Source organism: Mustelus asterias, chromosome 7, assembly GCF_964213995.1.
Source record: "Mustelus asterias chromosome 7, sMusAst1.hap1.1, whole genome shotgun sequence".
Taxonomy (NCBI): domain Eukaryota; kingdom Metazoa; phylum Chordata; class Chondrichthyes; order Carcharhiniformes; family Triakidae; genus Mustelus; species Mustelus asterias.
In genome coordinates this window covers 84,353,874-84,425,962 of record NC_135807.1, presented here as the reverse complement: position 1 = coordinate 84,425,962, position 72,089 = coordinate 84,353,874, and the positions used below count along the sequence as shown (strand labels likewise).

The 72,089-nt window shown below is 45.2% G+C and overlaps 1 protein-coding gene across 2 annotated transcripts; it reads left to right on the top strand.

The window, feature by feature from the left end:
* Nucleotides 1–40,561: 40,561 nt before the first annotated feature.
* Nucleotides 40,562–68,819, top strand: LOC144495824 (uncharacterized). Of its 2 annotated transcripts, none has more exons than XM_078216357.1 (5): nt 40,562–40,664; nt 56,261–56,406; nt 56,500–56,580; nt 60,154–60,291; nt 66,207–68,819. In XM_078216357.1, the coding sequence occupies exons 1-5, from the start codon at nt 40,655–40,657 to the stop codon at nt 66,357–66,359; spliced, it is 528 nt and encodes a 175-aa protein (XP_078072483.1). In that variant the 5' UTR covers nt 40,562–40,654; the 3' UTR covers nt 66,360–68,819. The 2 variants fall into 2 exon arrangements, with proteins under 2 accessions (XP_078072483.1, XP_078072481.1); XM_078216355.1 differs by having other exon boundaries at nt 40,642–41,151.
* Nucleotides 68,820–72,089: the final 3,270 nt, after the last annotated feature.

Below are 72,089 nucleotides of genomic sequence, written 5' to 3'. Positions count from 1 at the left end.
CGGAGCTCTGAACTGCGCATGCGCAATTAAAAAAAAATTTGAAAAAGCGTGCCCGGGCGCTGGGCTGGAGTGCGCGGCTGCGGCAGTTTGTGCCTTCTTTACAGCTAAATGTTTCTGAAAGATTGCTTCTTGCTGTGTATCCTGTGTCCAGCGCACCCAGGCAGAACAATTCAAATAGAACATCAGTAGTTCGCTTTGGAAGGCAGGTCTATGCCAGGCTGTATCCTGTTTTGCTGGTTCGACCTGATGGGTCCACTATCAATATCCGATACAAGGAGCCTAAAAAAATGATTATGATGCCAGTCGATTTTTCCCTTCTGCCAGGAGCTGAAAGGAAAGCAAGAATGCGCAAACGTGTTCCCAAAAGAGCTAGAATGAAAGAGGAGCAATTTGAAGATTAATTTAAAGTTGACAATTATAGCAAGTTCTGGAAGAAAAAGTAGTCTTCAAAATTTTGGATCTTAGAAACAACCATCACTGGACTGCTTGACTGGTGCTGACATCAGTGGAACTTTGACAAATGCACATATTATTGTGATGTCATTAATAAGTTGTGTTTTTTATTTATGATCTAATCCATTTATTTTATTAAAATGCGTTTCTACAGGAAGAATACAGGGAATGGAAAAACAGATTCCTGTTTTTATTTCTACTATTACATGGCTTAAATGCAAGGAGAAAATGCTTTGAATGTTAATTAGACAATACCCATTCACATTAATTCTGTGCCTCCTGTTCCTGACTACATTTGTGTGGATTTGACTTGTATATATTTAGTTGTTTATGTGATGTATCATTAAAACCAGTTGCAGGAAAAAAAAAGCAGAAAGCGGAGAGAGCAGCTCTCTGACACAGATCATCCTTTGGTGGGTGGGGGGGGGGGGGAGGAGGAGGAGGGGGCGGCTCAGATGTATCTTTGGTTGGGGGGGGGAGGAAGAGGGGGGCGGGTCGGATCATCCTCTGGGGGGAGGGAGGCGGGTCGGATGGATCTCTGGGGGGTGGGGAGGAGGGAGGTGTGGAGGAGGGAGGTGGGTCGGATGGATCTCTGGGGGAGCAGAGGGGTCCGCAGCCACTCTGCGGGTGATCAGTGGGGAGGGAGGAGGGCAGGGGTGTCTGCTGTCACTCTGCGGGCGATCCCTCCTCCCCACCGGAGGAACGAATCCCCCCACTCCGGGAGGAGGGATTCATTCCTCTGGTGGGGAGGAGGGATCACCCGCAGAGTGGCAGCGGACACCCCTGCCCCCCTCCCTCCCCACCGTTCACCCGCAGAGTGGCAGCGGACCCCCCTGCACCCCCCCAGAGATCCATCCGACCCACCTCCCTTCTCCCCCCCCAGAGATCCATCCGACCCACCTCCCTCCACCCCACCCCCAGAGGATGATCCGACCCATCCCCTTCTCCCCCCCCCCAACCAGAGATACATCTGAGCCGCCCCCTCCTCCTCCCCCCCAGAGGATGATCTGAGCTGCCCCCTCCTCCTCCCCCCCTCCCCCAGAGGATGATCTGACCCACCTCCCCCCCCCCCCCCTCCCAGAGGATGATCTGGGTCAGAGAGCCGTTGCAGGCTCTGAACCCACTTCGGAGGTTCCCCTGCAAAATAAAAATCGGCTTCGGATTTTTATTTTGCAGGTCGCTAAAAGCGCGGATCCGGAACGGAACAGAAGAAGGTAAAAAGGGATTTGATGGTAGAGTTGGGCGGGCAGTTCATTAAATCGATTTAAATGCATGCTAATGCATTTAAATTGTCGGGCCGCCCGATTCGGGCATGGAACGGATCCGCGCCCGAATCGGGTGTCGGTAAAGTCGCAATTTGCACAGACGTGGGTGCAGATCGCGATAAAGGCCTCACGCCCGATTTTACCGCAATTTCACGCCCGAAAACGGGCACAAATTGTTGGTAAAATCGGGCCCTAAGTGTGCTGTTTATTTTTAGTTCATTCGTGGGATGTGGGTGTCGCTGGCTGGGCCAGCATTTATCCACCCCTAACTGCCCTTGAACTGAATGGCTTGTTCAGCCATTTGAGAGGACATTTAAGAGTCCACTACACCATTGTGGATCTGGAGACCAGACCAGGTAAAGATGACAAGTATCCTTCCCTAAAGGACAAGCAGGTGGGTTTTTACAATAATGGTCATCATTAGACTTTTAATTCCGAATTTTTATTGGGTTCAAATTTCACCATCTATTGTGGAGGTATTCAAACCCAGGTCCCCAGAGCATTATCCTGGGTCTCTGGATCAATAGTCCAGTGACAATTCCATTACACCACCACCTCCCCAAATGTTAAATGGGTGTGTGCCTGAGCAGGGAATGAAAAATCATGAGAAGTGTTCATGAGTTCAAGCTAGCCTGCAGTACTTAAAGCCAGCCTGCCTATCTTCATGGGGAAGGGCATTTTGACTGGAACAGATCCTGTATGTGGTTGGGCAAGAGTGTCTGACCTGCAAGATGAATGACTATAGCATAATAGGAAAGAGAGACAGCTCCAAGGATCCTGAGACTGTGATCCATTGGTCCAGACTACCGTTCCTGCCCCCCGCCCCCCCCCACGTCCCCTCGCAACCCTCAGCCAGAGGAAACTATCCCTACATGCAGTCTGTCCAGCCCTGTCTGAATTTTATACATTTCATTAGATCCCCTCCCATTCTACTAAATTCCAGTCAACCCAATCTCTTTTCATAGGACTAACCTGGTCATCCAGGAATCAGTCTGTTGAACCTACGTTGCACTCTCAATATGACAAGTATATCATTTCTAAGGTAAGGAGACCAGAACTGCAAACAATACTCCAGGTGTGGTCTCACCAACACTGTAAAGCTGCAGTACGATATCCTTGCTCCTGTACTCAAATCCTCATGTAAGGAAGGCCAACATACCATTTGCCTCCTTAATGTGGGTGGCATGGTCGCACAGTAATTAGCACTGCTGCCTCATAGTGCCAGGGACCTGGGTTCAATTCCAACTTTGGGTGACTGTCTGTGTGGAGTTTGCACATTCTCCCTGTGTCTGCGTGGGTTTTCTCTGGGTGCTCCATTTTCCTCCCAAAGTCCAAAAATATGCAGGTTAGGTGGATTGCCATGCTAAATTATGCCTTTGTGTCCCAAGATGTGTGGTTTAGGGGAATTAGCAAGGTAAATATGTGGGATTATGGTGATAGGGCAGGGTATGAGCAACTGTAAGATACTCTGTCGGAGGGTTGGTGCAGACTTGATGGGCTGAATGGTCTCCTTCTGCACTGTAGGGATTCTATGATTCTATGAACTGTTTGCTGCATCTGCGCACTTGTAAGTGTAAGAGGTCCCAGGGCAGAGAGGGTAAGGAAGGCCTGGGGGAGCCACAAGAGAGATGATAGGAATCACGGGGGCGGAGGGAATCTTATCCCATCAACTTCACGCTTTCCCACTGCCTAAAACCTTACCAGTGGGGATCTTAAGATTCAGGCCACGGTCTTTGAAGGTCAGTGTATGAAAATGGGCTGAAAGGTATGCACAGAGAAATGCTTGATGCTTTAGCGGGCTTGACAGAATGACTGTGGCCAACGTTAAAGAACATGTAGGAGACTTCCACATGGTTTTATGCAGAGTTTGGAGCCAGCCATTTTAGCGTGAAAGCAGCAGCCAACCCTATCACAGATATGTCGACCCAACCATGATGTTGTCTCATAAACATAATCAAGAGCTGTCCAGTGTCTGAATGCTACAGTGGGAGCTCTGACTGCTGCTGTGTAAAGTCAGCTTGCTGAAATCATGGCTGTGGATACCAATGTTCAAAGGGTTTTGCAGCAGTCCAGTGATCTCTGCTCCAACCCATTGCTAGGGTTGTTGAGGTGTTACCCCGGGTGAGTGGAGCACAAACCTGCTGTCCTCTCTGAAAATAGTATCATTTGACTTCCCACAAGTGCCATTCTGCCAGTGCCTTTGCTGTTGTCTGCCCATCAAACAGCCCATATCACTGCTGCCTGTACCAAGATGGCACAGTTGTCTTCTGGGTCCAGTGCTGCTTGAGGATGATCTGCAAGACCATCTGTGATCCCGATCGCTGAAAGTCACCAGCCTTCTACCAGCTGAGCTACTGCCATTGGGTAGCACTGTGTTGGAGCATTTGCACAGGTGCACACAGACAAGCAACAAAGGAATTGCCCAGGGTGAATAACTTATTTTTGTATGGAATATTGGGCCGTTTCATTGAGAACATTTTTTAAAGTTTACTTGTTAGTGACACAAGTAGGCTTACATTAACATTGCAATGAAGCTACTGTGAAAATCCTCTAGTTGCCAAATTCCATTACCTGTTTGGAACACTGAGAGAGAATTTTTTTTAGCATGGCCAACGCACCTAGCCAGCACATCTTTTGGACTGTGGGAGGAAACTGGAGCACCCGGAGGAAACTCACGCAGACACGGGGAGAACATGCAAACTCCACACTGACAGTAACCCAAGCAGGGAATCAAACCTGGGTCGCTGGCACTGTGAGGCAGCAGTGCTAACCACTGTGCAACTGTGCCACCTGATTGATTTGAAATGTGCATTTTGTGGCTTTGATTTCAGCGTTGTGGCCAAGAGGATATTGTGATGGTCAGTAATGAGAAAAGGAAGGTGTGGGACTGTCGGTGAATGGGCATCTGTGTTGAATTCACTGTACCTAAATCAGATGAGCTGATCACAAACACCCTGGCTGTGAAAGGGGATGTGTTGGTTGCTTTTCCCTTAATCCTACTCCTCTTCTATCTCCTCAGGTACTCACAGTATACCTGACAGCAAGGGTTGTGCTCTCATGATTGTGAGGTTATGCAGGATACAACAGACCATACTGAATGATAATGCATGTTCTGGTGATTACTGCCATCTCTTCCAGAATGGTCCAGCCAATGGAAGTGTTGCTTAAACACCCCGATGATCTACCTGGTGACATTGCTTGTGAACTATGGGCTGGATTCCCAGACCTCTCCTGCAACTGGGATTCTCCATGCCCTCTGCAGTGAATGGAGGTTTGGCTGAGTGCCAAATTCTCCAATTTCACTGGCAGTGGCGGTGGAGTGTGAACGGCTGGAGAATTCTGGCTTATAGCTCGTGTTATATGCTTACTGTCCATGTACGTGTTGAAAATTGGCATCATGTCCAGTCGGTCAGTGGAAAGCTCTGATCACCCAGTAGCCACCCTCAGGGTCCTTGTGGCAGCTCAAATGCTAATGGTATAACAAACTGGCAAAGAATAAAGGAGCTGGGATAAGATATTTCAAGATATTTTAAGATATTTCAAGATATTTCAAGATGTTTCCGCCAGTCCAACGCCGGCATCTCCACGTAAAGAATAAGGGTGTCAGGACTGCTACCAGGATATCGTGCATTGACCTGCATAATGCACAGACTATCATAGGACATCCGCTGGATATTATAGCCATGGAACAATGCAGTTGATGTATATCTCGGCATAAACATGAGGCAAATGGCATGTGTGCACACTGCACCATGGAGAAGCTTGCACTCTGCTTGCTTCTCTTTGGAAATAGAAAACAATGGATGTTGAACTGGGAAATGTTGGAGATGTTGCCTGCTGCAGGCTGGAAGGAGCTTGATGTTAAGAAGATAAAGGCCATGCTCTCCTTGTACCACTGGCACTGCCATCCTCATGCTGCTCTGAGGTTGAAATTGTGCTTGCAATTTGAACATCTCCTTAGTGAAATGAAGATGGTGCACACACTTTTCCTTACCGGGGTTGAGATAGGAGATTTACTGCCTAAGGACACCGGGTGGCTATATCTTCCTCTTTAGAACCCTTCTCTATCTCCTGCCCTTTCTTTGAGCAGTTTGTCCTGCTCCATGTTGATTCTACTCACTCTCCTTGTCATACTGCAGGCCAGGAAGCAAAGAAACTGCAGAACGCCTGACTGGGATTGTGAACAGAACTCTTAATATGCCAACTAAGGCCTTTGCTGTGTCTCCCTGCAGACTTCACGAACTTAAAATAGCAATACAAATCTCCAAACACTGCTGCTAACTCAGCAAAACCCAATAGAATTCATCATCAGAACGTGGCTGATGTCCCTTTTAAATACCACTTGCGGTGTTTGGGGGGAGGGGAGGGAGGGGGGGTGTCTCCTTCCTGCTGCTAAACACATGTTCAGCACTGTAATTTCTGAAGGATGTCAGATAGAGGGCCTCGGTCAGAAAGGGCATTGCTAATTTAAATTAGCGTTAAATGGTGACTGATATCACGACCTACCTATTCTACATACCATCGGCTCTGCACCTGCGCCAATGACGCCACTAAAATGGCCATCAACACAATGGGCGGAATGTTACTGGCACATCTGCCCGAGGTTCGTACAATCCCGCCCGAGGCCAACGGAGAATGCTGTTCTCTTAGCCTCGCTCGCCCCCGGAATCGGAGCAGGCGTGCCGGTAAAATTCTGGCCAATGGCTCACTTGCCATTTTGGACTCAAACAACATGATCAAAGATGTGTGGTCTGGATTCAGTGTGTCTGAAGCGGTGAAAATACGGATGCTATGCAACCAGATTTTGCGGCCTTAACCTACAGCACTTTTCAGGGAATATATTAAATGTACCTTCCTCCTGAGAGACAAGCCATTTTGTTTTGGAATATTTACCACATGAGCCACATTAATACATTATATCAGTTAATTTAAAACACGTACCAGTTAATACCGTGGGGATATTTCAAAAAGCAATTCTATTACCAAAATATTACAAAGGCTATAAATGATCTGGCTGCATATATCAGTGCATTGAATTTATTGTGCTTTCGTAATGAAGAATAACTCTTAATTCCTTATGCAATGTTAATAATCTACTATAGTCATATAAATGACAAGATGTTGCATTTAGTTCACTCAAGAGACCGGCCCTCTTGGTTTTTTAAAGTCTCAAACACACTGAATCCAGACCACACATCTTTGATTATCAGACAGGGTAGAAACATATTTTAATTATGAGAGTAGAATTATAAGCTTGATAAATACTATTTAATTTATAGAGCTTCTCTAGGGGAGAGAGACATCCCAAGGCACTCCTTAGCAATATAAGCAAAATGGATATCAAACCAAAGGACGGATTAGGAAGGATGACCAACAGCTTGTGAAGGAGTGGAGAGGGAGAGAGGAGCCTTTAAGATGGGTCTTACAGAAAGGGTCTATAGTGGAAAGGCACAGAGATTCAAGGAGAGAATTCCAAAGCATGAAGCCGAGGCAAAGGAATACGTCATGATCTAGAAGCTGAAGCCAGATGTACAGGAGGATGAGGCAGGAAAGGGGCTGGAGAACTGGAGATGGATAGAGCCATAGACAGGAGTTTAGATACAAGCTCGCGAATTTGCCATGCTAAAACCCAGTCTGGATCAATGTATACAGGGGATGATGGACAAGACGGACTCTGTGTGTGATAGGATGCCAACAATAGAATTTTGGATGAGTAGAGAGATCAGATGATATCTTCTTAAAGTTTTAAAGTTTATTTATTATTGTCATAAGTAGGCTTACATTCACACTATAATGAAGTTACTGTGAAAATCCACTTGTCGCCACATTCCGGCGCCTGTTCCGGTACACTGAAGGAAAATTTAACATGGGCAATCCGCCTAACCTGCACATCTTTGGAGTGTGAGAGGAAACCGGAGTACCCGAAGGAAACCCACGCAGACACGGGGAGAATGTGCAAACTCCACACAGACAGTGACCCAAGCCGGGAATCAAACCTGGGTCCCTGGTGCTGTGAGGCAGCAGTGCTAACCACTGTGCTACCGTGCCGCCCTAGATATAAACATTTACACATTAACATAAACATTATAAACATTTCAAAAAGTTATCTTCTTGCACTGGCAGCTGTTTTCAATTTGCCACACAAGGCCTGCTCAATCGGATTGCCCCGTCGAGATCCACGGGATTCATGATGCATGTTTACTCACGTTCGTTCTTTGGATTGCAGGCAGCACCTACACAGCATCGTGAGTGGCTGGCACCAATTAAAGCTAGGAAATTCTGGAGTTACTCAGCAGATCAGGCTGTATCTGCGACAGAGAGAGACAAACAGAGTGAACGTTGTCAGAACTGGAAACAGCTAGAGATGTACAAGGTTTTAACAAGTACAGAGGCAGAAAGAATGGTTTGGGGAAGGACAAAAGACAAGGGGTGGGATGCTCTGGCCATGCACGCCCCAAGACCAGAAATTCCCACCCCAGCTCAATAAATCTTTAAATTGTCCGCTGAATTTTCTGTCTCACGTGCTACGATTCCCACGGCGGGTGAGTTGGGAGATTTTCAGCCCAGTGCTATGTTGGAGTGGAAAGCAGGAGGGATTAAATGATACATAATGATGGTGCAAAGCAAAAGGAAATGGCAATGGGGAAGGAAAGAAATAATAGATGGATCCAGCAGAGATGTAAATAGGAATAGCAGAATCATTCTCAACAGCTGCCACTCTGAAATTACTGAACACAATTTTCAGTCTGAAAGGCTGTAAAGTGTCAAATCAAATATTTCCCGTGCGTGTGCTTCCAGCTTCTTCTGTTTGTATTTCAGACTTCCAGCAGAGATAATGACAGTGAATGCAATTTAAATCATAGGAATGGGATGTATATGTGATGAGGCACTGGGCACGAGTGACCTGCAGCAGGGCAGGATAGCAGGGATGCCAGCTCACTGGAAAGCAAGGTCACATCCAAGTTCAGCAGCAGAAGTTTCAGATAAGAACTTCGATGGGGCAGTGTACAGAAAATCCCTGATGGCTATACATAAAGAAATATCCAGTGCACCGAGAAACCTGCCAGGAAACCTGTATTCAATATCAAGGAGCATGGAGGAGTCTGTCATGGCTGTGGATATCACTGTGCAAAGGGGTTGGCAATGTATCACAGCAGTTCACCAATAGATCACCAGGAAGGCTGAGATGTCACCATGGGAGAATTATTGTGATTCCATGGCACAGTTGCTGTGTGGGCTTGCAATCAATCCTAGCAAAATATCTTGCTTGCCCAATCTGCTTCTCTCTAGCAAGTAGTTAGTTCTCGTACTAGAGAACCTCGGTGACCTCCCATACTTAACACTGAATTGCAAATTGTAAGATGTTGCAGATATCTCCAGATCCATCCTGAAAGGAGCCAAAGACATGAAATTTCATCATCACAATTACCTTCACAGTCACTAGGCTGTGAAGCTAGGTGGTCTTTGTCCTTGTCTGAAGTAGCACGTGTGGCTGCACCTAATGGCGGCACCGTGGCACAGTGGTTAGCACTGCTGCCTCACAGCGCCAGGGACCCAGGTTCGATTCCTGGCTTGGGTGGAATTCGCACATTCTCCCTGCGTCTGTGTGGGTTTCCCCCGGGTGTTCTGGTTTCCTTCCACAGTCCAAAGATGTGCAGGTTAGGTGGATTGGCCATGCTAAATTGCCCTTTAGTATCAGGGGGACTAGCTAGGGTAAATGCGTTGGGCTGTGGGATAGGGTCTGGGTGGGATTGTGGTCGGTGCAGATTCAATGGGCCAAATGGCCTCCTTTTGCACTGTAAGATTCTATGATTCTATTTCGCAAAGACGTCCTGAGAAAAGCGCAGATACAGTGGAACCCCGATTTAACTTGCCCCGATTTAGCGCGAATTTGGATATAACGCGATGGTGTCATTGGACCCTGTTTTTTCCACTAATAATTGGCAAATTTAGCGCGACCCTGATTTAGCGCGACCCTGCTTTTTTCGCGACCCTGCTTTTATGGACCCCAACCATCGCGTTATAACGGGGCCGCACTGTACCTCATTGTTTTTTGCTGAGATCCAGATTGCACAATTGATCTCTGACACCCTGAACAGATGTGGCCTCTGTCTGAGAGACCTTCTCCCCACCCTGTTCCAGCAGCTTGTCCTGCTCTGCATAGCCTCAGTTCATTCCCCAAGTCATGTTGTGTTAAAAATATATTGCAGACCATGGATCTCTTGCTTTCCAACCCTGTCCCTTCTGTTATGATGACCACGAAGGCCATGGGGGATCATCAATAGATCTACCTGAGGGCATCGTGGTGTATGAGCTACCTTATTGAGCGAGCAGAGGCTGTAAGTAACTGTGCAAAGGGCCTCAAGATGGGGACATCTCTACATGGGACATCAAAATTAAATGGTTTGGGGGGGAGGACAGGGATATCAACAACAATAAATATGGAATCAAGGATTAAAGGGGAAGGAAGGGGAGTGATTTGAGGGACAGAAATTTCACCTCACTGTGAGGGAAATGACTGATGATTCTTAAGACAGAGCTGCAAGGGATGATCTGGGGATTGAATGGTTGGAATGACTACAATTCAAGGGCTTCACAGTGATTCCCTGGATTGTGAATGCAAGATAATCATTGCTGGGTTATGTTCAGTCATATCACCTTCGAACTCCCTCCTTTATCCTTGCACCTATAACCATCCACCTCCAGATGATTCTCTTCCCTCCAATTTACATCCAGTAATGTCCTCATACCACCCTTATTATCTAAGCCCTCGATTTTATCTATTTCCATACCCCAACGTGAAACCTTCAGCTATCTGATGATTGACCTTCCGCCCTCCAGCATCCCTCTCCCCCCTCACTCTGCTGCCCAGCACCCTCAGTTCAACCCCCAGGACTCATTGTCAACAGCATCAATCCCCTCTTCGAGGATCATCTCTCTCAAACTCTCCCTGCCCAGACCCTCCTCCTCCAGTCAGTCACAGGAACCCCACACCCAACAATCAAGGCCCTTCCGTCCATCCCACATCGCTGCACCCTCACATTCCCACTCTGTTTCCTGCCCTGCCTTGGACAGTCTTCTCCTTCCCCAGACAACCACCTTCTCTTTCCACCCTCCTCCTGCTCCCCTGCCCAGTCTCCACTCCACCTTACTCCCCTCCACTTTCCACCTGCCTCCCTGTCCAGCCTCCACTCCACACTACTCCCCCCTCCATCCTCCCCTGTCAAGTTTCCACTCCACCCTACTCCCCTCTCCTTCCGCGTGCCTCCCCTGTCCAGCCTCCACTCCACGCTATTCCCCCTTCCTGCCTCCCCTGTCCAGCCTTCACTCCAACTACTCCCCTTCCCCTCCATCGGCCTCCCCTGTCTAGCCTTTGCACATCCTGTCTGACCAGCACCCAATATGAGTTGATATTAGTGGGCAGTTCACAAGAGGGCCTATGCAGCATCTACTCCCCTCAAAGTCGCGGAGGAGGTCAAACCCTTCAGGTGCATCCCACTTATAATGTAAATGTGAATGCTCTCACTTCTGACTAATGGGGGACTTAGTTTGGAGGGAGAACTCAATTCCGGCGAGGTGGCCTTTGAATAAGCATATCTCGCATGCTAAAAGGCTTCCTGACATTTTCGTCTTTGAAATCCCAAGAACAGAAGGTCATACCACTGTTGGGAAACTGATACTTTGCCTCCTGCCAGATTAAGTTTCCTTTCCCACCAAGCTTCCCACTGTTGGTGGGACTGGATGATTCCACAAACTGATTCTGAAAATGATTCCAAGTGCTTCCTTGTCTATCTCCACATCGTTCCGTTCATTCTTGGTCAGTATATGTGACACAAATGCTCTGGGTTTCCCTTAATCAGCATTTATGAAATGACTGATACTGCCCCAACTCCGTAGTTTGAAGTATCACACGCGAGTTTCAGGTCATGGTTTGTGTCATAATGTGTTAAACATCCGTTACATGCATTGTAGGCATCTTGTTGTACTTCAATCTACTCCAATTTCACATCTTCAAACTCATGTAGTGGAGCTCACACTATTGTAAACTTAGACAGAAGTCATTAGGAATATTGAAACAGCTCTAGAAAAGGTCAGATACATCTTTTGGTTTTGGAGCACTGACTATAGCCTCTGTCCTATCTTTCACCAACTGTAGCCGTTTTTTATTGATTTTTCCGGCCCAGGTACAGCACCTCAGGATATACAAAAGCACGTACTCCTTTTAACTTCAAATTGTGATCATTGAGCCTTTTTATCTCTTCATCCATCTCATGACGAATCTTATCCTCTGGTGTGCTTGTGGTCAGACATTATCCTGATTGCATAAGCAATGCTGCATTGAATTCCTACCTCGAAAGGAAGAATGCGATGGCTGTAAGGAGGAGTCAGGGAGTGGGATGAGATAAAGTGCTCCAACAGGGAGCCAGCATCTACACAACAGGCTGAATGGCCTCCATCTATGTTATTGTAATTCTGCGATAATTTTAGAGCTTATGGAATTACAAGCAGAAATTCCAGAAGTCACTGAAAGATGGTTTTGATCTTCTTTCAAGAGCTAGAGATCTAATCTATGAACCAAATGAACTAATCTGGTTCCAAGTACTTGGTTCCATACAAAAATGCAATAACACCAGAATTTCACCATTTACCATCAGTCAGAGACAAATCTGGCATCTGCTGTGAATGAACTGCTATTTTACACGAGATAGAACATGCCGATGATCTGAAAAGAATCATGATTCTTTCTTGTTGGTAGTCACGAAAGTAACATCCAGAAGGATTTCCCATAGCCTAAGGACTAATTTGTTATGAAACTTCAGTTGCTCATATTGCACAAGGAAAACAGCCTGTCTACTTATTTAAAAAAAAAATTCATTTACAAGATGTGGGCGTCACTGGCTCGACCAGGATTTATTGCCCATCCTTAGTCGTCCTTGAGAAGGTAGTGGTGAGTTGCCTTCTTGAACCACTGCAGTCCCTGAGGCATAGGTACACTCACCGTGCTATTAGGGAGCGAGTTCCACGATTCTGACCCAGTTAAGGAATGGCAATATATTTCCAAGTCAAGATGGTGAGTAACTTGGAGGGGAACCACCAGGTGGTGGTGTTCCCACTTATCTGCGGCCTGTGTCCTTCTAGATGGTAATGGCTGTGTGTTTGGAAGGTTCTGCCTAAGGGACCTTGGTGAGTTATTGCAGTGCATCTTGTAGATGGCACACATTCTGATACTGTCAGTGGTGGTGGGAGTGTTTGTGGAAGGGATAGCGATCAAGTGATTGCTTTGCCCTGCATGCTGGTGAGCTTTATGGGTGTTATTGGACTCAACACTCATCCAGACAAATGGAGAGTATTCCATCGCATCCCTGCCTTGTCCTTGGCGGACAGACTCAGTGGGGGTCAGGAGGTGAATTATTGCCACAGGATTCCTAGCGTCTGACTTGCTCTTGTAGCCACAATATTCATATGGCTAGTCCAGTTCAGTCACTGGCCTATGGAGATTCAGTGATTTAATTGAATGTCAAGGGACAATGGCTTGATTCCGTCTTGCTGAAGATGGTTATTGCCTGGCACTTGCGTGGCGTGAAGATTACTTGGCATTTGTCAGCAAAAGCCTGGATGTTGTCCATCTATTGCTGCATTTGGGCATGGATTGCTTCAGTATCTGAGGAGTCACGAATGGTGCTGAACACTGTGTAATCATCAGCCAACATCCCCACTTCTGACCATATGTGCGATAGGCTGGCATGAGAGGAAGGTCTGGATCTTTCCAAGGTCTTGAGGGAGGTGCTACCTGTTAGACAGGGCTTCTGATGGAGGCGCCACCCCACCTTCCCACCCAAGATGAAGGTTTGGTCATTTTTCTTTCTCCCTTGATCAGTCATTTACTTGTGAGCCTAATAATTGAGGCTGGGCAGAAGACCTTAAATGGCAAGGGGGCATAAAATTCGGGACTTACATTGCAAAAGACTCAAGTCAGATTCTGATAAAAAATTGGAAGATGGACCAATTAGTCTGAGTACTGTTTGAAAACTTTGTGTGAGGTTGAGATTTCTTGGGCCTTTTGTTTATTTCCAGAAAGGTTGTTCCTTCAAATGTCCTCCAATAATCCCATGGTTATATGCTCCCATTTCAACACAGGAGTTGCTAATGTCTTAATTGTAGCTTAACTCTCTTATCTGAACTCCCCTGGTTCTAATATTCTTCAATTCTGGAGTATTGCATCTAGGATCTCTTCCTCTCTTCTGAAGTTGGCCAGCCCAGAAGTCTGACTAACTGTTAGTAGAGAATTTCAGCTACCAAAGGGGTTAAACGCTTTTAGCCAGCACACAGAATTTCAACTGAATTTCTGAATTTATTGGAACGTGATGTCCCCATGCAACCAGCTTGTTCTAACCTAAACTGCTTGAAAAACAGAACCACAAACAGGAATCTACACTCCCCCCCAGTAATTAAACTTCCTTTTTACCCATCTTTTGCTATTGTTTATCTCCCAGGCAGCTTGGTCACATAATCATTTCTGGAAGCAAGTAGCTTTTACAAAAAAAATCTTCCAGTGAAATCTAATTCTTAAAGATACCATCACTACAATATAAATTATAAGTTTATCCCCAAAGTATCACAGTAAGAGATGGTGACTGATGGTCTGAACATTTCCACGGTTTTCTGCATTTCCTCAACTGACTAACTTATGTAGCTATTTTGCCAAACATTGCCAAATTCCAAAAGAGCTTGACATTAAAACTTGAATTTAGTCTTATTCTGAAAGGTGAGTTTCTGTACAATTTGAATTTCAATTGTTATGATGGAGATTTATAAAATAAAAATGACGGAAGATTATTTTTGGGACATTGTTAACCTGATAGAAAATGTGGACAGACTTAATCCCTGCCACTCTTGCTTTGCTTAGCAATGTTTGATGTTTTTTTGGAGACTGAAGGTCAGCAGATAGGAACACAGTTGCATGAATCTCAGGCTTGCCTTTAATTTTACCTCCAATTCTCTATGTCAGGCGTTAGCAGAGGGTGATATTTGGTCTTCACAGATGCAATGCACCTCAGTGGTGACAAACCTATACTACTCAGCATGCTGGAGGGAGGAGAGGGAAGGTTGAGGAATTTGCCCTTTTATTTGCCTGCACCACATTCAGTGGAAAATATCAGAAGTGGTTGGAGTGGCTTAAAAGCTAAGACTAGGCCTCAATCAGACACCCCGGAGGTAAGGAACACAGTCCTGAAAGGGTTTGGGGCTGGAGCAGCAGAGTGGCCAGAGCACAGGCATGAGGCATGAAGGCTTAAAAGCAAAGTTAATGTTTCAGTTCGATGACCGTTCCTCAGAACCGGGAGAAGTTGGCAATATAATGGGTTTTAAGCCGATGAAATGTGGGAGGGCGGAAAAAAGTACAAAGAATAGGCCTGTCTTTGGGAGGAAGATAGAGGAGATTAAATAACAAAAGAATCACTTGTGCATACCAAAATAAATGGTAATGGAGCAATAAAAGAAACAAAAGATGTGCCTCAAGGCAGAATGATGGACAGCTGTTGTCTGAAAGCAGAAACAAAAGAAGAACAAGTATAAGGCTGAAACATGCACAGAGAAGGAAACAAAACGGGGATGCAGATTGCAGTCTGAAATTGTTAAATCCAATGTTCAGTCCAGAAGGCTGCAAATTTCCTAATCTAAGGCTGAGGTGCTCTCCTCAAACTCACATTGATCTTCATTAGAACATTGCAGGAGGCTGAGGACAGAGAGGGCAGTGTGACAGCATAGGGAATTAAAATGACAGGCAACTGATAGTTTGGAGTCACTCTTGCAGACTGAAAGGGGATGCCCACAAAGTGATCACCCAATCTGTGTTTGGTCTCCCAATGTACAGCAGTAAATACAGCACGCTAAATTGAAAGAAATACTTGTAAATTGATGTTTAACCTGGACAGTGAGATAGGAGAAGATAAAATGGGGGGCATCTCCTGCACTTGCATGGAAAGATGCTATGGGAAGGGGAGGAAAGCTCAATGGTGAGAGGTACTTGCTACCTGTGCAGGGTTGACAGCCATAATGCAAACCAAGACACAATGATTCAGAAGACGGGCAAAGGTTGGTGTAACAGCAGAATAGAAATGTGGAGTAATAGGGGGCTCTATAATTAGAGAATAGATAGTGTCTTCTGCAGCCAAGAATGCAAATCTCAAAGGGTGTGTTGCCTACCCAGTGCCAGGATAAGAGATATCTCACAGAGGCTGGGGAGGAACTTGAAAAGGAAGGAGGTAAATCCAGTTGATGTGGCCTATGTTGGAACAAATGACAGAGGTAGGAAAAGAGAAGAGGTCCTGCTGAAAGAGGATCAAGAGTTAGCCTCTAAAACAAAAAGCAGGGCCTCAAGAATGATCATTTCTGGATTACTGTCTGAGCTACGTGAATATTGGTATGGGAGTTTATAGAACAGGATCATTAACACATAGCTAAAGAAATAATGTGGGAAAAGGGGTTTCATTTCATGGGACACTGGCATCAATTCTAGGACCCGGAAGGAACTGTACCAATGTGATGGGCTCCACCTGAGCCAGCATGGTACCAATGTCCCAGTGAGAAATGGCATATAAGGAGGTGGCAAAGGTTTTAAACTGATATGGGGGAGGGAGGGATCTACAAGAAGCACAATGATCTTAAAAGTAAACAAAATAGGCACGAGAACACAGGAGAGAATAAAGGAAGAGAGCAGAGTTTACCCACATAGTAGAATAAAGGAAGGGAACACACTGATTGCGAGGGAATAAATAGATAGAATGGATGTCTAAAAAATGGTGAAACAAAATGAGAAGAAATTCTGTTAAAATGAATTAAAAGGTCTGGACACTGTGTCCATAATAAAACAGGGGAGCTGGAGATAATCATGGCTTAGAGAACTAGATATCTTAGCGAAGGCTGAAACATGGCCCCTGAATAATCAGGATTGGGAATTAAACTGTGCAGGGTATAACGTATTTAGAAAAGATCAAGAGGGTGGTGGAGTAGCTGTACTTATTCAGGACAACACAATGGTAATAGGAAAAAGGGACACAGCTATCAGTGAGACAAAAATAGAATCCTTATGGCTAGAGATTATTGATAAAGGATCAATCACACTGATAGGTGTAGTCTACAGACGACCTAATAGTGGAAGGGAGATGGAGGAAGAAATATCCAGACAAATTAGGGAATTGAATAAAAAACAAAGAATAATAATCATTGGGGATTAGGGAAGAAATTAAAACGCCCATTGCTCCTGCCCATACCATTCTGTCTTAATGAACTGGATTTAAATGATCCCTTTAGCTCTAAAACAATTATAACAAAATGTCAAGAATATGCAGATTGCAGAATGGCACTGAGCCAGGGCAGGAATATCACCAGTTCTACAGAGTCAATGGGTTTCAGTTGGAGCAGCAGTGAAGTGCTGTAAAACAGCTATCAGTATTCCTGGACCAGTGAGATATTATTGTGAGCCTGACTTCCTAAGGCAGGGGCTCTATTTCCTAAAAAGGCAGTCATGGGCAACTAATGAAATAAGAGACACAATAATACTAAATAATACTAAGAGTAAGAGTTACAAAAAAGGAGTATGGAAAGAAGTTTGCCCTTCTCCATCTTTTACAGTATCACTGTCCCAGTGTACATTCGGGCAATTAAAATTCCCCATTATAACTAATCTAGAATCCATCTAACTTACACATTTTTGAACACTAAGGGACATTTAGCATGACCAATTCATCTAATCTGCACATCTTTGGACTGTGGGAGGAAACCCACGCAGACACGGGGAGAATGTGCAAACTCCACACAGTCACCCAAGGCTGGAATCAAACCCTAGTCCCTGGTGCTGTGAGGCAGCAGTACTAACCACTGTGCCACCATGCTGCACTTTTTATAGAATCCCTGCAGTGCAGAAGGAGGCCATTTGGCCCATTGGGTCTGCACCAACTCTCCTATGAACATCTTACCCAGGTCCACTTCCCTGCCCTATCCCCATAACTCCGTGCATTTACCGTGGAATGTTTGCATTTCTCTGTAATTTCCCTGTAGATTTTGTTCTTCTACAGTCTTCTCACTAATTGGTGGTCTATAGACTACATCGAGCAATGTAATTGCGCCCTTTTTGTTCCTTAGTTCTGGCCAAATTGATTCTGTTCTTGAATCCTCTGGACATCCTCTTTCTCCAGCACTGCAATGCTTTCCTCCTTAACCAAAGCAGCCAGCCCTCTTCCTCTCCTTCTTATTGTATTTTCTCTGAACACCTTGTATCCAGGAATATTAAAATTCAGTCCTGCCCTTTCTTGAGCCATGTTTCTGTTATAGCCACCACATCCCAGTTCTACAATGCAAGCTGCCCCTGCAACTCCCCAAACTTACTAACTATACTCCGCGCATTCACATAATGCACAGCAACCCAAATTCAGGGAATAGCACTCGGAGACAGGGATAGGAATTTTGGGCAGGTACTTTAAATGGCAGGTTAAGACTAGTGGTGTTTTGCAAGGATCTGTATTCAGGCCTCAGCTATTACTGCATTCATTAATTATTTTGATGATGGCATGGGAAGCCACATTTCCAAATTTGTCAATGACACAAAGATAAATGGCATTGTGTTATTGTAACATAAATAGAAACATAAAATTCTAAAGAGCAATTGATACATTAACCGGGCAAAAATTTGGCAAACGTTTTTCGAAGTAGGCAAATGTGAGGTAATTCACATTGGGCCTAAATAGGGTAGAACAGAGTACTTTTTAAATGGGGAAAAGCTAGAAACAGTGGTAGTCCAAAGAGACTTGGGGGTTTAGGTCCATGGATTACAATGTCATGAACAGTTTCAGAAAAAATCAAAAAGGCTAAGGGAATAAGTAAATGTCATGCACGCGGTTGAGCATACCTTGAATCTGCAATGATGCAACTGTCTAATATAACTATGGTTTCCTATTTATTTCACTACTCAAATGCCAAGTGCAGTATTGTAACCAGCCTTTCTAACTTAACAGATGTTGCTAAGATCACACCCTATAAACATAAGAATAATATTCAATATTATGCACAAGACAGGTTACAACGCGCTTTCTGGGTGAAAAAATATATCAGATCCATACAGTGATAGATCAATGGTTCGGTAACTTTTATTATGGGTGAACACACCTCTGTTCTCATAATGCAGTATCTCAATCAGATATCAATTAAAAATTCACAATGAGTACAATGTTCTAAGCCCCTGGATCATCAATAGCCGTCCCCGCCGGATACTGGGTGCATTAATTATCCTGATTTTCCAGCCGTATGAATTGCCCAATCAGTGTGCCCACAAATTCCTGATCAAACCACTTAATTGTGTTGGATGGGGGATGCAGTTCCTGGGTCAAGGGGTGTCAGACACATGGGGTCTGATTTTACCATCAAGTTGCACCCTTTTCCGGCGCAAAAACTTGATAAAGTCTGGCGTGAGGTGAATAGCGCGATCCGTGCCCACTTCCGCATTGGTTCCCCCTTTACCAAGGCACGAAAATGGCCGCGATCAGGACCAACAGTCATTTAAATGCATTTGCATACATTTAAATTGACTTAGTGGGCTGCACGCCCAACTTTACCGGCACTTTCCCCTTTATCACCACATTCACCCATCCAGAATCGGCGCGAAACAGACATGCTCCATATAAGTGCGATTCGGGCGCTCCATCAGTGAGGGTTAGTGAGGAGGTAAGTGCCTAGCGTCCGACAGCTCTCTGCTGCTTACGGGGGTCCTTTCATTGTGACCGTTTTCTTTCTCGAGTCGGTGGGGGCTCTGCAAGTGTGTGGGGGGCTATTGTTCTGCAGGGTGTCCGATGTCCGATTTGCAGCACGGACCCGAGTCTCAGCACTGACCTTGGGTCTTGCGGTGCTGCTGGGTCATAGTGTATTCAGCACTCTTCCAGCTGAAGGATGTGCACAGAGCCTATGCAAATTGCACTGCTGCAGCCTCAGAACTTTTCAAGGAGCTGTGATTCTAGGGAACATGTGGGTGGGGAAATGGGGGGTCTGTGATTTTGGGTGGCATGTGGCTTGGGGAATGGGCAGTACGGATAGTGACTGTTGATGGGCTAGGGGCAAGCAGTGTTCCGTAACCTCTACATGTGTTCCTCTCCATCTCCAACTACTCCCTCCCCCTTCAGAGTGATGAGATGGCTTTTGCAATGCAACCAATCGATCTTGCTGTTCTTTTGGTTGCTGCTGGAGCTGAGGAGGAGGAGCAGGAGGAAGAATTGTGGGCACAGGAGGCCCAGGCCTTACCACTTGCAGCAGTAGAGAGATATGACCACCAGAGGCATTCCCCCAGAGAGGAGGCACAGGAGAAGGAGGGAGTGGGGACCTTGGCAATTCCGTGCACGAGTGTCATTTGAAAAGATGTCGGACACCGTGTGCAGCCGATGTCTCCGCCTCCGAAAGGAGACAGTGCAACACCTGTTGCAGGACCTGGCACTTCAGGGCGGGGGGGGGGGGGGGGGGGGGGGGTGGAGGGAGGGGCACCCACTCTCGGTGGCTGTCAAATTGACGGCCGCTCTGACCTTTTATGCAACTGGCTCCTTCCAGTCCTCTAGCGGAGATGTGTGTAGCATCTCCCAGTCAGCTGTGCAAACCTGTGTCAAGCAGGTCACGGAAGCCCTGTCTGCCCGGGCTGGGCAGAACATCAAATTTAACCTTGACCAGGCCCATCAGGAAGCCCGGCTGCTGGGTTCGCAGTCGTTGTGGGGATGCCTAATGTACAGGGGGCCATCGAGTGCACCCATGTCATCCTCAAGGCCCCGTTGGAGATTCCCCCAGGCAGAGACCTCACATCCCCCCTACCCCCCCCCCCCCCCCCTCAGGGAAGAGATGTCACATCCCCCCCCCCCCCCCTCAGGGAAGAGACGTCACACACCCCCCCCCCCCTCCTACCTCCCCCCCCCCCCCCCCCCCCCCCCCAGTGAAGAGACGTCATCCTATCCATCAGGACCCCCGGAGCAAGGCCAGGATCCAGGATTGCAAGATGCTTTCGACGGACACCAGCGATCAAAGTAGGTCAGGGGCCTGGGGGGTCCGGTACCGGGGGGGGGGGGGGAGGGGCACTGCTGGCGGGGCCTGCGTCCCAGGGTGGTCCGATCGGGGGGGCGGGGTGTGGGCTGCCGGGGTGGTTTGCGGGGGCAGTCTGCGAAGGATGGTCGGGGGCGATTCAGCGGTTCAGTTGCTGAGTTGAAGCCTGCGCTGGACCTCAGTTGTGCTTTGTCCTATATGGACCACCGTTGTGTGTTTGTCATACCCGGACACATCCCCTCGCGGTTCGGTTCCTCCCCTCGGCACCTAGTATAAAGGTGTCTGTCTCCTCCCCCTTGTTCAGTCCAGGTTGGTTATTTGTTGGGATGTGCTCCTGATTCTGTTGTGAATAAAAGCCTACACTTGTATTGGCACACAGGTAGTCTTTCGCCTTATTGATAGCGCATCAAAGCCCTATTGGACTTGAATTCAGCAACACGGTAAATGCGCGGGCGCCGATCGGATCGGAGCCTCGTAAAGTGGGAATCCTTGGGTAAAAGTTGGGCGCGGGCTTCGTTATGCCGATTTAAATGCATGCAAATGCATTTAAATCGGCCCGCTGGCCGATTCGGGCGCGCGCCGGATTGGCGCCCGGATCGGCCGTTGGTAAATGCATGATTGGCCTTGGGTCGGGTCTGGACCGTGTTTTAGGCCCGACGCCCAACTTTACCAAACGGGCGCGAAATTTTGGTAAAATCGGGCCCAATGTGTATGTGACAAGTGTATGGGAATAAGCAATGTGTATGTTTATGCATGGATAGTTTCACCAAACCCCCGTGGAAAGTAGAGGTATGGCAATTTCAGCTGTGGCTCACCGGTAGCACTTTCACCTTTGAGTTTGAGGTTTGTGGGTTCACATTCCACTCAGCCTGAGCAACTAACCCAAGTTGACAATGAGGTGCACATTATTCAGATGATACTGCATTGTTGGAGGTGCTGTGTCTAGGATGAAATATTAGGAATGAGTTGCATATGGCACTGCTCTTGCTTTGAGACATTTTGGTTGACTATTAGGCTTTATCTTGAATTTCACTTGAACTCCCTTCATTGAGCCTTGTGTCTCTTCGAATACACTTTTGTGTTTATCCAGTATGTGCTGTAGGTTTGTTTTGACATCGGCCATTCTGTTGACAGCACTCCAGTTAAGCTTTATCGGGTAACACGATAGCACAATGGTTAGCACTGCTGCTTCATAGCGCCAGGGATCCGCTTCAATTCCTGGCGTGGGTCACTGTCTGTGTGGAGTTTACACGTTGTCTGCATGTGTTTCGTCTGGGTGCTCTGGTTTCCTCCCACATTCTGAAAGATGTGTTGGTTAGGTGCATTGACCCGAATAGTGCCGGACTGTGGCGACTGGGGGAATTTCACAGTAACTTCATTGCAGTGTTAATGTAAGCCTTACTTGTGACTAATAAATAAACTTTAAATAAACTGTTGCTAAGCTTGCTGATGATACAAAGATATGTAGAGGGACATGTAGTATTGAGGAAGCAGGGGGGCTGCAGAAGGACTTGGACAGGTTCGGAGAGTGGACAAAGAAGTGGCAGATGGAATACAATGTGGAAAAGTGTGAGGTTATGCACTTTGGAAGGAGGAATGGAGGCATAGACTATTTTCTGAATGGGAAAACGTTTAGGAAATCAGAAACACTTAGGGACTTTGGAGTCATTGTTCAAGATTCTCTTAAGGTTAACGTGCAGGTTCAGTCAGCAGTTGGGAAGGCAAATGCAATGTTAGCATTCATGGTGAGAGGGCTAGAATACAAGAGCAGGGATGTACTTCTGAGGCTGTATAAGGCTCTGGTCAGACCCCATTTGGAGTATTGTGAGCAGTTTTGGGCCCCGTTTCTAAGGAAGGATGTGCTGGCCTTGGAAAGGGTCCAGAAGAGGTTCACAAGAATGATCTCTGGAATGAAGAGCTTGTCATATGAGGAACGGTTGAAGACTCTGGGTCTGTACTCGTTGGAGTTTAGAAGGATGAGGGGAGATCTTACTAAAACTTACAGGATACTGCAAGGCCTGGACAGAGTGGGCGTGGAGAGGATGTTTCCACAAGTAGGAAAAACTAGAACCAGAGGGCACAACATCAGGCTAAAGGGAAGATCCTTTAAAACAGAGATAAGGAGGAATTTCTTCAGCCAGAGAGTGGTGAATCTGTGGAACTCTTTGCCGCAGAAGGCTGTGGAGGCCAGGTCATTGAGTGTCTTTAAGACAGAGATAGATAGGTTCTTGATTAATAAGGAGATCAGGGGTTAAGGGGAAAAGGCAGGAGAATGGGATGAGAAAAATATCAGCCATGATTGAATGGTGATGGGCCAAGTGGCCTAATTCTTTTCCTATATCTTATGGTCTTTAACCTTGATCTCCCAATTAGAGCTGGAAAATTACCATAGACCACATGGAGAGGCAACTCCATTGTTTGTCAACTCTATGTTTACCGCAATATAATTTTTTAACATCATCGTCTCTTCTTTGTATGTCGTACTTGAAACAAAATCACATCAGCTGGTTTTAAAAGATGTTTCCCCTTTTGTTGGGAAGTAGTCTCAGGAATTAAAGATACAGCAGCACCAGTGTCATCCTCCATCCTAAGATTGTCCACTTACTTTCGGAATCACCCAGAATTAATTTTATTTGCTTGTACAAAGTACTGCAACCGCTCTGCAATGGAACTCCATGATTCATTTTCTTCATTGAAAAGCCCCATGGATCCTAACTGACCACCTTGCACCTCTTGCAGGCATTAATAATTTGAGACTGCTCAGTATATTATTACTTTTTTACCGACTTACCAGTACTCCCCTTTTTATTCTGGATACCATTGACTTGATGTATTTTGTTTCCAATGGCCCCAGCCCCGCAGAGAATCATCCACTATTTTTACTGTGCCAGATACTGCCTGGAATTGTGCCTTTCTCTGACTGGAAACAGCCCCCCCCCCCCGCCCCTCGCCACTTAAAACCAGACAAAGAGTTTTTTTTCTTTCCTGCCTTCCTGGCACCAGCACTTTATTCTTTAAGCCTGTTGTTAGTTCTCCCCAGTGTGATGATACTGTGCCTTTAAGGAATGTATTTGTGTCATGTTTCTTGTGCAGGATTTTTTTAGGCATCATTCTACTTTGTCTATAATGGACAGCCCACGTGTTGATACTGCAGAAGCATAAAGTGTTTGTTTTAATCAGGGCTAATGCAGTTTGGTTATTTTAGTGTTTTTCTCTGGGGTTTGATTAGGTTGATTGACAGGAAAAAGCATGTGACTGGACTGGACTAGGCCCAGAGAGAGAAACGAGCACAGTTGCTGCTTGGGATCTTTGGGGAGAAGTAGCTCTCTGTCTCTCTCTGTAGATTGGAGTCTGGCATCTGCCAGAAAATAGGTCTCTTCCTCTGAAGTTTTGTTATTTGAAGGTAGATCTTCTTCTGTTGTATAGGAGTCAGAAGACAGGTGTCTTTCTGTATCTCTGTCCAGAGGAGTTCAAAGAGTGGAAGCCTAGCACCCATGTTAGCCTATATGTTTTATGCTAATTAATTCTGAAGAGGGATTTATGTCTGTAGGGATTAGGCTTAAATTGGAACGATAGAGATAACTAGCAGCTAAGAATTATACCTTGTCTTGTGCAATTGGTAAAAGTTATGTTATTTCTTTTTGTTCTTTTTGTGATGTTAATGTACCTTTAAGAGATATTTCTTAAACCATGTTCTCTGCAGCTCTCAGTGTTGATGATGTGGAGATGCCGGCGTTGGACTGGGTTAAGCACAGCAAGAAATCTCACAACACCAGGTTAAAGTCCAACAGGTTTATTTGGTAGCAAATACCATAAGCTTTCGGAGCACTGCTCCTTCGTCAGATGGAGTGGATATCTGCTCTCAAACAGTGCACAGACACAGAAATCAAGTTACAGAATACTAATTAGAATGCGAAACTCTCCAGCCAGCCAGGTCTTAAAGGTACAGACAATGTGGGTGGAGGGAGCATTCAACACAGGTTAAAGAGACGTGTATTGTCTCCAGACAGAACAGCTAGTGAGATTCTGCAAGATCAGGGGGAAAGCTGTGGGGGTTACTGATAATGTGACATAAATCCAACATCCCAGTTTAGGCCGTCCTCATGTGTGCGGAACTTGGCTATCAGTTTCTGCTCAGCGACTCTGCGCTGTCGTGTGTCGTGAAAGCCGCTTTGGAGAACGCTTACCTTTGTTTGATTGGAACATCTTTGATATACAGTGCCGCCTCGTTATAATGTGATGGTTGGGGTCCACAAAATGTTATCGTGAAAAAAGGGGGTGTCGCGCTAAATCGGGGTTTAAGAAAATCAGTGTTCAAACTTCCCAATGTTGACCTAACATCCTAAAACACCTATTATCGCCCTATTTGACCCGTTTTTTGCACGTTTACCATCTGGCAAGTAAATTATCTTTTAATTAAAGAATTCCGCGAATAAATTGTTGTTGTTACAGTAGAAATTAAAACACAAATTAATTTTTAGTAAAGCTTTTTAATGAACAAAACAAAACATTTTATTTCTTAAAAAGTGATCGAGTGTTCCTTGCTTGAACGTAGCATTTCTCTGGCTGCGAGCGAAATCTAGAATGCTTCTGAGTTGGAGGATTTTTATGTGGTCCACCTCCTGGGTCTCCAGAACCGGTACACTTGCCTCCGCCGGTGCTATAGTTACGTTACAGACGATCTCGGCGACCGTCAGATGCTCATATGTTGGGCATTCGTCGTCGGCAGAGTGCCACTGGTGTAGCTCTTCTTTGCTGCATTCAGGCAGCTTCTCTGCCTCACGCACACCTTCCTCTGTGAAGCCGTACAAATCTGGCTCATCATCTTCTTCCATGGTGGATTGGCGTGATGAAAAGGTTGGCCCCAGACCCTTTTCCCAGCATTTCTCTACACATGACGAGCTGACTGGTGGAGCATGGTGGAAATAGCGGGGTGAGCAAGATTTGCCAATCATGAGTGGGAAAAAAAAGGGTCCAATGATTCATCGCGTCATATCCGAATTTGTGCTAAATCGGGGTGCGTAAAATCGGGGTTCCACTATATTTGTTAAGGGTTATACATTATCGTGGTTATTTTGTTTGTAATTGATAAAAGTTATTGCTAATTTTCTTACTATACATGTTAACTATATTCTTAAATAAACATTGTTTGATAAAAGCTCCCTAGTGGGTTATTTGAATCATACCTGAGGTGAAACATATCATGCTTATCCTAGCCAAATTCAAAGTGCAAAACCTATGATCCAAGTCGACTTCAGAAAACACTTTAGGGTTTCCTGACCTGAATTATAATGTATTTTAACTGCATTATTAAATAAAGTTTGTTTCAATAAAAGCTTCCTTGTGAGTCAATAGGATCATACCTGGAGCTAAACACCTTATGCTTGCAGTAATACCAAAATTAAAAAAAATAGTTGGCATCTAGGCTAACTTCATAATACATCTTGGAGTTTCTGATTTGATCCCTAACAGCAGCCTTCTAATATTTGAAATGTGAGGACTCACAATTTTTTCCACCTTAGGATCTTTTCTTGATATTTTTGACGAAACAAAATCCCATCTCGTCGGATATTTTCTTTCTGTAACGTCCTAATTATATAAAATTCTTTGGGTTTTAACAGAAAGACAAGATGTAGTTTGCACACATAGATTCAAACTGACATGCAACAGGTTTATTGAAAGAGATGTTGTGCTCTGCATAGAACACCAGGGAGAGAATGCAGCATCCTAAGACATCACCATCAAAAATGTGATTAGCTTTTAAAACAACCTGCAACCCTTTTAAATATAAAACAGTGGCCAACCAATGGGGTTGAATAAAGACAGAGAAGTAGTTCATCCCTCCTCACCAGGAAGCATAGCCATTTGGGGGTTTCCGTCTGGAAACATAACAAATTTGGGGACTTTGTCCAGCGACCTGTCGGAACAATAGATAACTAAAATACAGAAGTGACCTTAAATAATAAAATTCAGAATAAAGGTTTCAGTAAAAGCTACACCAATTTCATTGTTGGAAAAAAGGGAGCAAACACAAATAACTGAACATTATTACTACTACACTACACCACTGATTGATTTTTGGCTGATTTTGATTTTCTGTTAAGATCCATGATCTTCCCATGATGCAATTGTTCAGCCTGCCTAGCTCCTCTGAGACCTCGTATGTGCTCAACCCCTTCGAGTGATGGGTGAAACATGCTTCAGATGGGAAGAGGAGAAGAGGAAAAACATAAGCAACAACTCACTGAAATACTAAAGTCACAACTGAGCGAACAGCATCATCTATTGCAGGAGAGATGTTAGAACAAAACTAGTTAAAACACATAAACATCTACAGTGAATACAATCTTAGTAAAATGAGTGCTTTCAGAAAGCCACTCTTCACTGCACTGATCTTCCCGATGAGAGCTCCGGCTTTGCTGTGTGATGTACGTCAGTGTTTATGAAATGCAACCATATATAGAGCTGCCTCTGAGCACTCCTGACACCCATACAGCAGTATCCAGTGACTGAACAAATAATGTGTGTGTGTTCTGGCATCTGACATTTCCTCACTGCCGCCTGACATTTCCTCACTGCCGCCTGACATTTCCTCACTGCCGCTTAGTGATTACCAAACTGCCCTGCAATTGAACTTGTAGGGAAAAACAGGAACAAATCAGTACCCTATGTGCAAGATCATACCATTATGGGTGTACGGTGGCACAGTGGTTAGCACTACTGTCTTACAGCACCAGAGATCCAGGTTCGATTCCCGGCTTGAGTCACTGTGTGTGGAGTTTGCACATTCTCCCCGTGACTCCGTGGGTTTCCTCCAGGTGTTCCGGTTTCCTCCTACAGTCCAAAGATGTGCAGGTTAGGTGGATTGGCCATGATAAATTGCCCTTTAGTGTCAGGGGGACTAGTTAGGGTAAATGAATGTGGTAATGGGGATAGGTGAGATTGTGGTGAATGCAGACTCGATGGGCTGAATGGCCTCCTTCTGCATTGTAGGGATCCTATGAAATAAAAATCTACCATCTCAAAAGGACAAACACTAATAAATTCCCAGGATACATTACTGTGCACTCCCCTGTCCTGGCAGCGTTAGAACTGTGTCCATTACTATTGTCTCACTCTGAACAATGGACAGCACTAGTTTAACAAAGCTACTTCTGGTATTTGGGGATCTGGAGACAAGACACTGATGCTCCCTAAGATGTCGTCTCTGTCATCAATACCAGATGGATCTGTCACGTTTGTCAAACCTGGCCTATAATCTTGGCCTACTCCAGACATTCCTTCCCTGCTCGTCAGTTCTTCTTTCTTTGCAGAACTCCTCAAAGTTATTTTTATATTTCAACACGTTTCAATCCTGTCACAGAGGTCATATGCTCTCATCACTTGTTGGTACGTTGACAGTTCTCTATAGTCGTTATCTTCTTAATTTAGTTCCTTAATGGAAATTCTCTAAGCCTGTTTTTCATCACTAGTTGTTTTCTTTCCCCAGACTGTCTTAGATCAGGACCTTCTATTTGAAGGGAAACAGTTATTGAAACTACTTACCAATAAGATCTCAGTCAACAACTTCCATTGATATAATGCCTTTAGCATAGAAAAACATTTCAAATGGCTTCTCAGCCGCAGTCAGATAATAACTGACACTGAGTCAATGAAAGACATATTAGATGATTAAAAACTGGATTAAAAAGGCTATTCACTGTCCCCATTACTTTCCTAGCAGATAGTTTCCTCTTTAATGGGCAGAAAGGTGAGCTTATTACCAACTAGTCTGATCTTTCAGGATTCAAGGCAATATTGAATCCCACAGCCATTCAAAGAAATTGCTTTGAAACACAGTGTCACCTGTGGTCTTTTCTGATGAATCTTTAAGTATGAAGACATCACAACCTGTGCATCACCAGCACAAATGTTTGAACAATCTCTGGTTGCTCCCAGACTTGGACCCAGATAAAGAAAAGGACACATCTGTCAAGGGAAAAAGGTTTTATTTTTACCAAGTCTTTCAGGTGTTGCCTTCAGCATTCTGGCATCGTAAGCATGTGCTTTTCTTTGCTTTCCAAGTTGGCAACTTCTAATTCCACTCACAAAGCCTGGCATGCTTGGTAACCATCATGGTAAACTCTCATCCATTTTAAAAAAAAATTATGGGATGTAGGCAGGGCTGGCAAGGCCAGCATTTGTTGTCCATTTTTAATGCTAGGCTATTTCAGAGGACATTTAAGAGGCAAACATATTGCCATGTGTCTGGAGTCGCATGTAGGCCAGACCAGGTAAGGGTGGCAGATTTCCTTCCCTAAAACTCACTCGTGAACCATATCGATTTACAAAAAAAAATGACAATCAACAATGAATCAATGGCCATCATTAACTCCAGATATTTACTGAATTCAAATTCCAGCATCTGCCGTGGTGGAATTTGAACTCAGGTCCCCCTGAACATTACCCTGGGTCTCCAGATTACTAGTCCAGTGACAATACCACTACACCACCAACAACCCTTAAATCCAAATCAATCAGTCCTTCATGGTGGATTCAATGTATAAACAAAAGCTGAGGACGATAGATAGACTTAATCTTTTAAACATTTCAGTCAAACATACCCGTCTCAGTGGCATTTACAATTTCATTTATTAGATGTGATTAAATAGAAATAATTACTAAAACTAGTTTTCAAATTATTTATTACAAAAACTGCACTTAGTATTGAATTGCTATAACTATACTTATTGCCTCATTGATATTCAAATGGTTAAGCTTTAACAATAAAAATGAGAAATCTATATTAAAATCTTATCTGCACACACTTCCCAATGAAAAATATTCTGTTTGTCACACTTGTGTAGGTTTTTCCATTTCATATTCCTTACCCCACATTTATAATGAAAATTGCTCATGTAAACTGGTCAGTGTAATTACACCCTGCTGCCAGTAGTGTTATTGTAGCCTTTCACTTTTGTTTCTTCCAGTTTCTCGTCCTGTATTGCAGAGAAACAACATTGTCAACTTTCCTGAATAATACCAGGGAGGCAACACTGGTTAGCACTGTGCCTCACAGCACCAGGGACCTGGGTTCAATTCCGGCCTTGGGTGACTGTGTGGAGTTTGCATATTCTTTCCCCATCTGTGTGGGTGTGGTGAACCATCGTTGGTTACCACTGTGGGGTTATTCCAATGTTACTGTTGGGTTAGGGTGTTGCCACTGTGGGGGTTGTTATAATGTTGTTGGGTTAGGGTGTTTACACTGTGGGATTAATATATCTGTGGTGGATGTTGTTATGGCACATCCCGGTCGGGCCCCGCCTCCTGGGGAGAGGTATAAGACCCTCTGCTCAGGCGGGACCCCTCCAGTCTGAATTGGTGTACTCGTGTTAGATAGTTCCATTGTTTGTCAATAAAAGCCTTCAATCGCTGAAGCCTTGTACCTCGTGCTTGATTGTCGCGCATCAATTTTATTGACAAACACAAAACTCTCGACAGTAAAGAGAGTATGGAGCAAATGCTGAAACCAGAGCGTCTGACGCTGGACCCACGTGCGGTCGGTGCCTCTAACACCTTCGACCACTGGTTGAAGTGTTTCGAGGACTACCTGGCAGCCTCTGCAGCAGTTACTACGGACGACGACAAACTCCAGGTCCTCCACGCAAGGGTAAGCGACACGGTCTATCTTGCGATTCGTGCGGCCACCACTTACCCGAGGGCCATCGAGCTCTTGAAGAAACGATACACGAGACCACCCAACGAGATTCATGCTCGTTACCTCCTCGCTACACGACGTCGGCAGTCGGGCGAAACCATGGAGGACTACGCCAATGAGCTCTTGCAGCTTGCCAGGGGCTGCGACTGCAAAGATGTGTCGGCTGAGCAATATATGTACGACCTCGCCCGAGATGCGTTCGTAGCAGGGGTAGGGTCCTCGTACATCCGGCTTAAGCTATTGGAGAAAGGGAACCTCAACTTGACCCAAGCGATGGAGATGGCTGAGATGCTGGAGGCAGCGTCGAAAAGCTTGGCTCTGTACCCCGAAGACCACGCGGAGACAACGTGGCAGGAGCAGCACAAATCCCTCCTCGCCCCACGGGCTCGCGCTCCCATATCGACCCGACGACGGCGGCAGCTCCAGGCGGCCAGCGATGCTATTTTTGCGGAGGAGCCAAGCATCCACGGCAACAGTGTCCAGCAAAAACGGCAATCTGCAGTCAGTGCGGTAAAAAGGGGCACTATGCTAAAGTTTGCAGGTCAAAGCCCAAGAACGGCAGTGCAGCCTGTGACCCTCCAGAGCGGAGACAATCTCCTTCGATGTCGCAGTACCCGCGAGGCCCGACCACATGCGAATCCAGGACGGCGCCATCGTGGCTGACGGAGGAGGAGGATGATCACCAGGAGTCGCTACGCTTGGCGCCCTCACCCACGTGCGATTCATGGGGGCGGCCATCATGGTCGACGACGACCAGGAGCGACCAGCAGGGGTCCTCAGTATCAACCTCGGCTGCATGCAGTGACGCCCGGGGGCCAACGGTGGCGTCGATCTCTCTGGACCAGACAAAGCATCACAGGCTTGACAGTTCGATGATGAACATCAAGGTAAATGGTCGTACTGTGTATTGTCTGTTTGACAGTGGGAGCACCGAGAGTTTTATTCACCCTGACACTGCAAAAAGGTGTGGACTCCGGGTTCTACCTGCCAAACAGACAATTTCTATGGCATCACGGTCCCGGTCTGTACCGATCCAAGGACGTTGTATGGTAACCCTAGAGGTGCAGGGCACAATTTACGAGCGATACAGGCTCCTTGTGTTGCTGCACCTTTGCGCGCCAATTCTCCTCGGACTAAACTTTATGGTCCACATGAAGAGTGTGATCCTACAGTACGGTGGGCCACTCCCTTCACTGGCAGTAGGGAATCAGCCGCAGCCTCCAAATTGCCCAAAGCGCCCCACATGCAATCTTTCCACACTGAAGATCACCACACCTTCTTTATTTAAGAATCTGGTACCAGGCTGCAAGCCCATCGCTACTAAAAGTAGGCGTTACAGCGCTGAAGACCGGATCTTTATCAGATCTGAGGTTCAGCGGCTCCTCAAAGAAGGGATCATACAGCCAAGTGCTAGTCCGTGGAGAGCGCAGTCGTGGTGGTTAAAAGCGGGAACAAACCCCGGATGGTCATCGACTACAGTCAGACCATTAACCGTTATACGCAGCTGGATGCGTATCCTCTCCCGCGCATATCTGATATGGTCAATCAGATTGCGCAGTACCGGGTGTTCTCCACCATAGACCTTAAGTCTGCCTACCACCAACTCCCCATCCGCCCAGAGGACCGACAATACACGGCTTTTGAGGCGGATGGTCGTCTATATCAGTTTCTTAGGGTTCCATTTGGTGTCACCAATGGGGTCTCGGTCTTCCAGCGTGCTATGGACCGAATGGTGGACCAGAACGGGTTGCGGGCTACCTTCCCGTACCTGGATAACGTCACCATCTGCGGCCATGACCAGCAGGACCATGACACGAATCTCCAAAACTTTCTGCGCACTGCATCTCGCCTGAATCTGACCTATAACAGGGAGAAGTGCGTATTCCGTACGCGCAGGTTAGCTATCCTTGGATACGTGATGGAAAACGGGGTCATCGGCCCTGATCCAGACCGTATGCGCCCCCTTACTGAACTTCCCTTGCCCGCTAGCACAAAAGCACTGAGGAGATGCCTCGGCTTCTTTTCTTATTATGCGCAGTGGGTCCCCAACTACGCGGACAAAGCCCGTCCGCTCATCAAGTCCACGACCTTCCCACTCACGCCGGAGGCCCAATTGGCCTCCAAGGCTTTGAAAAGCGACATTGCGAAAGCCACGATGCACGCGGTGGATGAATCCATCCCTTTTCAGGTGGAAAGTGATGCATCGGATTTCGCCCTGGCCGCCACACTAAACCAGGCAGGCAGGCCCGTCGCGTTTTTTTCCCGCACCCTTCAAGGTCCCGAAATTCGGCATTCAGCGGTGGAGAAGGAGGCTCAGGCCATTGTGGAGGCCATCAGACACTGGCGCCATTACCTGGCGGGGAAGCGGTTCACCCTGATCACGGATCAACGATCCGTGGCGTTTATGTTCAGTAATACGCAGAGGGGCAAGATCAAGAATGATAAGATCTTGCGGTGGAGAATTGAGCTCTCCACCTATAATTACGATATTATGTATCGTCCAGGGAAGCTCAACGAGCCCTCGGATGCCCTCTCGCGCGGAACATGCGCTATCATGCAGGAGGACCGCTTGAAGGCCTTCCACAATGACCTGTGCCATCCTGGAGTCACTCGACTCTACCACTTCATAAAAGCCCGCAACCTGCCCTACTCGGTGGAGGATGTCAGGTCAGTAACGAGAAGCTGTCGGATTTGCGCGGAATGCAAACCGCACTTTTATCGACCGGACCGGGCACAATTGGTCAAGGCCACTCGCCCCTTCGAGAGGCTGAGTGTGGATTTTAAGGGCCCCCTTCCCTCAATGGACCGGAATGTCTATTTTCTCAATATCATAGATGAATACTCCCGGTTCCCGTTTGTTGTCCCCTGTGCGGACACGTCGACTGCCACAGTGATTAAGGCATTCAGTGATCTTTTTACCCTGTTCGGGTACCCCTGCTACATACATAGCGACAGGGGCTCGTCGTTCATGAGTAACGACTTGAGGCAATTCCTGCTCTCATACGGGATTGCCTCTAGTAGAACCACGAGCTACAACCCTAGGGGTAACGGACAGGTGGAGAGGGAGAATGCTACAGTCTGGAAGGCTGTCCTATTGGCGCTGAAGTCCAGGGGCCTTCCAGTCTCCCGTTGGCAGGAGGTCCTTCCAAATGCGCTTCATTCCATTAGCTCCCTCCTGTGTACGGCAACCAATGCTACTCCCCACGAGAGGATGTTCTCATTCCCTCGGAAGTCGTCCTCGGGGATCTCCTTACCAGCCTGGTTGACGTACCCAGGACCCGTCCTTCTGCGGTGACATGTGAGGGCCCGCAAGTCCGACCCCTTGGTCGAACCGGTCCAACTCCTCCACGCCAACCCTCAGTATGCCTATGTGGCATATCCTGACGGGCGAGAGGACACGGTCTCGATTCGAGACCTGGCGCCCGCAGGGGACGTAGCAACTCCTGTCGCTTCTATACCCCCTGTCACGAACCCCCTTTCACTTCTTTCTTCCCCAGACGTGGCGCGGTCAGCACCGGGACCAGTGCATAACAGTTATACTCCCATGTACAGCTTGCCTGAGACTCGGAGATCGGCGCCACCACAGAAGGTTCCAGGATCCCCTGCACTACCGCCTCACCAGGGTCAACCGGCCCGGGAGTCCTCGAGGGGACAGCCGGACGCTGTTTTGGAGAGAACGCCACCGCAAGCACCTGCTCCGGTGTCACAACCGGTGTTGAGGAGATCACAGCGACGGTGCGGTCCTCCAGACCGTCTGGACTTGTGAATTTTGTATATATGTGACCTGTTTTCGCACCCCGCCGGCCTTTGTTTTTAAAGGAGGGGTGAATGTGGTGAACCATCGTTGGTTACCACTGTGGGGTTATTCCAATGTTACTGTTGGGTTAGGGTGTTGCCACTGTGGGGGTTGTTATAATGTTGTTGGGTTAGGGTGTTTACACTGTGGGATTAATATACCTGTGGTGGATGTTGTTATGGCACATCCCGGTCGGGCCCCGCCTCCTGGGGAGAGGTATAAGACCCTCTGCTCAGGCGGGACCCCTCCAGTCTGGATTGGTGTACTTGTGTTAGATAGTTCCATTGTTTGTCAATAAAAGCCTTCAATCGCTGAAGCCTTGTACCTCGTGCTTGATTGTCGCGCATCAGTGGGTTTCCTCCAGGTGCTCCAGTTTCCTTCCACACTCCAAAGATGTGTAGGTTGGGTGGATCAGCCATGACAAATGGGCAGGATTAAAGGGATAGGGCAGATGGATAGGTCTGGGCAAGATGCTCTTTCGAAGAGTGGGTGCAAACTTGATGGGCCAAATGGCCTCCTTCTACACTGTAGGGATTCTATGGATGTCAAGAGATTAGACAGCTGACATTATTCTGCAAGAGCAGAAAAGATTAAAGGGAGATTTAATAGAGGTGATCAAAATCCTGAAGGGTTTTGATAGAGCGGATATGAAGAAATTGTTTTCACTGAGAGAGCATTATTAGCTAAAGGACACAGATTTAAGTTAATTGAGAAAAGAATGCATGCAAGTGAGTGGAATTAATTGGATAACACCTCCCTTTTGCACTGGAAGATTCTATGATTCTTGGCCTGCAGCCATTCAAAATGTTACCATTTTAAAAACTTTATGTGCAGCAACATGCTTTTCGTGACTAATGTAACAAAAACATTTGACACACAAGAATGATTTACAGGCTGCAGAAAGTGACGCCACAAGCAGCAGACAGATTTTAGATGATTGGGTAATTCCTCCAGGAAGTATGTCTTGCTGTTGGGAATAACTTTATGAATAAAGCAATATCAGAGAATTGAGTTTGATTTGTGCTTCAACTTCAGATTGAAGAGGAAATTTGGGACTAACTATTGATGGGGCGGCACTGTAGCACAGTGGTTAGCACTGCTGCTTCACAGCTCCAGGGACCTGGGTTTGATTCCCGGCTTGGGTCACTGTCTGTGTGGAGTTTGCACATTCTCCTCGTGTCTGCGTGGGTTTCCTCCGGGTGCTCCGATTTCCTCCCACAGTCCAAAGATGTGCGAGTTAGGTCGATTGGCCATGCTAAAAAAAAAATTGCCCTTAGTGTCCTGAGATGCGTAGGTTAGAGGGATTAGTGGGGGGATATGGGGGTAGGGCCTGGGTGGGATTGTGGTCGGCGCAGACTCGATGGGCTGAATGGCCTCTTCTGTACTGTGGGGTTTCTATGATTCTATGATGGAAAAAGTTTGAGGATTTTAGGTAACAGCCATGCGATTGAGCCACGTGAGTGTAAAGTGTTCTTGGAAGCAAGATTTCCTTGTAATCCTGCTAGAGAGGTTAAGAGGTTCCCACCCGATCATTTGGCATTCAAAATTGAGATGCGGCTGTTTGAGGTGAAAGTATTTGTTGCAGCCATGCAATAACATGTAATTTTAATCTACTACGTTCAGGATGTGTGGATCGTAGGAAACCTCAACATGTTAATTTTGTGCCGATACCATGACCTCCTCATGCGAAGGGATTGTGGGCTACGTGGTCACCTTTTCTTAAGCAACTTGAAGCAAATATCAGAGAATCCCCTCTAGCCAAAAGATGACAACTTTCTTTTGCTGTGCATCCTTCAAAGATCAGAGAGTTAGCTTTAAATCTTTGGTATAAAATGCAGTGACCTCTTGCAATCCAATGAAAGGAATTCCCACAACAAACATCCAATTGGTGAGATCTCCAAGTGGCCATATAAGACATGTCATGATGGTCAGCATAGTTTTGGATCCTCAGGCTCTCTCTTCCCAACACTCGTCCTTTATCCTCTGAATGTGTATTTGGATGTCAGCCTCGAGTTATGTAAATGTTGCCTTCTTGACTAATGTTCGGAAATAGGAGCAGGAGTAAACCATGTGGTCCATCGAGCATGCTCTGCCATTCAATACAACCATGCTGATCTTGAGCTTCAACTCCATTTTCCCAACTGCTCCACATATCCCTTAATTCTCTGAGAAAAAAATTGTCTGTCCCAGTCTTAAGCATAGTCAATGGTGGAGCAGCTGCAAACTGCTGGGGTAGAGAATACCAGATTCACAACCCTTTGAGTGAAGTAATTCCTCCTTATCTCAGTCTTAAATGATTGACCCCTTATCCTGAGACTGTGCCCCCATGTTTTAGACCCCCCAACCTGGGAAACAATTTTAGTGCCCACCCCATCAAGACCCTTCAGAATTTTGTAGGTTCAGAAAAATTCAACTCTGAGAATATAACCTAATTTACTCAGCCTCTCATCACAGATAAACCCCTCACCCCAGGGATCAATTTAGTGAATCTCCATTGTACCACCCTCAACAACCTCCTGCCAGGCAATGAAGCCTGCTCATTTTTGTTTCAGGAGGTGACGTATTTTAGCATCATTTTTGTCAAACATTCTTGGTGATGATGATATTCAAACCCAATTATCTGAAGACAGGAATCTTGTGCAGCTGATTTTATTTGAGTCCACCTTTTTGAAATGAAGTTAGATGTGGGAAGATTTTCCAGTTGGTCGATGCTTCACATGAAGTTTATCTTTTTTGTCAGACTGAGACATTGATCATCTTCCTCTTGGACTTTTGGGCCTTGTGATGTCTTGATGCTTGGTGGATGTTCATCACCATTTAAACAAGTCAATGATCCATCCCACAGGCCTCAGTTCTCCCGCATGAATTGAATGATACAGACATCACTTAGACCCTTGACCTGAGCAATGACATAGTCTTTTTTTATTTATTTGTCTTTCTGGTGGAAGAAGCTGTTATAATGAGACCTTGCTGGGCACATTGTGTCAGCAGGAGGACACCACTTGAATTGAGTTTTCCCAATGATTCCACTCTACACATCAGTGTCACAGCCAACTCTGGCAATAAGGTACACCAGAGGCTGATCTTTTATTCTTTTGGAATGGTGATACAGACTTCATCAAGGTCAGAACAGAACTTTTTCTTAACTTCAAGAGCTGGGGCACAAGTGCTGATGACAGCGACATTAGTGATGGTTGAGCTTTCGGTGAAGTGTCATGAGTCATTTATACAAGTGGTCACTTCAGGCAATGCATCCAAGATCCTATTCCAGATGGCAAAACCAACTCTGGACACAAGGGTCACTGTCAGCCTTTCCTTTCCAGTAGGTATATCCCCGGTTTCTTCCTTCAGCTGTGGCTACAAGAACAGGTCAGAGGGTAGGAATCCTGTGGCGAGTAACTCACTGCTTAATTCCCAGAAGCCTGTCCACCATCTACAAGGCACAAGTCAGGAGTGTAATGGAATGCACTCCACTTGCCTGGATGGGTGCAGCTCCAACAATACTCAAGAAGCTTGACACCATCCAGGACAAAGCAACCCACTTGATTGGCACCCCATCCCAACAAAAAACAAACTATCGCTCCTTCCACCAATGCTGCACAGTCGCAGCAGTGCATACCATCTACAAGGTGCACTGCAAGAACTCACCATAGCTGCATAAACAGCATCTTCAAAAACCCATGACCGCTACCATCTAGAAGGACAAGGGCAGCAGACACAATGGAACACCACCACCTGCAAATTCCCCTCCAAGCCACTCACCATCCTGATTTGGAAATATATCACCAAGCCAAAATCTTGGAATTCCCTCCCTATCAGCACTGTGGGTGTACCTACACCACATGGACTGCAGTGGTAAATGTGGACAATGAGTGAATAAGTATAACTGTAATTGAACATGGACAATGAGTGAGTAAATGAATTTGAGTGAGTGTGGACAGTCAGTGTGTAAATGAGTGTGGACAGTGTGAATGGGCAGTGTGAGTGTGGACTGTCAGTGAATATGAACAATGAATGTGGGCTGTGAACAATTGAAAATGGACAGTGGGTGAGGGAATATTGAACTGAGTCAATAGGTGTGAGCAGTGGGCCCTTGTGCACTGGTGAGTGAGTGTGGACAGTGAGTGAATACTGGTGAGTAAGCGTATACACAGAACAAAGAACAAAGAAAATTACAGCACAGGAACAGGCTGCACCGACCATGCTGCCCGACTTATCTAAAACCGCCTACTCTTCCGGGGACCATATCCCTCTATTCCCACCCTATTCATGTATTTGTCAAAACGCCCTTGAAAGTCACTACCATATCCGCTTCCGCTACCTCCTCCAGCAACGAATTCCAGGCACCCACCACCCTCTGTGTAAAATGTCTGCCTCATACATCTCCTTTAAACCTTGCCCTCGCACCTTAAACCTGTGCCCCCTAGTAATTGACTCTTCCACCCTGGGAAAAAACTTCTGATTATCCACTCTGTCAATGCCTCTCATAATCTTGTAGATTTCTATTAAGTCGCCATCCCCAACCTCTGTCATTCCAGTGAGAACAAACCAAGTTTCTCCAACCTCTCCTCATAGCTAATGCCCTCCATACCAGGCAACATCCTGGTAAATCTTTTCTGTACCCTCTCCAAAGCCTCCACATCCTTCTGGTAGTGTGGCGACCAGAATTGAACATTAAGTGTGGCCTAACTAAGGTTCTATAAAGCTGCAACATGACTTGCCAATTTTTAAACTCAATGCCCCGGCCGATGAAGGCAAGCATGCCGTATGCCTTCTTGACTACCTTCTGCACCTGCATTGCCGCTTTCAGTGACTTGTGTACCTGTACACCCAGATCCCTTTGCCTATCAATACTCTTAAGGGTTCTGCCATTTACTGTATATTTCCTATCTGTATTAGACCTTCCAAAATGCATTACCTCACATTTGTCCGGATTAAATTCCATCTGCCATCTCTCTGCCCAAGTCTCCAAGCGATCTATATCCTGCTGTATCCTCTGATGGTCCTCATCGCTATCCGCAAATCCAGCAACCTTTGTGTCATCTGCAAACTTACTAATTAAACCAGTTACATTTTCCTCCAAATCATTTATATATATTACAAACAGCAAAGGTCCCAGCACTGTCACAGCCCTCCATTCAGAAATTCACCCTTCCACTGCTACCCTCTGTCTTCTTTGACTGAGCCAGTTTTGGATCCACCTTGCCAGCTCATCTCTGATCCCATGCGACTTCACCTTCTGCACCAGTCTGCCATGAGGGACCTTGTCAAAGGCCTTATTGAAGTCCATGTAGACAACATCCACTGCCCTACCCTCAATCATCTTCGTCACTTCCTCAAAAAACTCGATCAAGTTCGTGAGACACGACCTCCCCTTCACAAAACCATGTTGCCTTTCATTAATACGTCCACTCATTTCCATGTGGGAATAAATCCTGTCTCAAAGAGTCTCTCCAATAATTTCCCTACCACTGATATAAGGCTCACCGGTCTGTAATTACCTGGATTATTCTTGCTACCCTTTTTAAACAAAGCAACAACATTGGCTATTCTCCACTCCTCTGGGAACTCCCTTCACCCCAGTCCAATGCCAGCATCTCCGCATCATAACTCCCCTGTAGCCAGTGAGGATACAAAGATTTCTCTCATGACAGCAGCGAGTGAGCGTGGACAGCAGCGAGTGAGCGTAAACTTGAGTGAATGTGGACAGAGGAGTGTGCACAGTGAGTATTGCTAAATGAGTGTGGACAGAGTGAGTGAGTATTGGTGAGTGTGGACAGTGAGTGTATACAGTGTGAGTGTATACAGTGAGTGTGGACAGAATGTGTACAGTGAGTGAATGAGTCTTGGTGAGTGAGTGTGCACAGTGAGTGTATACTGTGAGTGTGTACAGAGTGAGTATTGGTGAATCAGTGTGGACAGTGTGAGTATTGATGAGTGAGTGTGGACAGTGAGTGTGTACAGTAAGTGAGTGTATACAGTGTGAGTGTATACAGTGAGTGTGGACAGAATGTGTACAGTGAGTGAATGAGTCTTGGTGAGTGAGTGTGGACAGTGAGTGTATACTGTGTGAGTGTGTACAGAATGAGTATTGGTGAATCAGTGTGGACAGTGTGAGTATTGATGAGTGAGTGTGGACAGTGAGTGTGTACAGTAAGTGTGGACAGAGGAGTGTGCACAGTGAGTGTGTATGGGTCCGCTGTGCACTCGAGTGCTGAAAGTGAAAGTTAAGAGCCGGTGTGAGGCTGCTGGCTGCTGTCCCGGGAGAGGAGGCGGGGAGGAAGAGCTGGAACTCCCTCACCAGGAAGAGTTTTCATCCGGCCTCTCATTCGTCATGAGCGGGATTTCCTTGGTTCCCTGGTGACCCAGAATAAAATGAAAGATGGTAAGTGGAAATGAAATGCAGGGGAGATCTGGTGACAGGCAGGTGTCTGCAAAATAACAAGTTAGTAACAATAAATAGTTTCTTTCCCACACTTTCTGTCGCATTGATTCCACTGAAGACAGGAGCAGGAATGCCATGGGGCGCACGCTGATTCGCAGCGAACACGGTTTGAAATCCCGGTTCGGATCCGGGCGCTCACCGTGTGGGCAGAGGGGAGCTGCCCGCTGCTCCGGTTCACTGACAGGGAAGTCTGCACCTGGCTTTCAGGGCGATCTGACAAGGCACCTGCTGGGGAATGTGTGCTGTCCGAAGATGCAGAATCCGGTCCCAGAGCCGGCTCCCACCCACAAACCCCACACTCATCGCTCAGGCTTAACCAAACTGAAAACTAACCCGAAAGCTCCGGCCCCACCGGAACTTTCTCCGGTAGATGGGGGTCAGGAAAAATGGGCATCACTTCCAGCTGGAGGAGAGAGCCGGAGAGAAGGTGATTAATGGACACCTGACTGACGCACTAACTCGGATAAAGTTATCTACTCGTTGGCACAAGCAAGTTTATATGTGAAATAAACCTATCCTGAGAGAAACTAGTGATCTGGAAATAGAAAGACAAACATTTTTTGTTCTACTTGTTATTCGAGTTGGAAACAGACCTGGGTCGTAAGGAACAATGTTAGGATTTAAGAGAATGTTTTAAAGGAACTGCATTAACTAACAGGTTTTAGTTGGGGTGAGTCAAATGTGAAACAATTATGATTAATGGGTTTGATGATTTCAAAATGAGTAAGAAAAATAAAGCTGTAACTATGAAGCACATATTACCTGGCCAACGTGTTTGACATCCCACAGGACTCAGAAACACGAGATAGCTAGCGCTCCTCCTCCTACATGGGGGTCAGAATTCCTGTGCTCACTTTGCGTGGCAGGCTTGGTTAAAAAGTGCAGGAGGCCATGCATCGTAATTAATCATGGGGGAATTTCCTCTTTGCTAGAGAATGTTTTTAAAGCAGCAATGATCTGGATTGAACCCTCTGGTAGGTGGAAGCAGATTTAATAACTTTCCAAAGCGAATTTGACATGAGGAAAGAGTGACCGATGGGGAAGGATCCAGGGGAGTGGGATTATTGGATAACTTACAAAGAATCTCCCATTGGTACCACGGCTGAATGTCTGATGATCTCCTCCTGTGTTATATGATTTTGTTTACATAGGTTTCACTCAGTATTGAAGTGAAGAAATCCTCACACACATTTATGATGCTCCATCAAGTCTGATATAATTCCTGCACTGATGTGTAGGCACAGTGGTAGCATTGCTGCCTCTCAGCGCCAGGGACACGGGTTTGATTCCCAGCTTGGGTCACTGTCTGTGTGGAGTCTGTATGTTCTCTCTGTGTCTGCATGAATTTCCTCCGGGTGTTCCGGTTGCCTCCCACGGGTCCGAAAGATGTGCTGGTTAGGTGCATTGGCCATGGTAAATTTCCCTTCGGTATACCCAAACAGGTGCCGGAATGTGGCGTCTTGGGGATTTTCACAGTAACTTAATTGCAGTGTTAATGTAAGCCTACTTGTCACACTAATGAATAAACTTTAAAACTTATAGAGGTAATTTTCTAATTTTGGGCTCCCAGTTTGGAGCCTGACATTTACAGTACAAAGGAAGGTTGTTACCAATTAGTTATTATAGTTACTTGTTGCTTCCTATACATTTTTTTTTTCTATGATCATCTGATAATGTGCTACCAACTTGCAATTGATTCCAACATCTTTGTTTAAAACATTCAAAGATCAAAATTCATAGCAAAGCTCTAAGTAATAAACATTTGCCACAAAATTATTAAATAAACTATAAATTATTAAATGGATTCATGAAGGGAAAGTCGTGTTTGACGAATTTACTGGATTTTTATGAAGATGTGACTAGTGCGGTTGACAGAGGGGAACTGGTGGATGTGGTGTTTTTAGATTTCCAGAAGGCGTTCGATAAGGTGCCTCACAAAAGGTTGCTGCAGAAGATTGGGGTACACGGAGTTGGGGGTAAGGTGTTGCCGTGGATTGGGGATTGGCTATCTAACAGGAAGCAGAGAGTTGGAATAAATGGCTGCTTCTCTGGTTGGCAGTTGGTGACCAGTGGCGTGCCGCAGGGATCGGTGCTGGGGCATCAACTGTTTACCATTTACATAGATGATCTGGAGGAGGGGACTGAGTGTAGGGTATCAAAGTTTGCTGATGACATGAAGATGAGTGGGAAAGCGAATTGCGTGGAGGACGCGGAAAGTCTGCAGAGAGATTTGGATAGGCTGAACGAGTGGGCGAGGATCTGGCACATGGAATATAACGTTGGCAAATGTGAGGTTATCCACTTTGGAAGAAATAATAGTAAATTGGAGTATTATTTAAATGGAGAAAAATTACATCATGCTACTGTGCAGAGGGACCTGGGGGTCCTTGTGCACGAATCGCAAAAACTCAGTCTGCAGGTGCAGCAGGTGATCAAGAAGGCAAATGGAATGTTGGCTTTATCGCGAGGGGGATAGAATATAAAAGCAGGGAGGTCTTGCTGCAACTGTACAAGGCACTGGTGAGGCCGCAACTGGAGAAATGTGTGCAATTTTGGTCCCCTTATTTGCGAAAGGATATATTGGCCTTGGAGGGAGTGCAGAGAAGGTTCACCAAGTTGATACCGGAGATGAGGGGTGTAGCTTATGAGGAGAGATTGAACAGATTGGGTCTGTACTCGTTGGAGTTTAGAAGGCTGAGGGGTGATCTTATAGAGACATATAAGATAATGAAGGGGCTGGATAGGGTAGAGGTAGAGAGATTCTTTCCACTCCCAAGGTACAGGGAACCATCCAAGTGGGGGGAGAAACAAAAAATGTAGTAGAAATTGGGGATAGTACACTTTTGGATGCTGTTGGGGGGGGGGGGGGGGGGAGAGAACTTAGCAGGGGTAAGCCATGGTGTACAGGTCACTGGCTCAGAGTCTGTCCTTGTGGCTCAGAAGGGAAGGGGGGAGAGGAGTAGAGGATTAGTCATTGGGGACTCCATAGTTAAAGGGACGGATAGGAGATTCTGCGGGAACGAGAGAGACTCGCGGTTGGTGTGTTGCCTCCCAGGAGCCAGAGTCCACGATGTCTCGGATCGTGTTTTCGAAATCCTTAAGGGGGAGGGGTTCACATAGGCACTCAAGACATAGGTAGGAAAAGGGATGGGGATGTAAGGCAGAAACTCAAGGAGTTAGGGTAGAAGTTTAGGGCTAGAACAAACAAAGTTGTTATCTCTGGTTTGTTACCCGTGCCACGTGATAGTGAGGAGAGGAATAGGGAGAGAGAGCAGTTGAACACGTGGTTACAGGGATGGTGCAGGAGGCAGGGATTCAGATACCTGGACAATTGGGGCTCTTTCTGGGGTAGGTGGGACCTCTACAAACAGGATGGTCTGCACTTGAACCAGATGGGTACCAATAACTTGAGGGGGAAATTTGCTAATGCTCTTCGGGAGGGTTTAAACTAATTCAGCAGGGGGGTGGGTACCTGAATTGTAGCTCCGGTGTACAGGAGGTTGAGACTAGTGAGGTCATGGATGAGGTTTCAGAGTCGCAGGAGTGTACTGGCAGGCAGGAATGCGGTTTGAAGTGTGTATACTTCAACGCCAGGAGCATCCGGAATAAGGTAGGTGAGCTTGCAGCATGGGTTGGTACCTGGGATTTCGATGTTGTGGCCATCTCGGAGACATGGATAGAGCTGGGACAGGAATGGTTGTTGCAGGTTCCGGGGTTTAGATGTTTCAGTAAGTGCAGGGAAGGTGGTAAAAGAGGGGGAGGTGTGGCATTGTTAGTCAAGGACAGTATTACGGTGGCAGAAAAGACATTTGATGAGGACTCGTCTACTGAGGTAGTTTGGGCTGAGGTTAGAAACAGGAAAGGAGAGGTCACCCTGTTGGGAGTTTTTTATAGACCTCCGGAAAGTTCCAGAGATGTAGAGGAAAAGATTGCAAAGATGATTCTGGATAGGAGCGAAAGTAACAGGGTAGTTGTACTGGGGGACTTTAACTTTACAGATTTTGACTGGAAAAGCTATAGTTCGAGTACTTTAGAGGGGTCGGCTTTTGTCCAATGTGTGCAGAAAGGCTTCCTGACGCAGTGTGTAGATAGACCAACAAGAGGCGAGGCCACATTGGATTTGGTACTGGGTAATGAACCAGGCCAGGTGTTAGATTTGGAAGTAAGTGAGCACTTTGGTGACAGTGACCACAATTCGATTACATTTACCTTAGCAATGGTAAAGGATAGGTATATACCAAAGGGCAAGAGTTGTAGCTGGGGGAAAGGAAATTATGATGCGATTAGGCGAGATTTAGGTGACATAGGTTGGGGAAGGAAACTGCAGGGGATGGGCACAATTGTAATGTGGAACTTGTTCAAGGAACAGCTACTACCCGTCCTTGATAAATATGTACCTGTCAGGCAGGAGGAAGCAGACATGTGAGGGAACCGTGGTTTACTAAGGAGGTTGAATCTCTTGTGAAGAGGAAGAAGGGGACTTATGTTAAGATGAGACGTGAAGGCTCAGTTCGGGCACTTGAGAGTTACAAGTTAGCCAGGAAGGACCTAAAGAAAGAGTTAAGAAGAGCCAGGAGGGGACATGAGAAGTCTTTGGCAGGTAGGATCAAGGAAAACCCTAAAGCTTTCTATCGGTATGTCAGGAGTAAAAGAATGACTAGGGTAAGATTAGGGCCAGTCAAGGACAGTAGTGGGAAGTTGTGCGTGGAGTCTGAAGAGATAGGAGAGGCACTAAATGAATATTTTTTGTCGGTATTCACACTGGAGAGGGACAGTGTTGTTGAGGGGAGTACTGAGATTCAGGCTGTTGGACTGGATGGGATTGAGGTTCATAAGGAGGAGGTGTTAGCAATTCTGGAAAGGGTAAAAATAGATAAGTCCCCTGGGCCGGATGGGATTTATCCTAGGATTCTCTGGGAGGCTAGAGAGGAGATTGCAGAGCCTTTGGCTCTGATCTTTGTGTCGTCATTGTCTACAGGAACAGTGCCAGAAGACTGGAAGATAGCAAATGTTGTCCCCTTGTTCAAGAAGGGGAGTAGGGACAACCCTGGTAATTATAGACTGGTGAGCCTTACTTCTGTTGTGGGCAAAGTATTGGAAAGGATTATAAGAGATAGGATTTATAATCACCTAGAAAGGAATAATTTGATTAGGGATAGTCAGCACGGTTTTGTGAAGGGTAGGTCGTGCCTCACAAACCTTATTGAGTTCTTTGAGAAGGTGACCAAAGAGGTGGATGAGGGTAAAGCGGTTGATGTGGTGTATATGGATTTCAGCAAAGCATTTGATAACGTTCCCCATGGTAAGCTTTTGCAGGAAATACGGACACATGGGATTGAGGGTGATTTAGTGGTTTGGATCAGGAATTGGCTAGCTGTAAGAAAACAGAGGGTGGTGGTTGATGGGAAATATTCATCCTGGAGTTCACTTACTAGTGGTGTACCGCAAGGATCTGTTTTGGGGCCACTGCTGTTTGTCATTTTTATTAATGACCTGGATGAGGGCGTGGAAGGATGGATTAGTAAATTTGCGGATGACACTGAAGTCGGTGGAGTTGTAGACAGTGCGGAGGGAAGTGGCAGGTTACAGAGGGACATAGATAAGCTGCAGAGTTGGGCTGAGAGGTGGCAAATGGAGTTTAATGCGGAAAAGTGTGAGGTGATTCACTTTGGAAGGAGTAACAGGAATACAGAGTACTGGGCTAATGGTAAGATACTTGGTAGTGTGGATGAACAGAGGGATCTGGGTGTCCATGTGCATAGATCCCTGAAAGTTGGCACCCAGTTTGATAGGGTTGTTAAGAAGGCGTACGGTGTGTTAGCTTTTATTGGTAGAGGGATTGAGTTTCGGAGCCAGGAGGTCATGCTGCAACTGTACAAAACTCTGGTGCGGCCGCATTTGGAGTATTGCGTACAGTTCTGGTCGCCGTATTATAGGAAAGATGTGGAAGTGTTGGAAAGGGTGCAGAGGAGATTTACCAGGATGTTGCCTGGTATGGTGGGAAAATCGTATGAGGAAAGGCTGAGGAGTTTGAGGTTGTTTTCGTTAGAGAGAAGAAGGTTAAGAGGTGACTTAATAGAGGCATACAAGATGATCAGAGGATTAGATAGGGTGGATAGTGAGAGCCTTTTTCCTCAGATGGTGATGGCTAGCACGAGGGGACATAGCTTTAAATTGAGGGGTGAGAGATATAGGACAGATGTTAGAGGTAGGTTCTTTACTCAGAGAGTAGTAAGGGCGTGGAATGCCCTGCCTGCAGCAGTAGTGGACTCGTCAACATTAAGAGCATTCAAATGGTTATTGGATAAACATATGGATGATATTGGAATAATGTAGATTAGAGGAGCTTTAGATTGGTTCCACTGGTCGGCGCAACGTCGAGGGCCGAAGGGCCTGTACTGCGCTGTAATGTTCTATGTTCTAGAAGGGAAACCAGAACTAGAGGGCACAGCCTCAAAATAAGTGGGGGCCGGTTCAGAACAGAGTTGAGGGGAAACTTCTTCTCTCAGAGGGTGGGGAACTTCTTCTCTCAGAGGGTAGGGAATCTCTGGAATTCTCTGCCCATTGAAGTGGTGGAGGCTACCTCGTTGAATATGTTTAAATCACGGGTAGATAGATTTCTGATCGATAAGGGAATTAAGGGATATGGGGAGCAGGCGGGTAAGTGGAACTGATTCGCTTCAGATCAGCCATGATCTTGTTGAATGGCGGGACAGGCTCGAGGGGCTAGATGGCCTACTCCTGCTCCTATTTCTTATGTTCTTAAACCTGTTTATTCAGCTGTTATATTTCATCATTTCAGTGTGTCATGGGAATTGGTTGGAGCTGATGTCAGGTTGAATATGACAAAAACACTTCTCCCTGACAGCTGCAGGGCTTAAAAAAAAGTAATTTGCTCAACCTATTTGTTCATACAGATGTGCTCAAAGTTTTCAGCATCTAACACATAGACGAGCAAGTTAAGTGAAGTAATTGGGATGACTGGTTATAAATCACAATGGTCCATTATTTTTGGCTAGAGTTAAAGGAGCTGCACACACCTTAGCTAATCTAAATACTTTACATTGACACTTCGGGAGAGTGAGGGGAGCCCACCATGACAGAAATATTTCCGACATTAGATGAGCAGCCAGAAACTAAGATCCTGAATGAGGCATAGAGTCAGAGAGGTTTACAGCATGGAAACAGGCCCTTCGGCTCAACTTGCCCATGCCGCCCTTTTTAAAAAAAAAACCCTTAAGCTAATCCCAATTGCCCGCATTAGGCCCATATCCCTCTATACCCATCGTACCCATGTAACTATCTAATGCTTTCTCAAAGACAAAATTGTACCCGCCTCTACTATTACCTCTGGCAGGTTGTTCCAGACACTCTCCATCCTCTGTGTGAAAAAATTGCCCCTCTGGACACTTTTGTATCTCTCCCGTCTCACCTTAAACCCTCTAGTTTTAGACTCCACTGCCTTTGGGAAAAGATATTGACTATCTACCTTGTCTATGCCCCTCATTATTTTATAGACCTCTATAACGTCACCCCTCAGCCTCCTACGCTCCAGAGGAAAAAGTCCCAGTCTATTCAGCCTCTCCTTATAACTCAATCCATCAAGTCCCGGTAGCATCCTAGTAAATCTCTTTCTAGTTTAATAATATCCTTTCTATAATAGGGTGACCAGAATTGCACACAGTATTCCAAGTGTGGCTTTACCAATGAGTTGACATCCCTCAGTTGAAATGTAGGTTACCAAGTTTTCAGTGCCTGTCCCTGGTCAGGATCAATTTGCCAAAAGTAGTTGACATCAGTATAGTGTATGGAGTCAGAGAGATCAAATTAAAATTGTTATGTTGTTGCTTCTGTGTGTTTAAGAGACCTGTGCACCTGCAGCTTCTAATTGTAGCTAAAAGCTGATTCTAAGGTGATAAAGTAGATTCCAAGCCAATGGCCAAATAACCTTCAAATTTGTTCTCGAGGGATGATATTATGCTTTTCAAAGGAAGAGCAGGTTTGATAGAAGTTGAGTGGAAACCTGATGGCCACTTATTTCAGTTAAGGGAATGATCTGCCAAGGCAATTGTACTTTACAGATTGGCTCAGTGTTAGAAGGAAGGTGTGCCGACAGTTTAGATTTAACTTAAGGTGGTGTGTGTATATATGGAATATATATAGTGAGATAGAGGAAAAATAAATAGGGAAGTAGATAGAATTTAAGGGAGTAGGAGTAGACTTTTGGGCCCAATCGGGTGAACTGCAGAATTTTTTTTTCTGGTTGCAAATATCCCTGCATTCTTATGTACAATGTATTAGTGACATGTGAACCATTGGTTTCTCCCTTGTAGCTATTGCTGATCAGTGTGAGCAGAGCACCTGTAAAGTGAGCAAATCATTTTGACGTTCAGAAACACTAGCTTGTAATGACTGAACAAGATACTTATCAGATGACATCAATTAAAAGTTTACTGATTGTGGTGAACCATCGTTGGTTCACCACTGGGGGTTGTTACTATGTTACTGTTGGGCTAGGGTGTTGTTACTGTGGGGGTTGTACAATGTTGTTGGGTTAGGGTGTTTACCTGTTATAAGAGTTATCATGGCACATTCCAGTGGGGTCCCGCCTCCGGTGGCGAGGTATAAGACCCCCTGCTCCGGCAGGACCCCTTCAGTCTGAACTGGTGTATTCGTGTTAGTAGTTCCATTGTTACTCTATTAAAGCCTTCAATACCGAAGCCTTGGTTCCATGTGCTTATTGTCGCGCATCAATTTAATAGAGTAAACAGAAAACTCACAGCTGTACAACAAGAAGAAAAAAAAAACAGAGAGTATGGGACAGATTCTAAAACCGGATCGTCTGACACTGGACCCACGTGCGGTCGGTGCAGCTAACACATTCGACCATTGGTGGAAGTGCTTTGAGGACTACCTGGCAGCCTCGGTAGCTATCACTACAGACAGTGATAAACTCCAGGTCCTCCACGCAAGGGTAAGCGACACGATTTACCTAGCCATTCGTGCAGCTCCCACTTACCTGGGTGCCGTCGAGCTCCTAAAAAAAAGATACACTATGCCACCCAACGAGATACATGCTCGTTACCTCCTCACGACACGACGTCGGCAGTCGGGCGGAACCATGGAGGACTATGCCAATGAGCTCCTGCAGCTTGCCAGGGGTTGCGATTGTAAGGACGTATCAGCCGAACAGTATATGTACGACCTCGCCCGAGACGCATTCGTAGCAGGGGTAGGGTCCTCGTACATCAGGCTTAAATTGCTGGAAAAGGGGAAACTCAACTTGACCCAAGCAATGGAGATGGCCGTGAGGTTGGAGGCGGCGTCGAAGAGCTTGGCGCTGTACCCCGAGGACCACGTGCAGTCAACGTGGTTGGAGCAAGCTCAGCTCCCTCCTCGCCCCGCTAACCCGCGCTCCCAGATCGATTCGACGACGGCGGCAGCTCCAGGTGGCCAGCGATGCTATTTTTGTGGTGGGGCCAAGCATCCACAGCAACAGTGTCCGGCAAGAACGGCAATCTGCAGCCAGTACGGTAAAAAAGGCCACTACGGCAAAGTCTGCAGGTCCAAACCTAAAAATGGCAGTGCAGCTTGTAACCCTCCAGAACGGAGACAATCTCCTTCGGCGTCGCAGTACCCACGAGGTCCGACCACGTGCGATCCCAGGACGGCGCCATCGTGGCTGACAGAGGAGGAGGAAGACCACCAGGAGTCGCTGCGCTTGGCGCCCTCGCCCACGTGCGATTCATGGGGGCGGCCATCATGGTCCACGACGACTAGGAGTGACCAGCAGGGGTCCTCAGCATCCACATCGGCAGCATGCAGTGACGCCCAGGGGCCAACGGTGGCGTCGATCTCCCTGGATCAGACCAGGCACTACAGACTGGAACATTCTATGATGGATATAAAGGTTAGTGGTAGAACTGTGAATTGTCTGTTTGACAGTGGAAGCACCGAAAGTTTCATACACCCTGAAACTGCTAAAAGGTGTGGACTCCGGGTTCTCCCTGCCAAACAGACAATTTCCATGGCATCACGGTCCCGGTCTGTACCGATCCAAGGACGATGTATGGTAACTCTTGAGGTACAGGGCACAATTTACGAGCAATACAGGCTCCTTGTGTTACCTCACCTTTGCGCGCCAATTCTCCTCGGACTAAACTTTATGGTCCACATGAAGAGTGTGATCCTACAGTACGGTGGGCCACTCCCTTCACTGGCAGTAGGGAATCAGCCGCAGCCTCCAAATTGCCCAAAGCGCCCCGCATGCAATCTATCCACCCTGAAAATCACTACACCATCCCTTTTTAAAAATCTGGTACCTGGCTGCAAGCCCATCGCTACTAAAAGTAGGCGTTACAGCGCTGAGGACCGGATCTTTATTAGATCTGAGGTTCAGCGGCTCCTCAAGGAAGGGATCATACAGGCCAGTGCTAGTCCATGGAGAGCGCAGGTCGTGGTAGTCAAAAGCGGGAACAAACCTCGGATGGTCATCGACTATAGTCAGACCATTAATCGTTATATGCAGCTGGATGCGTATCCTCTCCCGCGCATTTCTGATATGGTCAATCAGATTGCGCAGTACCGAGTGTTTTCTACCATAGACCTTAAGTCCGCCTACCATCAACTCCCCATCCGCCCAGAGGACCGACAATATACGGCTTTTGAGGCGGATGGTCGTCTATACCAATTCCTCAGGGTTCCATTTGGTGTCACCAATGGGGTCTCGGTCTTCCAGCGTGCTATGGACCGAATGGTGGACCAGAACGGGTTGCGGGCTACCTTCCCGTACCTGGATAATGTCACCATCTGCGGCCATGACCAGCAGGACCACAACACGAATCTCCAACACTTTCTGCGCACTGCATCTCGCCTGAATCTGACCTATAACAGGGAGAAGTGCGTATTCCGTACGCGTAGGTTAGCCATCCTCGGATACGTGGTGGAAAACGGGGTCATTGGCCCTGATCCAGACCGTATGCGCCCACTCACTGAACTTCCCTTGCCCGCTAGCACGAAAGCACTGAGGAGATGCCTCGGGTTCTTTTCGTATTATGCACAGTGGGTCCCCAACTACGCGGACAAAGCTCGTCCGCTCATTAAGTCCACGACCTTCCCACTTACGCCGGAGGCCCAATTGGCCTTCAAGGTTTTGAAGAGCGACATCTCGAAAGCCACGATGCACGCGGTGGATGAATCCATTCCTTTCCAGGTGGAGAGTGATGCATCTGACTTCGCCCTAGCCGCCACACTAAACCAGGCAGGCAGGCCCGTCGCGTTCTTTTCCCGCACCCTTCAAGGCCCAGAAATTCGGCACTCAGCAGTGGAGAAGGAGGCTCAGGCCATTGTGGAGGCAGTCAGACACTGGCGCCATTACCTGGCAGGGAAGCGGTTCACCCTGATCACGGATCAACGATCCGTGGCGTTTATGTTCAGTAACACGCAGAGGGGCAAGATCAAGAACGATAAGATCTTGCGGTGGAGAATTGAGCTCTCCACCTATAATTACGATATTATGTATCGTCCAGGGAAGCTCAATGAGCCCTCGGATGCCCTCTCGCGCGGAACATGCGCAATCATGCAGGAGGACCGCTTGAAGGCTCTCCACAATGATCTGTGTCATCCTGGAGTCACCAGACTCTACCACTTCGTCAAAGCCCGCAACCTGCCTTACTCGGTGGAGGATGTCAGGTCAGTGACTAGAAGCTGTCGGATTTGCGCAGAATGCAAACCACACTTTTATCGACCAGACCGGGCACAATTGGTCAAGGCCACTCGCCCTTTTGAGAGGCTGAGTGTGGATTTTAAGGGCCCCCTTCCCTCAACGGACCGGAATGTCTATTTCCTCAACATAATAGACGAGTATTCCCGGTTTCCGTTTGTTGTCCCCTGTGCGGACACGTCGACTGCCACCGTCATCAAGGTTTTCAGTGAACTTTTTACCCTGTTCGGGTACCCCTGCTACATTCATAGCGACAGGGGCTCGTCGTTCATGAGCAACGACTTGAGGCAATTCCTGCTCTCATTCGGGATTGCCTCTAGTAGAACCACGAGCTACAACCCTAGGGGTAACGGACAGGTGGAAAGGGAGAATGCTACAGTCTGGAAGGCTGTCCTACTGGCACTGAAATCCAGGGGCCTTCCAGTCTCCCGTTGGCAGGAGGTCCTTCCAAATGCGCTCCATTCTATCCGCTCCCTCCTGTGTACGGCAACCAATGCTACTCCCCACGAGAGGATGTTCTCATTCCCTCGGAAGTCGTCCTCGGGAACCTCATTGCCAGCCTGGTTGACGTACCCAGGACCCGTCCTTCTGCGGCGACATGTGAGGTCTCGCAAGTCCGACCCCTTGGTCGAACCGGTCCAACTCCTCCACGCCAACCCTCAGTATGCCTATGTGGCATATCCTGACGGGCGAGAGGACACTGTCTCCATTAGAGACCTGGCGCCCGCAGGGGACGTAGCAACTCCTGTCGCTCCTATTCCCCCAGTCACGAATCCACTACTCCTCATTACTTCCCCAGACGTGGCGCGGTCAGCACCGGGACCAGTGCATAACACTTTTACTCCCATGTACAGCTTGCCTGAGACTCGGAGATCGGCGCCACCATCATCACCACCACCACTACCACCAAACGTTCCAGGATCCCCTGCACCATCGCCTCACCAGGGCCGGCCGGCCCGGGAGTCCTTGAGGGGACAGCCAGACGTTGCTTTGGAAAGAGCGCCACCACAAGCACCTGCTCCGGTTTCGCAACCGGTGTTGAGGAGATCGCAGCGTCGGTGCGGTCCTCCAGACCGTCTAGACTTGTGAATCCTGTGATTTGTCTGTTTATATGACCTGTTTTTCATGCACCCCGCCACCTTTTGTTCTTAAAGGAGGGGTGAATGTGGTGAACCATCGTTGGTTCACCACTGGGCTAGGGTGTTGTTACTGTGGGGGTTGTACAATGTTGTTGGGTTAGGGTGTTTACCTGTTATAAGAGTTATCATGGCACATTCCAGTGGGGTCCCGCCTCCGGTGGCGAGGTATAAGACCCCCTGCTCCGGCAGGACCCCTTCAGTCTGAACTGGTGTATTCGTGTTAGTAGTTCCATTGTTACTCTATTAAAGCCTTCAATACCGAAGCCTTGGTTCCATGTGCTTATTGTCGCGCATCACTGATGACCATGAAACCATGTTGATTGTTGTAAAAACCCATCAGATTCACAAATGTCCTTAGGGAAGGTAATCCCTAAGGACATTACCTGATCTGGCTTACATGCCACTCCAGATCCATAGCAGTGTGGTTGGTTGACTCTTAAATACCCTCAGGGAGGGGCAATAAATGCTGGTCCAGCCAGCAATCCCCACACCCTATGAGCAAATCTTTAAAAAGAAATTCCAGCATTTCAAGATTTTAATTCTGTAATTGAATTCAAGAGTTGCTGGTGATTAAATAAGTCATACTCTGCTTTTATGACTTGGGAATACTGGTGTTCTAATGTAAAAACTCATGTGATTTATTTTCTTTCTTTTCCATGTCAATTTGAAGTAATAACTCTACTCCTGGTTTATATTAATTGGATAGCTGACCATATGTAAGCAGTGCCAAAGTCAGAGAATTATGAAGCAGTATCAGTGTGTTTTCCACTCCTTAATCACAATGCAGAAGTCTAGCCTCCTGGTAACTCTCTGATTCAGCTGTCAATTTTCTACAGGGCTTGTTTTCTTGCATGTGGATTGGCCTGTGGTTCAAATCTGAATGTTGCTATCTTCAGGTAAATAATTTCTGCACATCCAATTCACCATTTGATTTCTGTTCAAAGCTTGTACACAGAAAGAACATAAATTTCACTTGCGTGACACCTCTTGTGTATTCAGGATGTTTCAAAGCAAAGAGGCCAAAATATAATTTTGAAAAAAATAGTTTCTCTCCATAAAATTTCTAAGGGTTTTCAAAGTAAGAATACTAATATATCAGGATATAATTAAAGTAATTGAGCAATCTTGAGGCTGAGTCTCAAGTTGCTATTTTACATAATACTCTGCTTACAAAGATTGCTACTGATATTTGAAGTCTGACACCTTTAACTGAACTTCCGCAGATGACTATTAACTGGGTGCATGTGATTCACAGAATGATAAATCCTAAAATGCATCATACTGTAATGCCACATAATTAAGAAATAGCTTTTTAATAAAATGCATGAATTATTGAGCTGCCTGGCTGTTATGGTCTCTGTAGATGTGAAAACATAATGTTGATAGGTAGACTTGTTCTCCATAATATTTATCAGCTGGTTAGCAGAATCAGTCTCCTTGATGTACCTGATCCATTATTCATTGATCAGCCCAGCAAGCCCATGTTTACTCCTAAAACTATTTAAATTCTGGTGGTTGTAGTTTGGCAAATAAAATATTGTTAACCATTTCTTTAGGGTTATTGATGCCAATCAGTCAGTGCAGCAAGTAATAGTTAAACCATTCAACCATTCAGATGGAGATTCCAGTTTACATGATGCTGGCAGGAACAGCATCAGGTGCTTAAGGCTAGTAGCCCTTAAGTAAAGTAAGTTTTACTCAGTTGCAAATGTCATTGAAGGCGAGACATAATGGATTTGAGAGGAATAATTCCTCTTTCATTTCTCTTGTCATGGTACATGTTGCTGTCAGATTAGATGCACTTAATGATGCAATTGCTCAATTAGAAACAGGACATTGCACCATGACAATAGAAAGGAAAGAGAAATTCTCTCAAATCCATTATGTCCAGCCTTCAATGATATTTGCAGCAGAGTAAAACTATTAACCTGGAAGTGAAGCTTTGAATCTATTGTGCTGCTGTACTATCAACACCACTTTGTTACTTTACTCGGGTGCTACCAGCCTTAAGCACGTGATGTTATTCCTGCCAGCTTCATGTCTGACGGAAGAACAGCGCTCCGAAAGCTAATGGTATTTGCTACCAAATAAACCTGTTGGACTTTAACCTGGTGTTGTTAAAACTCTTACTGAGCTTCATGTGAGCCAGAACTACCATTTGAAATGGACTAATGTTCAGCCATTATCTGCTGTGTTGACTGATTGACATGCCACTCAAGAACCCTAAAGAACTGGTTAACAAAACGTTGTTTGTCAAACAGCCACAGCAGACAAAGATTAATGATGGAAATGCATTGCTTTTGTCTTGAGCTAGTTGATTCTTCTAAACTTATCTGGTTCCTTTATGATAAGGCAAACTATCATGTGGACGTACTATTAATTTTCAACAAATAACCACATCAGAGGTATTATTGATGTTGCAGTTAGTGACAATCTGTTTTTGGGCTTATAATTTTGTCCACAACTATGTTAATACATTCTAGCACCAGATGAAATCTGACAATGTATAATTCAAGAGACAGTTGGCTTTTAATATGAATACAGCCAATGGTGTCAATGCACAACAGCTTATACATATGTTCAGTTTAACATGAAAGAAGCTTGAATGCAACAAAATGTTCTCAATTCAATAAGGTTGCAATCACATTTTGAGTCTTTTTTTTACTGTAATTCAGTTTTCTTTAGATGTATCCTTGGTATACCTTCCCTGATGATTCTTCTGATCCCAAACATTGCACACTCTTGTAAGAACAGAAACTTAAATATGACAGAAGTAATGAATGATTTCCAATATGTCATATTTCAAGATTTGCAAAACTTGGTAAGGAACAAAACAAATTGTAAATTTAACTTTGTTAAAAATATTGGAAGTTTTGGAACAATTTTCACTGAATACCTGTGTTTTTTTCTTTAGTTAGAACTTTTGAAGTCCGAGAGTTATAACAACAACTGCAGAAAACCCCAGAAATCAAAACTTTTTTGCCTTGACGGGATGGTAAGCCAATTTCAAGACTTTGCATTGAGATTTAATTGCCATGAATAAATCAGTGGAGGAAAGATCAATCATTTCTCTTTCATGCACTTTTGTTCAGGTACAGAGATCATCCAAATAGTTAGAGTTTGATGTTGAAAGGTGGTTTAACTGGTAATGGGATTATACAAGATGAACCTTTTAAACCTAGAATTGACTGCTGTTGTGCAGATACTATCTTACATCAATCAGGTTGAATGCATGAATACATGGTGATGCCAAAGTATTTGAATGCTTGATATTTGATGATGTTAGAATATTAAGATACTGCAACCTCATATTACGTTCAGCTGAAATTATAAAAAGCTTGAAGCTCTTCCAGTGGCCCAGCAATAAGTATGAATCATGTCAGCCAGGAAGACCCCAAATTCTCTCCCCAGTCAGTTGAATTAGCTATCCGCACCCACTTCCCCCACAGTTATACTACAAACCAAAATGCTTCACTTTTGATTCTGCTGCGTGAAATACTCTGAAATACTGCGTGAACAGCCATGGGGACCAAATTTGCACCTCAATATGCCAACATCTTCATGCACAGGTTCGAACAAGACCTCTTCACCGCACAGGACCTTCAACCAATGCTATACACTAGATACATCGATGACATTTTCTTCCTTTGGACTCATGGTGAACAATCACTGAAACAACTATATGATGACATCAACAAGTTCCATCCCACCATCAGACTCACCATGGATTACTCTCCGGAATCGGATGCATTCTTGGACACACGCATCTCCATCAAGGACGGTCACCTCAGCACTTCACTGTACCGCAAGTCCCTGGATAACCTCACGATGCTCCACTTCTCCAGCTTCCACCCTAAACATGTTAAAGAAGCCATCCCTTATGGACAAGCCCTCCGTACACACAGGATCTGCTCAGATGAGGAGGACCGCAACAGACACCTCCAGACGCTGAAAGATGCCCTCATAAGAACAGGACATGGCGCTCGACTCATCAATCGACAGTTCCAACACGCCACAGCGAAAAACTGTACCGACCTCCTCAGAAGACAAACACGGGACACTGTGGACAGAGTACCCTGCATCGTCCAGTACTTCCCCGGAGCGGAGAAGCTACGACATCTCCTCCGGAGCCTTCAGCATGTCATTGATGAAGCCGAACATCTCGCCAAGGCCATCCCCACACCCCCACTTCTTGCCTTCAAGCAACCGCACAACCTCAAACAGACCATTGTCCGCAGCAAACTACCCAGCCTTCAGGAGAACAGTGACCACGACACCACACAACCCTGCCACAGCAACCTCTGCAAGACGTGCCGGATCATCGACACGGATGCCATCATCTCACGTGAGAACACCATCCACCAGGTACACAGTACATACTCTTGCAACTCGGCCTATGCTGCAGGAAAGGATGTCCCGAGGCATGGTACATTGGGGAGACCATGCAGACGCTACGACAACGGATGACTGAACACCGCTCGACAATCACCAGGCAAGAGTGTTCTCTTCCTGTTGGGGAACACTTCAGCGGTCACGGGCATTCGGCCTCTGATCTTCGGGTAAGCGTTCTCCAAGGCAGCCTTCACGACACACGACAATGAAGAGTCGCTGAGCAGAGACTGATAGCCAAGTTCCGCACACATGAGGACGGCCTCAACCGGGATCTTGGGTTCATGTCACACTGTCTGTAACCCCCATTACTTGCCTGGGCTTGCAAAATCTCACCAACTGTCCCGGCTGGAGACAATACACATCTCTTTAACCTGTACTTAACCCTCTCTCCACTCACATTGTCTGCATCTTTAAGACTTGATTATCTGTAAAGACTCGCATTCCAACCATTATTTTGTAAATTGAGTATGTGTCTTTATATGCCCTGTTTGTGAACAGAACTCCCACTTACTTGTTGAAGGAGCAGCGCTCCGAAAGCTAGTGGCTTTTGCTACCAAATAAACCTGTTGGACTTTAACCTGGTGTTGTGAGACTTCTTACTGTGAAATACTCTATGCAGCTGTTCAGTTGCAAACAGATGTTTTTAAAAAGAACATTTTGTAAGCATTGTCATGCATAGTACAGAGACGTATTATCAACTTTCTGTCTACTTTCAAGAAAACGATGCAAACAAGCTATTAAAATAGCTGCTGCATATTATGTGACCTTTGGCATTTGAGCTACAGACAGTACCAAGTCTCAAGCGCGTACATAATTAAATATGCACATTCACAGCCATCTGGGGACTTCACACATCCCTTTCAGGATGGGCCAGCACAAAAGACTGCAAAGTTTTGCAGATTACCAAGAGAAAATCAAACTCCATTCGTGGCAGATGGAAGTGAATGTCCCCTATCACCATTTCATGGTGGTTTTCCACATCTAAGCTAGACTGGGTGGACCACCGTGTTAACACACAACACAGGATGTGTAATCAAAATAAACACTACCCTTTATTCTGGAAAAGGATTTGAACCTATGGAAAGTCATTTCGTGAGGTGGTCCTGTTTTTGTCTGATTTTTTTAAAAAGGCAGTTCCATCAAACCAGCAAAACAAACTCCCCTCCCCCCATTCAGAAATAGGTTGCAAGCCATCAGGCAGCCTGAGTACATAAACCTGCTCCAGTTAAAGTAGTAAAGAATATACATCTGTCTGTGACAGCATGCAAAATACTCAATAAAATTATCCTCATAACATGGAACTTTAGTGCAAGTGCCAGGAAGTAATTGAAGTAGATGCTGAGATGATGTTTGAGACTAGGTTCATTTGATAAATGTTATAATGAGGAGATAAAGTTAGTATTCTCGAGGAATGAAACCAAAATGCTCTAAAAAAATAACCTTAATGTAAACTTCCCATGATACCATAACTGCATAGCTCTACAGTATTTAGTTCAGATAAACACCATTTGATCTGATTTATTGTTGTCACGTATCGGGATACAGTGAAAAGTATTGTTTCTTGCCTACTCTACAGACAAAACATACCATTCATAGAGTACATAGGGGAGCAGGAGAGGGTGCAGAATATTGTGTTACAATCATAGGTAGGGTGTAGAGAAAGATCAGCTTAATATAAGGTAGGTCCATTCAAAAGTCTGATGGGAGCAGGGAAAAAGCTGTTCTTGAGTCAGTTGGTACCTGACCTCAAACTTTTGTATCTTTTTCCTGATAGAAGAAGGTGAAAGAGAGTGTGTCTGGGGTACGTGGGGTCCCTGATTATGCTGGCTGCTTTTCCAAGGCAGCGGGAAGTGTCAACAGAGTCAATGGATGGGAGGTTGGTTTGCATGATGGACTGGGCTACGTTCACAACCTTTTGTAGTTTCTTGCTGTTTTGGTCAGAGCAGGAGCCATACCAAGCTGTGATACATCCAGAAAGGATGCTTTCTATGGTACATCTATAAAAATTGGTGAGAGTTGTAATGGATATGCCGAATTTCCTTAGCCTCTTGAGAAAGTAGAGGTGTTGGTGGGCACTCAGAATCATTACACATCTTAATATTATTCTGTTTCACATTTATTTGCAGAGTATGAAAGACTAACAAACTATGTGTTCTCAATTTTTGTTTTATTCTAGGAAATTCATTCAGTCCACCGCATGACATGCTCTGTTCTTTATATTGCTAAGCAAAATGACTTTGATTTTAATCAGGAGATAATAATCTTATCCAGACAAACTGAAAAAACACTGAGATGCAGTTGCAAAAATCAAAAGGTATGTCAGCAGCATTTAGTTACATCATGTTTTATTACGTTAATCTTAAGTTTTCTTAAGAGTGAGAATGTGCCGATCTATCCCCTGTAATAGCGATGCATTGCTTAATATGATTAAATACTTTGCACTGGATTATTTGTATCACTTTACAGCATTAGAACTTCTATCCATGTGATGGAAACAAACTTTTTGATAATAGATCATCTAAGTCTATCTGCCTTACTGTTACATCTACCACTTTTCTCTTTGAAAATTCATTCAATTATCTTTTGAGCTAATTTGTACTAACTACTTTACCAGTCTTCAACATGTCAGTTTAACTCAATAACTTGCTTCTTTCTGAGTCAGAAAGTCAAGGGCTCAAGCCCCAGTTGAGAACCGGAGCACATCGGAGATTATTTGTGCAACTTTGTGCTCCTAACAACCTAATGGCAAAAAAATTGTACCTCACCCACCCAGATTTCAGCTCCCGATGAATGAATGTAGCCTGAGTGTGAAATTAGAAATTACCTCTCTTTTCTCAGCTGACAGCCCAATACAGTATTCAAAAATGCATTGTCTAAAGTGACACCATTTGGATGTGATCGTAAACTGTTGATGCTACAGGTGGATATTATAAAACCCTTGTCACTATTCAGAAAATAGCAATGAGTCCTTCTCATAAACTTCCCTTTCTTAACTAATACCAAAAATAGAACAAGTATTTCTGATTCATCTCAGTGCAAACTCCCTCAAACAGGAAAGTAGTTGTCATATTTGCCTACCCGATGCTTGTAGTATTTAATGTTTTGAGGTGTGATGCTGTGCTTTTCAAAAACAAGTGCTCCTTTATTGCACAATTCTTGTTACCCTTCTTGATAAAAAAATGTTTGCTCTGATTTCCCACCTTGCTCTTAATTTTGACTCTTCTCCCTTGGATTTCAAATTTTTCACTACAATGAGTACTTTCCCAAATCAATTTGGTCAATTCACTTCATAATTTTGAAAACATGAACTGAATCATCTTGAAGTCTCCTTCTTTCCAAAGATGTCCTTACACTTTCCTTATTAACTTCAATTCCTGCTATTCAGAACCACCTATTTCTCGCTGCTGTTTTCTCTTCAGGGAAATTATATCTTTCTTTTGATTGGGTGACAGTAAATGCGCACTGTTCTCCAGATGGGATCTAATCAATGGCTTAAACTGTTACTATACAGCCTGTCATGATTTGTACCCCGCTAATGAAACTTATTTTCTTCTTTTATCGAAGCCATCTGCTGTACTGATTCGATTTAATCTGATCAGCACAACCATACCACTGTTTCAGCAATGATCAACTCTTCGTGTTCTCATACTAACATTGTATATTTATCATATTCCACCAGCAATTCAGAGTTGTATGTTCATATCCTTTCATTGTAAATTAAGAACTCATCTGGAAAAGTGATCCTGAAAGGTTTTGTAAAAACTCAACCGTTTCCTTAATGTGAATTAATCTGTTGCATCTATCTGGCCTGGCCTGCATCTCATTTTAGTATCGCCACACTATGCCTAGTTGCATTGTGCTGGAGTTGTCCCTTTGTCTGATCATCCCAAGAACAAATAGATTTTTTAAAGTATTGTCCCACCAAATTGCAGCCTTGTTTTGAATCAGCTGATATCACCAGTTGGGGTTTTGGTACGAGTAGAAAGGTAGGAATGAGCATTTGTTGTCACTTTCCACTGACCTTTATATCCCTCGCTAAGAGCTCCTAACTGGAGACACTAAAACCATGTTATTAACTGTTATTATAATAGCATTAATATTAATAGTCATTTGGTCGTACAGAACTTGAGTATTGCTGAAAAGGAACATGCTGGTGAAGATTTTTGTCTTGCACCCATCAGAACAGAATTCACAAGAAAACCAATTTTAAGCAAAACAACAATTGAAACTGCACACGAAGAGAGTGCTGATTGGTTGGCAAGTGGACTCTGATTGGTAAATACATTGCCATGGAGAATGCTCCAAGCATTTCATAGAATCCCTACAGTACAGAAGGAGGCCACTTGACCTATTGAGCCTGCACCAACAACAATCCCATCCTATCCCCATAACCCCACAAATTTACGCTGCTAGTCCCCCCGAAACTAGGTCAATTTAGGATGGCCAATCCACCTAACACGCACATCTTTGGACTGTGAGAGAAAAGCGGGGTTAGCACCCAGAGGAAACCCAGGCAGACACGGGGGAAAATGTGCAAACTCCACCCAGACATGACCCAATCCGGGAATCAAACCCAGGTTCCTGGTGCTGTGAGGCAGCAGTGCGAACCACTGTGTCACCGTGCCACCCTAAATTTAAATTCAAACCAGGCAAGTCAACTCTGGTCAAGGCATTGTCACGAGGAATGAACCAAAGGATGGCTGCCCCAAACTTTTATTTAGTTGAAAAAGATGCAATTTGTAGACATGCTCCTTCTGTCTGCAAAGGACAGAGTCCAGTGTGTGAATATATGTAGCTTCTAGCATGCACAAGTGAGTCACACTGCAAGCCCAACTGACTATCTTAAATTTGGCTGTCAGTGTACTTAGCACAAATCAGGATTGTTCAGCAACTGTTGTCCAATCGTGGAATCACACCTAATGTTGGACACTATAGGCCCGATTTTACCATCAAGTTGCACCTGTTTTTGGACGCGGAAACTTGCTAAAGTTGGGCGTGGAACGAGTATCACAATCCGTGCCTGCCTCAGCACCGGTTCCCCCTTTACCAAGGCCCAAAAATGGCCGCGATTGGAACCGCGCCCGAAACGGTCGCGGCAGCCATTTGAATGTATTTGCATGCATTTAAATTGATTTCATTGACCGCGTGCCCAACTTTACCAACACTTCCCCCTTTACCACTGCATTTGTCCACCCGGAATCGGCGTGAAACAGACATGCACCATAGAAGTCCGACTCCGGCACTCCATCAGTGAGGGTTAGTGAGGAGGGTAAGTGCCTAGTGTCCGACGGCTCTCTGCTGCTTACAGGGGATTTTTCATTGTGGCCATTTTGTTTCTCGGGTCAATGGAGGCTCTGAGAGTGTGTAGGGAGTGGGGGGCTGTTGCTCAGCAGGATGTCCGATTTGCAGGACGGACCCAGGTCTCAGCACTGACCTCGGGCCTTTTGGATGCTGCTGGATCCTAGTGCAATCAGCACTTTGCCAGCTGAAGGATGTGCACAAAGCCTTTGCAAATTGCCCTGCTGCAGCCTCTCAACTTTTCAAGGAGCTATGATTCTGGGGAACATGTGGCTGGGAGAATGGGGGGTCCGCTGCCATTCTGCCTGAGATCAGTGGGGAGGAAGGGGGTCCGCTGACACTCTGCCTGTGATCAGTGGGGGGGGGGGGAAAGGGGGGGTCTGCTGCCACTCTGCTTGAGATAAATGGGGGGAGGGGGATCTGCTTGAGATCAATGGAAGGGGGGACGGGGCCGCGATCAGTCTGGGTGATGAGGGTGTGGGGGGGATAAGGGAGTCAGTAATGTTGTGAGGGTGGGGCAATGTCTGTCGGGGCCAGAGCATTATCTGGCCCAGGAGTGATGTGGCAGGGAATGTTATTCTATCATTTCTTTTTGCGCATGTGTATTTGTAGGCTCCGATCGGAGCTGCAGGGTTTCGGGCGTGTTAAGCCCCGCCCACAGGCTTGTGCACCGCGATTCGGAATCGCAGATATTTTTGCAGGCGGAGTGTGTACGGGGGCACTGGAGAACGGGCCTAAAAGTCGGATCTGAAACACTCCCAGTTTCAAGTCCGCCCAGCACTTAGCATCAAAATGGTAAAATAGGGCCCTATGTTTTGCAAACATGAGCTGGTTGAGTATGGTCAGTACTCTGCCAGTTGCAACCAACTGAAGGGATGTGCTATTTGTTGTAATCCTTCAAAATTAGGACATGTGACCTCCATACCTGGCATCACACTGGCAATAAAATACAGATGACTCCATTATCCCACAGGATAGCTTTGATGTGGCCTATTTCAGCATCATGCTTGCACAGTGAACAAAAGGCTATTTACAAGGTTGTCAATGAGGTCGATCTTATAGTGCATAGAACTGTAGGGATCACAATGTGTATGTTGACCAGTGAAGGTAGGTTTGTGTTGGACAGTAGTAGAGAACCCCATTGGCAGATTTCTCTGCTAACACATAGAGGAAAAGGAGCTTATTTGACTTAGCTATATTTGAATCTGCAGTTGCAAGTAAGAATTTCCTTATACACTTAAATGGGCTCCATCCTGCACAAGTTTCACATTTGAAATGGTGTGGTCCTCTATCTCTGCCAATTAGAGCTCACTGCCAACCAATCAGCATTCTCGTCTCAGACAGTATTAATTGGTGTTCCCTTAATCATTGTTATTCTTGCAAATTCTGTCCTGTTGATTCCAAGATGAAAAGCTTTGACCATATGTCTCTTTTTTCAGCAATACTCAAGCATTAATATTGTTACTAAATCAATGCACATAACCTGTTATAAAACTTTTTGTGGTGTTTGTAGTTTCAAATTATGTTATTTCCTAATTGTTTCTGTAAATTTCTAGGCTTTTATATTGTCAAGTATAATTGTATTTATATTTCTAAAATATGCAGCATTCTTCATTGGCAGTATTTTCAATCAATCTAATCATGCATTTGAGATCTCTCTAAAAGTGCTTCTGTTGCCATATTGATGTTAATTATCTTGTGGCTTAAATTCAAGGTATCCTGCCAAACATCTGGTGGGTGTGTGTTGGAAATGCCATGAGCTAGGCTGAAACCCACAGATGTAGGTCCTGGCCTTCCTTGGAAATTTTCTTCTTGTTGAGCTTGGGACATCTGGCCTGGTCTGGTTCTCCTCTGGACCCGCAAAGAACAAACACCTTTGTAAGGGGGAGATGATAAATGTGGGCAAAGAGGACCAATAGGCACGGGTACAGAATCATTTCCAGGGATTATTTTCATCCCCAGAGCCAGCACTCTATTTTCAGCTATTTCTGTTAGACAGGTGCCCAAGGTTTAACTGCCACTAGTTAAATTAGGTGACTTACTCTGATCCTAATCTGGATCAGTTTTCCCAGGCTCTTCTATTTATCATATTTAAGAGGTTTGCACAATCTATTGCACATTAACCTCTGCAGTCTGGAAATCTATTGTTTGGAAACACTAGTTATCCAGAAGCATTTTGAGCAGATCCAAGCTACTCATTTTAGCATCATTTTAGCACAGTGCTTTGGGAGTGGAAATATGGCAGGTATAGAATTTGGATAAATAAAACAAATTTTATTCCTACTTTATAATATCTTACCACAGTTGGATGCTTCAGGTAATTGTTTATATCTACCATGTTTTTCTATTCATGCACTTGTGGTTAGGTACATTCTAATGTCACTCGATAATTCAGAAAATTCTGAAATCTAGATATCACTTGGTCCCAAACATTGTGGACTCACTGCAGTGAAAAACTAGAAGGGTTGTAGTCTACTCAAGTTTTGTTTAAAGTGTAATTGTCACTGACCTGTTGATGGAATTTTTCCAGTGAGAAATTTAATGGTTCTGACATTCATCTCTTAATGAATCCTTAAAGCACTCGTGTGAGCCCTTTTACCTTCTGTTTTAACAGACGCACTAACTTGTTTAAAATGAATGGATTAACACCTCTATTTAAAATATGGACACAAATGTCATTTAAATACATGAAAATATTTATGAATAGTAATCTTTGGGCTTCAATTAAGCAACAGATTTTGAATTGACCATATACTTAAATGCAATAAGACAATTATCATTTGTATTTTGTTCTAAAGTTACGCATGTTTAACCATGCATTAAAGTATGTTTCAGCCTTGTGGTGTGACTTGAACTAAAAGTAGTAATGATTAAACTACATGAATTTGTTATTGAGATTCTCAGGTTTAAACTCTGTTCACATTTTGACAGCAAAGCAGAAAAAATCGCAACAGGAAATCAAAGACGTCAACAATAGCCAGGAGCAAGACAAAATGCCCACAAAAGAAGATCCAAAGAATAACAGAAACAATTTCCAATTTAAGCTTATGCTGGAAAAAAATATTTAAGTTCACAGAAATCTGATTAACCTTTTATCATGATGCTTTCTGTTAATTATGAAGAGAATATCCTTCCAATTTATACATGCATGCTGATGGCTACATTCTGATTTATGGTTCATCAAGATTTGAACTGCACACATTCTTGCAATCTCTATTGATATGCGTTATTGAAATAATGCGTTATTGCAGGTCAGTGCAATAAATGCTAGTCCATGTTCTAGTTAGCCAGACGTATCAGTCTCGTGAATGAGACATTAAATTGAATCTTTGTCTGCCCCTTCAGGTGGGTGTGAAAAATTCCATGGTACTAGTCATAGGAAGTGGAGGAGTTCTCTCACTGTCTCATTGATGTTAATGGGACTTTTCTGTACACAAATTAACTGCACATTACTGTATAATTATGACTATGCTTGAAAACACTTCATTGATTGTTGTTGGAATTCTGGGTGTTGGAGTGAATTAACACTTTAACCTGTTATTCTCAACTTTCAAAATGATTTGAAGTGATAATTCTAGTGGATGATAGTCATATTTTATTCAGTACAAGTGAAACTCTTCACCTACTAATGTCCAAACAGTAGCATCAAAGTGCAGCAGCATTATCATTACAACTCTGGGTAGCACTCTCAAAAGTCTCCAAAGAAACCTGGCAAAATTCAATCATGGGTGACCAATGAGAGAAAATTCTCCATATGTGGTGGAGACAGAAGCCAGAATTTTACCACCACTCGCGGCTTGCAGAACGGAATTCTCCGTTGACTTCAGGCAGGATTTTATGAGCTTCGCCCGAGCGAGGCCATAATATACCAGCCAGAATCTCTGAGGAGCTCCTACTCCAATCTCAGATTCTGTATCTCCCAGGCTGGTTGCCCCAGCTCCTCCAATCACAGGTTCCCTCTCCTCCAGATACAGAACCTATGATTGGAGGAGCAGCAAGGGCCAGAGAGAGGAAAACTCTGATTGGAGGAGCTGGAGCAGTTATTTGGGCTGGTCCCGCTGTCACCATCACCAATTATTTTGGAGGAGGCTGTTTTTAATCAACTAAGAGGTCCTTGTCTTTTTTTTAGCCAAGTCTGTTTTGCGTATTGCCTGTAAAACTCACTTTCACTTGTGCTATGTTCTGTTATTGGCTTTTGTTAAGGGACAGTCAAGTTGTTGATAACTTCTTTACTGCAGGTCTAGCTTCCAAATAGATCTGTGGAGGTGAGGGAGACCATTTGGTCTATTTTTTGTTTCATGGGATGTAGGCATTGCTGGCAAGGGCACTTGTTATCCTTTTGCAACTGCCCTTCCATAATTGCTCTTGAACTGAGTAGTTTAATAGCCTGTTTCAGAGGGCAGTTAAGAGCTGACCACAATTTTGAGTCTGGAATTGCACGTAGGCCAGACGAGGCAAGGATGGCAGATTTTCTTCCCTAAAGGACATTAGTGAAGCACATAGGTTTTTACAACTATCGATGGTAGTTGTCAGAGTCACCATTACGAAGAGTAGTATTTTATTCCAAGTTAATTAATTGACCACCAGCTGCTGATGTGGGATATGAATCCATGTCCCCAGAGCATTAGCCTGACTCTCTAGATTACCAGTCCAGTGACATTACTGCTGCATCATCATCTCTGCCCTTAGAAATAAAACCTGCTGCTCCATCCTCCCCGTTCTGCTGATCCAACCTTTGTTTTTATATATAGGGATATATATATCTCTATATATTAGGAGGTGGGTTGAAAGAACAGGGTACAGTGCAGGAATTTGATCAACCAAGTATTGTGAACTTGCTAATCACATTTGCCAAGATACATTTGTCCAGGTTTACATTCTTACTATTATTTGCATCCACGGTCCCAACTACTCCATGGAAGGTACGGTTAGGGTGATGGCTTTTTGTATATAGAAGTTTGTGTGTGTCAGTTATTTTGGAAAAAAAAGGTTGCTAACTTATGTCTTGTTTTCTTGTACCAATTTAAATATGTAGTATCTAGGATATTTCACTTCCTGTGTATTGTTGCTTTAAGTTTAATTGAGGGATAATGATTATTCAGGATATTGATGAATTGCTCTAATTTTGCATCTGCGTGCATCCAAATACCCCATATTTCACCAAATATCTGTAATAACACATAGGGAGCCTGGGATGCCTTTTGAAAATACACTCTTTCTACTCTGCCATGATTATGTTTGTACTGGCTGGCTGGGCAAATTTCATACTCGTAGCTATGTTTTTGATTTGAAGAGAAAAATTATTGAATTCAAAGTTATTTTTATTAAACCCAAGTGCAGTTACTGGATTATAGCATCTTCTGGTCTGGAAGGCTGGGGAAATGTATTAAAGATATTTTGGACAGCTAGCATACCTCTGTTTGTTTCTATATCTGTGCAGGATTTTTTATTGTTGCGTAAGATTTCCAACGTCCATTGGAAGAAGAATGACTTGGGTAGTGGGGGGATGAGGGTGAGCAATGTTAGTGAATCGACTTCCTCTATAAAGTGGCACATGTCTTTAATGTAACTAAGTGCTAAGGTGGTCCAATTAATTTGAGTGTGTATCGAAGTCAGTGTCCTGACATGTTTGTCAGCACTGACTTTAAATAGAAATTTTGAAAAGATGAAACTTGAACTTAGAATCATAGAATCCTACAGTGCAGAATGTTGAAATCTCGACTTCCGAGTTTGACTTTAACACAAACAGACGTTAACACAAGATACTTAACCGACAGATTGTCTTTATTTACTTGCTAGCAAGGGGAGAGTCTTGACACAATGGGTCAGAGACACCACTCCACTGGACAAAGAAAATCATCCTGGTTTATACAATTCTGCAGCTCACAGTCAGTTGGACACAATCCAATCAAAAGTGTCACAAATGACATACTTTACATATTGATCCAATAGAAAAAATACTGAACCACCCTGATCTATGAGATCACAATACCTCGTGGGATACCCCAGTATATCATCCCTAAGCCTGTCCTCTAGTCTCTGTAAGAAGTCTCACAACACCAGGTTAAAGTCCAACAGGTTTATTTGGTAGCAAATACCATAAGCTTTCGGAGCACTGCTCCTTCGTCAGATGGAGTGGATATCCACTGACGAAGATATCCACTCCATCTGACGAAGGAGCAGTGCTCCGAAAGCTTATGGTATTTGCTACCAAATAAACCTGTTGGACTTTAACCTGGTGTCGTGAGACTTCTTACTGTGCTTACCCCAGTCCAACGCCGGCATCTCCACATCATGTCTAGTCTCTTAGTCAGACTCTATTTTGATAGCAGCCTCACAAAGCATCTTCACTAAAACAGTCTCACATAGTATCCTTTAATTGATAAAGGGGGCCTACAAAAGCCATTAGCATTTTATGGCCTTGTCAGTGAAGTTAACTGAATGTCTAAGGAATGTGGTCAACTCAACTTGCCTTCGGGATATTCCCTGATTACAGCCCTGATAAGTTTGTTTATGATGTGGAGATGCCGGCGTTGGACTTTTATTGCCAACATAACGAAACACATGTATATGTTGCTTATCAATTCAATGACTCAGCTTTTTATCACTACCTACAATTAAAAGGGGTGTCATCATGTTACCATTAATTCTTGTCAGTTCCCAGTAAGTCCCCTACCATAACTCATTGGCTAAGACATTAATATCTTTCTGACTCTGTTTTGATTAGAAACTGTGAAGGCAGCTTTATTAAAACTCACTCTTGTATCAGTTGTTTCTGATAAGGTGTCTGGTGAGGCAATTAAGTCTTTTTTGTGGCCTTGTGATTCCAACAGTTGGGTGCTTTAAAGGACTGTATCTAACATATGTTAAGTATCAAAGAGCACTCTGTAACTGTGCATCTAAGTTTCTTTGATTAACTTCTAAAAATGTATAGAAGATATGTTTATATGTATGGACGAATTAAAGGTATGACATGTACCTTTAAAACTACAAAGTATTTAAAACACCTCATTACAATTACTAGCAAACTTGCTCCCCATTGATAAGGTGAATTCTACATCCAAGTTGATTAAACAAAAACCCTCGCAGAGTCTGGCAATCTTATAGTAGCCCTTTCTTTTCTATCTTTCTACAAGAAGAGGGCCGTTTGGCCATCGAGTCTGCACTGACCACAATCCCATCCAGGCCCTATCCCCATAACCCCATGCATTTACCTTAGCTAGTCCCCCTGACACTAAGGGTTAATTTAGCATAGCCAATTCACTTAACCTGTACATCTTTAGACTGTGGGAGGAAACTGGAGCACCTGGTGGAAACCCACGCAGACACAAGGAGAATGTGCAAACTCCACACAGACAGTGACCCAAGCCGGGAATCGAACCTGGGTCCCTGGCACTGTGAGGCAGCAGTGCTAACCACTGTGTCACCGTTCCGCCCCTAACTTGGCAGAACACAAGCAAAGAATGCTGGACAATACTAATGAATGCAATTAATTTTTAAAACTGGGTTGCAGATGTGAGGTTCCTATGAAGTTAACCTGTCCCAAGTAGATAGAATTTTCAGTTTGGCAATAGTGATTTATTTATAAATTAACAAGATCTTATTTATAAATTCCAAGTTAAAAGAATATGCACACCCTCTTTGATAATTGTGCTATCACATCTGTCGAAAGAAGAAAATGCTGAAACATTCAACACAAATACAGAAGGTAATTGTAGTTTCTTGTGGTTCGTTGCAACAAGGACTGTAGTAACAGTGAGTTTATTTAACTAACTCTGCAGCTGCAAGAAAACACGTGCTCTGCATGAGATGCAACAGTGTACACAGTGAAAACTATATACAGACATGTGTACAAAAGCAGTTACCTATTCAACAGTGAACAATGAAACACCGATTGGGCTCTTGCATCTTGGTGCATGTTCCTTTACATGTACTTCTCCCTCTGCTTTCGACATGTGGTGGGAGGGAACAGCAGAGAGAACAAAAGAAAAGTTTGCTAGTCCAAACAGGTGACGAAATCCTGATATTGTGTGTTGGGCCTGTTTAGGCAACCCACTTTTAAAAATTAATTGCATTCATTAGTATTGTCCAGCATTCTTTGCTTGTGTTCTGCCAAGTTAGGGGCGGAACGGTGACACAGTGGTTAGCACTGCTGCCTCACAGTGCCAGGGACCCAGGTTCGATTCCCGGCTTGGGTCACTTTCTGTGTGGAGTTTGCACATTCTCCTTGTGTCTGCGTGGGTTTCCTCCAGGTGCTCCAGTTTCCTCCCACAGTCCAAAGATGTGCAGGTTAGGTGAATTGGCCATGCTAAATTAACCCTTAGTGTCAGGGGGACTAGCTAAGGTAAATGCCTGGGGTTATGGGGATAGGGCCTGGATGGGATTGTGGTCAGTGCAGACTCGATGGGCCAAACGGCCCCCTTGTAGAAAGATAGAAAAGAAAGGGCTACTATAAGATTGCCAGACTCTGCTAGGGTTTTTGTTTAATCAACTTGGACGTAGAATTCATATTATCAATGGGGAGCAAGTTTGCTAGTAATTGTAATGAGGTGTTTTAAATACTTTGTAGTTTTAAAGGTACATGTCATACCTTTACATCGACAAGTGGAGGGGGCACTGTCCTATTGGCCGTGTCCATTTTGCTAGACTCACGAAGCGTGTGTTGTACAGACGTGGGACCAACAGCATCGGACTCCGATGAGGACCTGTGGTCAAGGTAAGATGGTTGAGCTGCAGCGTCACCTGTTGGTGATGGCTTTGACACTTGCAAGAGGTGATGGCGATTGCGTACATACTGGTTGCCATAGGAAGCTA

What these genes read in the sequence shown, in the direction of transcription:
- LOC144495824 (XM_078216355.1), top strand. Translation starts at nt 40,800, where the DNA reads ATGGGGCGCACGCTGATTCGCAGCGAACACGGTTTGAAATCCCGGTTC. An exon ending in AGGAGAGAGCCGGAGAGAAG is followed by an intron (nt 41,152 to 56,260) that starts GTGATTAATGGA and finishes ACTGTAATTCAG; the next exon opens with TTTTCTTTAGATGTATCCTT. An exon ending in TTCAAGATTTGCAAAACTTG is followed by an intron (nt 56,407 to 56,499) that starts GTAAGGAACAAA and finishes TTTTTTCTTTAG; the next exon opens with TTAGAACTTTTGAAGTCCGA.